The sequence below is a fragment of the Schistocerca serialis genome, chromosome 1 (assembly GCF_023864345.2).
Source record: "Schistocerca serialis cubense isolate TAMUIC-IGC-003099 chromosome 1, iqSchSeri2.2, whole genome shotgun sequence".
NCBI lineage: Eukaryota > Metazoa > Arthropoda > Insecta > Orthoptera > Acrididae > Schistocerca > Schistocerca serialis.
In genome coordinates this window covers 1213894447-1213966535 of record NC_064638.1, presented here as the reverse complement: position 1 = coordinate 1213966535, position 72089 = coordinate 1213894447, and positions in this window count along the sequence as shown.

Here is a 72089-nt window from a genome sequence, read left to right as displayed (position 1 = left end):
AATTCGGAGGCGATGGACTTAATGTTGTGGGGGTTTGCACAGCTTCTTGTTTTGCGTGGCACTATCACAGCACAGGTCTACGTTGTTGCTTTAAGAACCTTCTTGCCTACCACTGTTGAAGAGCAATTCGCGAATGGCGCTTGCATCTTTCAGCACGATCGAGCACCTGTTCATAATGCACGCCTGTGGCGGAGTGATTACACGACAATAACATCCCTCTAATGGACTGGCCCGCATACAGTCCTGACCTGAATCCTATAGAACACCTTTGGGATATTTTGGAACGCCGACTTCGTGCCAGGCCTCAAAAATGGTTCAAATGGCTCTGAGCACTATAGGACTCAACTTCTGAGGTCATTAGTCCCCTAGAGCGTAGAACTAGTTAAACCTAACTAACCTAAGGACATCACACACATCCATGCCCGAGGCAGGATTCGAACCTGCGACCGTAGCGGTCTCGTGGTTCCGTGCCAGGCCTCACCGACCGACATCGATACCTGTCCTCAGTGCAGCACTACGTGAAGAATGGGCTGTCATTCCTCAAGAAACGTTCCAGCACACGATTGAACGTATGCCTGCGAGAGTGGAAGCTGTCATCAAGGCTAAGAGTTGGCGAACACCTTATTGAATTCCAGCATTATCAGGCCACGAACATTTAAGACATATCCAGCCAGGTGTCCGGATACTTTTTATCACATAGTGTACGTTGACAAAGAAACGGGAGAAAAGCTCACCCTAAACGCTGGGAACGATTTCAAACAAATTTGGTACACAAGAACTACCGTGGGTGTAAGAACCTCCAGACTCCTATTAAGGAGGAAAGAGGGGAGAAGGCAATCTACACGCCGAGAGAGGGACGGAGGAGATGGATACAAAATGGAGGGAAGAGGGAGATGGACAGACGGATGGAGGGGGAAATCGACAGAGAGGAAGGAGAGGGAGAAATACCGGGTGATCAAAAGGTCAGTATAAATTTGATAACTGAATAAATCACCGAGTAATGTAGATAGAGAGGTACAAATTGACACACATGTTTGGAATGACATGGGGTTTTACAAAACGTTCAAAAAATGTCAAACAGATGGCGCTTCATCAGATCAGAGTAGCAATAATTAGCATAACAAAGTAAGACAAAGCAAAGTTGATGTTCTTTACATGAAATGCTTAATATGTCCACCGTCATTCCTCAACAATAGCTGTAGTCGAGGAACAATGTTGTGAACAGCACTGTAAAGCATGTCCGGTGTTATGGTGAGGCACTGGCGTCGGATGTTGTCCTTCAGCATCCCTAGAGATGTCGGTCGATCACGATACACTTGGGACTTCAGGTAACCCCAAAGCCAATAATCGCACGGTCTGGGGACCTGGGAGGCCAAGCATGACAAAGTGGCGGCTGAGTACACGATCATCACCAAACGACGCGCGCAAGAGATCTATCACCCGTCTAGCAATACTTTGTTTTTTTCGGTTCTAATAAAACCCCATGTCATTCCAAGCACGTGTGTCAATTTTTACCTCTCTATCTACATTATTCCGTGGTTTATTAAGTTTTCAAATTTATACTGACTTTTTGATCACCCGGTATAAACAGAGATGCCGGCCGCGGTGGTCTAGCGGTTCTAGGCGCGCAGTCCGGACCCGCGCGACTGCTGCGGTCGCAGGTTCGAATCCTGCCTCGGGCATGGATGTGTGTGATGTCCTTAGGTTAGTTAGGTTTAAGTAGTTCTAAGTTCTAGGGGACTGATGACCACAGATGTTAAGTCCCATAGTGCTCAGAGCCATTTGAACCATAAACAAAGGAAAAAGGAGGAGATGAACAGAGTAGTGAGGACGACATGAATAGCGGAAGTGGATAGCGGGAGATGGACACGGGGGTAGAAATGGACAGACAGAGGGGGAGGATAAGATGAACCAAGAGATGTAGGAGGAGGACATGGAATTTGTAATGACAGGAGGACATGGACAGAGGGGGAAGAAGGAAGACAGAGGATGGTGGAACAGTTGGACGCGGAGAGAGGGATGAGCAAATGGATAGAGAGAGGGAGAGGATGAGATTGACAGAGTAGAGACGAATAGAGAATGGAGGATGGAGGAGGTAGACAGGACAGGAAGAGATAGTGGAGAAGAGGGAGGAGATGGACAGAGACAGAGAGTGTAGGAAGACTTGGACTAATGTATGATTGGAATAAGTACATATCCCGGAAATGGTGGGTACTCAACTAGTTTAACATAACTTTCCCTGAATAATATTCTACAACATTCGCTGAATACTTACAAAAGTTATTTTTGGAAATTAAAATAATATGCGTAATACGTAAAAATAACGTTAGACATTATTCAGTAGCGATAAATGTGAATTAGTGAGGAACAAAAGTCCTATACTTCGAAAGGTGCTAACTTCCTGGCAAGATTCCTTTAGTTTCGCTTGGAGTTTTAAACGTTCGGACGGCTCAGAAAGGAGCAGCGGCTGTTCTGGCTGTACACGGCACGTTTAACATTGAGTGCAAATGAGAATACATTAGGTGGCGAACGCCAAGCCCGTTGCGCCCCACCTAGGACGACATTCATCTCTCGGCAGCACGCTTGGGCTCGGGGAAGCCGTCGCCGCCTCGCAGAACTCTTATTTCAACCGGTTATAAATTTGGAACGAGAGGCCGTCGGACCATGTGAATCATTACGCTGTGCATACAAATGGGAGTGCAAATTTATTTAAATTTCCCCGCCGAGTTCTAGAGTGAAATAAAAAAAAAGGAGAGCGGAGGAAAAAGAGAAATTTTAACATGTCTGATTGTGTTAATAACATTTGAGAGCGGGGCACGTCTCTTATTCTACAGTGAAACACGTTTCCTGAAACAAGCTCATTGAGCATTAATAAAATTTACATAGGTGCTAATTACATTAAAATGTTTGTCTCTCTTCCATAAACAACCGGAGCTTCCGCGTCGCCGTTCTGATGCTAATAAGAACAATATTAAAACCTCATTTGCTGACGCTTGTTATGCCGCAGGCGTACAACAAGTTAGTTGCAGAGAAATAACGCAGTGTGTACATCATGCATGTTCATTCTCAGTGGATACGCTACTAAAACGCACGTACGCATGCATACTCACACACACACACACACATACACACACACACACACACACAATCACAATTGCTACTTTTCCGTAGTGACAGTTGAACGTCGTCTAAAAGAAAATATCGCAGGGAGAGAGCTCATAAATCTGACTATCCTTGGTTGCATTGCATTCTATGAAAGTTTCTGATCAATGTGAACCACTATGTTAAACTGGAATGTGTCAGCCTAGTGGAAAACGTTAGTAAACTTCAAAATTTGCAAACGATTCAAATTGTAACGAATCTTCGTTTCTTAGGGTGCGAAATTTCGTCATCGGTAAAATACCCGTCGTTTTAATGGTGTGATGCTAACAGATTACCATGGAAACATCCCCAGACTATGGCTACGCCATGTCACTGCAGTATCCTTTCTTCCAAGTGTGCTAGTCTCGGAAGTTCGCAGGAGAGCTTCTGTGAAGTTTGGAAGGTAGCAGAGGGGGTTCCGGCGCCATTGAAGCTGTGGGGATATACCTAGGACGTGCATAGGTAGATCAGTCGGTAGAGCACTTGCCCGCTAAAGGTAAAGATCTCGAGTTCGAGTCTCGGTCTGGTACACAGTTTTAATCTACGAGAAAGTTTCATATCAGCACACACTCCATAGCACAGTGAAAATTTCGCTGAGGCACATTTTACTCCGCACGGTGCGGTAAGTGCATAGAGCAGAATATGTGACTTGTGGTAGCGTTTCACAACCTCCTTTGTTCTCAGTCCGTTTTTCTCCGAGAAGATAACATGTCGCGGGTCTGTTAGATGTACAGCCACATTTCCACGTTGCAAGTACCTTCTTCAGCACCACGTAATTATTTCTTTCTGATGTGTTGGCAGAAGAGCCAACACCGTGTTGCTAGAGGAGGCCGAAATGCACGCTTTTAAGCTCACGTAGATTGGCGTGAGGTCTGGAACAAGGTAAAGTAATTATCCTATAAAGAAAAGAACGTAGTTCTTGGAATACTTAACTTTAATCCACAATTGGAGAACATCGCTCTTGTCTGTACATGCTTCACAAGATAAAGATCAAATGCTATGGCGCCTTGCTAGGTCGTAGCAAATGACATAGCTGAAGGCTATGCTAACTATCGTCTCGGCAAATGAGAGCGTATTTCTCAGTGAAGCATCGCTAGCAAAGTCGGCTGTACAACTGGGGCGAGTGCTAGAACGTCTCTCTAGACCTGCCGTGTGGCGGCGCTCGGCCACGAGTCCGACGTATACTAACGGACCGCGGCCGATTTAAAGGCTACCACCTAGCAAGTGTGGTGTCTGGCGGTGACACCACACTTTCCAAGAATGCAACTGTGTCCACAACACTATTTTCAGGCAGAATGACGTGACACACATGTGGCTTCCAAGTTGATAGGTTTGCTTCGAAAAGCCTTCAGTGACGACCACTGATCTGTACGCAATTTCAAGATGTGTTGCCTTCCAGATCCGCCGACCTAAATCCATGTGACTTTTGGTTGTGGGGATATCTGAAAGATCGTGTCTATCTGGAATGACGCTGATTACACCAGATATGCTGAAAGGAACTGTCGATCTTGTCCTGTTGCGGATGCAGTATGTTGCTGAGTCGAGATACCATGCTGAATACATGTTGTAACTTGTGACTCTATCCTAATAAACAGGCCGTTACCGCCCTTATCATGTGTTTGACCATTCCTCCTCTTTCCATGCAGCCGCGCCACATTCTCACTGCATACAGCGCCATACTTTCACCTGATGGCAGAAAATGAAACTAATACATTTTTCCGCATACTTCATGACTGCGGTGGTTAATAAACACATCTATGACGAACTTACGTGCCGCAATGAGGGGCGTAGCGACCGGTAATTGCAAAGTAATTACTTAGGATTCCTCAGCTAGTCACCTAAGTTAGTCACCAAACACAGGTTTTTCTATGCATCGTGCGGCGTAATGTTTTAAAATAATAGTCACTGAGTAAAACCAATGTCTCAGCACTGTTGTCGTGACCTTCATCTGGCTTTATAAGACTCAACCCGTCAGTGTTTGTACTTTGATTTCTAATCTCTCGGGACAAAGAAATGTCGGTACTTTGGTAATACGATAAGTTTCACTTATTTTATTTTTAGTCAGCTGGATGTCACTTGATTGAAGACAGTGGACAGACTTTCACAAACAGCGATGCACGTGTCTACGAGAAATAGCTACACTATTGGCCATTAAAATGCAGATGATAAACGGGTATTCATTGGACAAATACATTACACTAGAAGTGACATGTGATTACGTTTCACGTAGATTGGGTGCATAGATCCTGAGAAATCAGTACCCAGAATAACCACCTCTAGCCTTGATACACCTGGGCATTGAGTCAAACAGAGTTTGGATGGCGTGTACAGGTACAGCTGCCCATGCAGCGTCAACACGATACCACAGTTCATCAAGAGTATTGACTGTCGTATTGTGACGAGCCAGTTACTCGTCCACCATTGACCAGACGTTTTCAATTGGTGAGAGATCTGGATAATGTGCTGGCCAGGGCAGCAGTCGAACATTTTCTGTATCCAGAAAGGCCCATACAGGACCTGCAACATGCGGTCGTGCATTATACTGCTGAAATGTAGGGTTTCGCAGGGATCGAAAAATGGTTCAAATGGCTCTGAGCACTATCGGACTCAACTGCTGAGGTCATTAGTCCCTTAGAACTTAGAACTAGTTAAACCTAACTAACCTAAGGACATCACAAACATCCATGCCCGAGGCAGGATTCCAACCTGCGACCGTAGCGATCTTGCGGTTCCAGACTGCAGCGCCTTTAACCGCACGGCCACTTCGGCCGGCTCGCAGGGATCGAATGAGGGGTAGAGCCACCGGTCGTAACATATCGGAAATGTAACGTCCACTGTTCAAAGTGCCGTCAGTGCGAACAAGAGGTGACCGAGACGTGTAACCAGTGGCACCCCATACCATCACGCCAGTATGGCGATGACGAATACACGCTTCCAATGTGCGTTCACCGCGATGTCGCCAAACACGGATGCGACCATCATGATGCTGTAAACAGAACCTGGATTCATCCAAAAAAATGACGTTATGCCATTCTTGCACCCAGGCTCGTCGTTGAGTACACCATCGCAGGCGCTCCCGTCTGTGATGTAGCGTCAAGAGTAACCGCAGCCATGGTCTCCGAGCTGATAGTCCATGCTACAGCAAACGCCGTCGAAATATTCTTGCAGATGGTTTTTGTCTTGCAAACGTCCCCATCTGTTGACTCAGGGATCGAGACGTGGCTGCACGATCCGTTACGGCCGTGCGGATAAGATGCCTGTCATCTTGACTGCTAGTGATACGAGGCCGTTGGGATCTAGCACGGCGTTCCATATTCCCTCCTGAACCCACCAATTCCATATTCTGATAACAGTCATTGGGTGTCGAACAACGCGAGCAGCAATGTCGTGGTACGATAAACCGCAATCGCGATAGGCTACAATCCGACCTTTATCAAAGTCGGAAACATGATGCTACGCATTTCTCCTCCTTACACGAGGCATCACAACAACGTTTCACCAGGCAACGCAGGTCAACTGCTGTTTGTGTATGAGAAATCGGTTGGAAACTTTCCTCATGTCAGCACGTTGTATGTGTCACCACCGGCGCCAACCTTGTGTGAACGCTGAGAAAAGCTTATCATTTTCATATCACAGCATCTTCCCCCTGTAGGTTAAATTTCGCGTCTGTAGCACGTCATCTTCGTGGTGTAGCAATTTTAATGGCCAGTAGTGTATTTAGAAATTAATGAGATGTTGCAAAATAATTTTGTTTTAAGGTATTCGACGTTTCCTCTTTGTATACTGTTGCCATTGTAAAGGTAGAAAATAATACTTCCATACTTAAGTAAAAATGATGGTCATCACAAAGGTACGTTTCTTAAAGGACGCACTATTTTTTTTGTAAAAACTACAATTTTTTGCGTCATTTCGATTCTACAGCTGTGGAACGCGTTTTTAAATCAATTGGCTACCTGAGTTGCGTCACCAAGTTCGTACGATGCTATATAAGCACACCAGTTATATGATCATTCATTCCTCAAAATGCTTCCACGCTGTGTACATCTAGTATACAGATGACGTCCTACCATTTACAAGACAACATTAAATATGGAAACGGATTATAATATGAGTGCTGACACATACGAATTTCCCTAAATGTCGGGTATGCAGATGCGCAGATATTACTTCTTAGGCTTCGCTTAGCTGCTTGTCGTCAGTCGCACTCTGAGAAAGGCCGGACGACATGCGGCCGAAACATCATTTTAAGAAGTAGTATTTGCGGCGGTGCTTGCCGAAATTTGATGGGTTATTCATTACACCGCGAGAAGTTAAAATTGCTCATCTGGAGACACTGATGTTCTGCTTGAGCTATGTGTGTTTCGTGGTGGTCGGTTTGAATGTTCTTTAACTAATGTTCAGGTGGTACCTGGTAAAGCACTTGACTATTGCAGCTGTTCGTGTTGATTCTGTGCGACGTTCGTCAGGTGCTATTTTGAAAGGCTTTCCTCTTCGAGATTTATTGGCTTTAGGACATTTATGGTAGCCCAAATTGAAGTTACTAATAACACGGTTACTTCTGACAGCTACATACGAGTAATTAGCCAATTCGGTCGATTGTGAACTTTACTGACAGTCCAGCACAGAAATTAAGCAAGAAACTAGATTCCCTCATTAGTGTATATAACACATTTGAAACTAAACTTAATGTAAAGAGTACTGTCGTAGTTGTATAACATATTGAAGACACACAGATCCCAGTATGGGAAAGTTTGTTTCATTCAATATAGTTAACTTACATGCTAATCTGCCAATAGGAAAAACCGTCGAAATAATTTGCAGCAATCTGCTGAAATGCAAGAAAATTAATGTGCAAGAAATACAAGCGATTACTGACCTGCTTCAGGCACTATTTCTTATAATAATTTCACTTCGTGTGATTCAAATTACTCGCAACCTGAAGGTTTAGCAAAGGGTAGTTGTCTTGAAGATAGCCTTGCAAATATTTCAGTCAATCACATTGAAAATTTGTTTTCCGAGAGAATAAAGTCGCGGCTAATAAGACAGGTTATTACGAAAGCTACGTCGACAACACTTTGGTTTTGTTTAACGTTATAACACAACACATTAATCAGATGTTCATTCACCTTAATATGTCACACCCGAACATGAATTTCACTGTGAAACCAGAAAAACAGAGAACTATAATTTTTTTTAGTTTTGAGAATAATGAACATCAAAGGCTCAATTGAGTTTGGCAACTGCCGTAAATCAACAACAGATGCTATTACCCGTACCGCCTAACGGCATGCGCATTCACGTGAAGTATCATTTTTCAGATGATGACAAATAGAATGATAAACAGTCCTCCTGATACGAAGGAAGCGAGTAAAGAGTTATACACGTTGAATTAGAGGTTTGTAGAAACATTATGGTGGTCTATCTGACCGAAACCGTTAGAGAATAAATGCTTATTTGTAATGCTTACTTGTAAGTAGGCTGTTTAGGTTTTCTTATTGCTAACGCCACGTAGCACTCTGTATGAAAGTCACTGGCTGTGCTGTGTGCTGTCTGTGGCTGGTTTGCATTGTTGTTTGCTATTGTAGTGTTGGGCAGTTGGCTGTTAACAGCGCGTAGCGTTGCGCAGTTGGAGGTGAGCCGCCAGCAGTGGTGGATGTGGGGAGAGAAATGGCGGAGTTTTGAGAGCGGATGATCTGGACGAGTGTCCATCAGAGACAGTAAATTTGTAAGACTGGCTGTCATGAACTGATATATATATTATGACTTTTGAACACTATTAAGGTAAATACATTGTTTGTTCTCTATCAAAATCTTTCATTTGCTGACTACGCTTATCAGTAGTTAGTCCCTTCAGTAGTTAGAATCTTTTATTTAGGTGGCAGTAGTGGCGCTTGCTGTATTGCAGTAGTTCGAGTAACGAAGATTTTTGTGAGGTAAGTGATTCATCAAAGGTATAGGTTATCGTTAGTCAGGGCCATTCTTTTGTAGGGATTATTAAAAGTCAGATTGTGTTGCGCTGAAAATATTGTGTGTCAGTTTAAGCACAGTCATTTATAATTTTTCTAAGGGGACGTTTCATAAACTGATGATCAAAAATGCAGTTCTTTAAGAAACTGTTGCTATACTGGAATGATTTCAGCAATTATATCGCAGAAGTGAATATCTATAAAGAAAAGCATATTGTATTACACCAAGGAAGGAGTAGCCAAAAGAAGAAGTTAGGCATGCAACGTCGCCATACGATGGGCGCGTTTCTGACGAAATTCATAATACGAAAGTACACACAAGCTTCAGTTCACAAAATCGGCTAAGCATCTCTCTATGCAGTAACACCCACAAGGTAGGTTTGATTAAATAGTGCGGTACCTATAAAATTGATTGTGATAGTTGGAAAAATATGGCGTGGTGCAGATGGGGAGAAGCTTTGCCACTAGTTTGAGAGAACACCATAATACTCTTGCAGTAGCAAATCTTCGTTTGTCAATCACACTAGTGGTAGTACTCATGCAGCAAATGGCCTTATGCATAAGAAGCTTAATGCAGAAAGGTTAATGAATATCCATCTAGAGGAGGAAATTTATGCCGCTTTTAGTAGACATACAGAGTGTGTCTTAATGAACAAGCGGATTCGTAAAACAAATATTTCCATCAGAATATTTCCATCCTCACCGGTCGGACTGGAGCAGCCAGACTATCTCAGTGGACAGCAAAATCTGACAGTAACGATTGGATGACTCCTTCTGAGACCCTTCCTCCTGGTGGAAATCAAGTCTGGACAGTGTGGAAGTCTCTAAATCGGCTCAGGAGTGGCGTCGGACGAACTAAGGACAATCTGTTTAAATGGGGCTTCATGAAGGAATCTTCCACCTTGTGTGACTGCGGAGAAGAACAGACAACCAAACATTTAATTAACTGTCCTAGATGTCCTGTATCATGTTCCACACAAGAGCTTGTTGATGTTTCAGACAATGCTGCTGCCGTTGCACAATTTTGGGCTAATACCGTTTAGTTTGTTCTTTTATGATTTGACCTGATTTGTTATATTGTATATTGTAAATATTGTTGTAATGTTTTTGACTCGAAATAAATAAATCAGAATTTTAAGAAGTTGCTATGTTATTTTTTATGTATTTCGTTTTTTCAGGCCTTAAATTCATGCGTCCATATTCACTCGGATCCTTGCCTTTGAATTTCACTGATGTACAATTTGTTTCTGAACGTCTCCCCTCTTCTCGGTATTTTGCATTCACATTAACAGACATCCATTGTTTTTATACTGTGTTTTATGTTATGATAGCATGGTACAACCAGTATGGTGGCCCACACTTGTTATCGCAGGTGCCGTTCGTTTGTTGCCCTACGTTACTTGTATCCGTTGATAGATAATGCGAATTTTACAGATTTTTTACGTACACTTGAAATAAATAAAATTTTATCTTTCGATACATTTTCATTTTTAAAATGTTGTTGAATGCTTCCTTAATTGACAACTCTGTTTCTCTCAACAAGTAGTTTGTAACCGCTCATACTTTCACTCGATCCTTCTTATGTAATAATTTTTAACAGTGGTTATTGCCTTTTCTTAACGGTTACCACCCATTGTTCTGCGAATATTTTGGTGGTGCATCGCTGTTATTTTTTTCTTATAAGATACATATAAATGATGTTGAGAGGAATGTTACACGGCTCTGTGAAATAGCTAGTTGAATTCGAAACGAATATTGATTGTGTATAGTTGAAGATCTGTATCTGGTTTTCTTTTCGTTAATTTGTTTCTAATTTCGTAACCATGAAAGCTGTTTACCCACCGTTTGCCGAAATACAAGGTCGAGATATAGACATTTTCTTTTTGCTGCAGAATGTTTTTGTAAGGAAATTGTGCTCATTCTTCATGGACAATGTATTTTCAAAATTATTATAAATTCAGGCAGATGCTGAATGTGAAATTATCTTCGTCTGCGTCTACATAGAAACTCCGTAATCCACCGCACAGTGCGTGTGTATCGCACCCTGTACCAATACTAATCATTTCCTTTCCTGTTCCACTCGTAGACAGAGCAGGGTGAAAACGACTATCTATATGCTTCCGTATTGGACCTGATTTCTCGTATCTTATCTTCACGGTCCTTACGCGAGATGTATGTTGGAGGCAGCAGAATCTGCTGTCAGTTTCAAATGACAGTTTTCTAAATTGTCTCAATAGTGTTTTTCGAAAAGAATGTCACCTTCCCTGCAGCGATTCGCAATTGAGTTCACAAGGCATGCCCGCTACTTTTAAGCGTTGTTCGAACCTACCGGTAACAAATCTAGCATCCCGCCTCTGAATTGCTTGGATGTCTTCCTTTAATCCGACCTGGTGCCGATCCCAAACACTCGAGCAGTACTAAAGAATAGGTCGCATTTGTGTACCATATACTGTTTTCTTCGCAAATGAACCACGCGTCCTTGGAATTCTCCCAATAAATCGAAGTCGACCATCCGTCATCCCTAGCAGAATCCGCGCATCCCCGTTGCGTTTCATACCGCTTTGCAACCTTACGCCCAGATATTTAAACGTCTTGACTGTGTCAAGTTTGACACTAAAAGAGCACTAATTATTTTCTTTATCAGGTATGACCCTATCAGACGGCCACTTACTCCAATATTTAAAGGAAACTAGGGCTTGAATATAGTCCCATCCGACGAAATGTCGTGGCAATGGTTGGTGTGTAATCTGCTGAATTCTCAAACCGATTCAACAGGATGTACTCCTCTCATCAGTAAAATAGGAGTTAGACAAAGTCACATGACTTAAAACGATAGTGAATATAGGTGCATTTTTACCAAAAGAACCACAATCATTCACTGTCAAACTCAAACCTTCTCACACTACACTAGCATTTTCACCGGACCAGTTTCACCTGTAAAATAGCATCATTTGCACAGTTTTGACCACTGAAGCGCTTTAGCTTTTCTGTGAATAAGTGACGCGATAGTACACAGTTTAGGAAGGACAAACTACAAGTGAAAGAAGGTGACAATAAGTGTCAGTAGCTGCAGTGATGGTGTGGTGGTGGTAGTAGTGCAAGTAGTATTATTCATCCATAGGTCACGATTACAATGATGTGGACATGTCAGAGTATTGTAGTTTAAGAACATAAAAAACATAATTCGTATTTAGAGCCATCTGTATACTTACAGGTCTAGTTTGGCAAGGATGGAACGCGAAACTGACCATGGCTTTTTCGTGGCAGAAGTAATTTAGGGAAACAACCGAAAACATAAATCAGGATAGCAGGATGAAGACTGTATCCCCATCTTCCCAAATGCAGGGTCAGACTGTGTAAAACAGTGCATTGGTGTTTATCCATAGTCTACAGTAATGTTTTACAAAGGCGTTCCTTAAAATGTGAAATACTAGTGCTACAATGTTCATTCATTTCTCAGTACTAGTCACTGCACACACTCCACGCAGTATACACATATTATTTCGTAATGTAACATGACACACAGCATCAGTTGCCGCTAGGACTATACAGAAGACGTTTTGTTACCATTTTGTGCGCCGCAGCTTCCAGTTTGCTCGCCTAAAAAACTGAGTCAGCATCCCTTCGTCACAATGAACTTAGAAATGTGTTGATATTATACTGTATATTGTCTAGCTTTGAGAGTACGGTTTTCCTGAGAAAAGGAAGCAAAATGAGATATCGTGAAATTATGTATTTATTATTATTATTATTTATTTGTGTTAAGTCTTTTATCAAACCCATATGCTGTCTAATTCACAGTATGGGGCGTATTGCTTCAATGGTACTTTGTAACTGCACTTTTAAATGAGTTTGGTATAGTAAACTCTTTCATCTCCTTTGGCAATGAATTTTAAAATTGTTTTATTTCTTATCAGGAAGTAGGGTTTTGACTTTTTTTTCTGTATCGTTAAATGTACTTTCAGTAAACATCTTATTTCATGGTTATGGGCAGATCTGTTTCTGTAGTAACTATCAATGTTGATTTTGATAACTGTCAGGTAAATGACGACAATGTTTTGAATAAGTTTTCACAATGAACACAACTACTATTTTTGGCTGTTATTCTTATGGCTCTTTTCTGCAGTTAGAAAAATGCGTTTATATATTGCGCATTTGATTTTCAGAATTCCATACTTTAATACTGACTGTATACACGAATAGCTTATAACTAAAAGACACACTGCTAGACACCGATGACAGGACTGTAAGGGCATAACATGCTGATGGCCATCTGTTTTCAAATATTTTATGTGTTCGCACCACTTCAAGTGAAAAATAAATGTTTATTTCTACAAATTTTTCTACTTTTAATTTAAGAATCATTTTCCATTTTCAAGCTGAAATTCATAGCATTGGTTTTCTTTATTTTAAATGTGTTTTATTACATATTGACCAACTGTAAACTTTCCTGTGGGCTGCAATTGCTTTACCTGCACGGAGTCAATTTAGCATCGCAAAGAGCCCGAAACATTAATTTATTTAGTTCATATTTGGTTAAGCATTACTGGCGCTGAAAGTGTATTTTGCACTTATGCTTCGCTGCAACAGAAATGTTTCAACGTTAGCTGCGAACCAACACTGCGATGCTACCGTGCTTTACAACTTCTCTAATTTTGTGAGGCAGAAAGATAAAAAAAATGCATAGTGTCTGAATTATCGCTGTCCTTTGACACCTGTGGCTGGATTCCGCCCCGTAGAATACTTTCGTTTATTTACCGAACATAGCCGCGTTTACACTCAAAGCTCGCGAATTTCCGCTGCACCGTTCCTCTCCTACGGAGAACTCTTTGCACTGGAATTGTCTCAGCAAGTTGGGCGCCGCGATACAAACTGTAACAGGCTTTGAGTAAACTCGGATTCAGCGCCGGCTGCGAAATTCGACGTGCGTGGGAATGGTGTGGGGCCAGAGAGTCCCGGCGTATTACTTCCGCTAGATTCACACGACCAACTTTGCGAAGAGTGTTGCTGACAATTGCGACCTCTCCAGTTGGGCGTGCCGGGCTGACAGCGGCGTTCTCTTTACAGGGTTGTTAAAGCGCGAATGGACGTAGGGAAACCGCAGTGAATCGCAGGTAGGAGATTGTGACCGTCAGTGACCGCCAGATTTATAGCTTAGAATAACAACACAATACTATAAAATTAATAATATGATCTAACTCAAATTGAAACTGTACGTTATCATACCGTAGAGAGTCTGGTTATTCGAAATGGAACGTTCTGGTTTTGAAGATCGTCAAGTAATAAATCAAATTTATGAATGAAAAAATCATAAAAATTACATTTCGTCGCATTGACTTAGTTACAAACCGCCGAAGTGCCATAGCTTAATAATTAAATGGGCTCAGGCAAAATAACGATAAGATAAATAAAGGCTGATCTTCGAACACTAAAAGTTCATAATTCCTCAGCCACCTAATTACAAGCATATATCATTACCTTTTACATATAATTGTACACTTCTGGCCATTTAATTTCTACACCAAGAAGAAATGCATATGTTAAACGGGTATTCATTGAACAAATATATTATACTAGAACTGCCATGTGATTATATTTTCACGCAATTTGGGTGCATAGATCCTGAGAAATCAGTATCATGAACAACCACCTCTGACCGTAATAACTGCCTTGATACGCCTGGGCCGGCCTGTGTGGCCGTGTGGTTCTAGGCGCTCCAGTCTGAAACCGCGTGACCGCTACGGTCGCATGTTCGAATCCTGCGTCGGGCATGGATGTGTGTGTGATGTCCTTAGGTTAGTTAGGTTTAGGTAGTTCTAAGTTGTAGGGGACTGATGACCACAGATGTTAAGTCCCATAGATCTCAGAGTCATTTGATTATTTTTTACGCCTGGGCATTGACTCAAACAGAGCTTGGATGGCGTGTACAGGTACAGCTGCCCATGGAGTTTCAACACGATACCACAGTTCATCAAGAGTAGTGATTGGCGTGTTATGACGAGCCAGTTGCTCGGCCACCATTGACCAGACGTTTTCAATTGGTGAGAGATCTGGAGAATGTGCTGGCCAGGGCAGCAGTCGAACATTTTCTGTATCCAGAAAGGCCCGTACAGGACCTGCAACATGCGGTCGTGCATTATCCTGCTGAAATGTAGGGTTTCGCAGGGATCAAGTAAGGGTTGAGCCACGGGTCGTAACGCATCTGAAATGTAATGTCCACTGTTCAGAGTGCCATCAGTGCGAACAAGAGGTGACCGAGACGTGTAACCAATGGCAACCCATTCCATCACGCCGGGTGATACGCCAATATGGCGATGACGAATACATGCTTCCGATGTGCGTTCACCGCGATGTCGCCAAACACGGATGCGACCATCATGATGCTGAAAACAGTACCTGGATTCATCCGAGATAACGACGCTTTGCCATTGCTGCACCCAGGTTCGTCGTTGATTACACCATCGCAGGCGCTACTGACTGTGATGCAGCCTTAAGGGTAACCGCAGCCATGGTCTCCGAGCTGATAGTCCATGCTGCTGCAAACGTCGTCGAATTGTTCGTGCAGATGGTTGTTGCCTTGCAAACGTCCCCATCTGCTGACTCAGGGATCGAGACGTGGCTGCACGATCCGTTACAGCCATGCGGATAAGATGCCTGTCATCTCGACTGCTAGTGATACGAGGCCGTTGGGATCCAGCATCTTCTTCCTGCCGGTTAAATTTCGCGTCTGTAGCACGTCATCTTCGTGGTGTAGCAATTTTAATGGCAGTAGTGTACTTTGAACCAGCCTTGTCTTAACCATGGCTCTAAAGGTGCACAAAAATTTTTAACCTTAACGTAGTAGTACGTGTCTTTGAAGCAACGACATACGGGATGTTTAGCCTTCCTAATAGCACTGGCGTCAATATGAACCCCCCAAACATATTGGAAATATTTATCTCCCTTGTTTTCAATGCTGTTATTTCAGAAATATATGACTTTCTCCCTCTGAGTCACTTGTACCCAATGATTTTTTTTTTGTATTTATATCTGCAACTCACTGAAATTTATTGGTGGCTTTTGCGCTGAGTACCACTTTGTTCAGTATTATCTCAATTTAAATTACTTCTTTAGTTCTTGAATGTAACAGTCATGAAAGTAGATTGACAACTTTTACGTTGAACTGCTGGTATACGAAAGACCTGTCGCAATGAAAGTATTATTTCCCATTTGTTTTTGTACGTATTGGTCGGGCTTCTTGTCTCAGCTGCTGTCGTACTATTCCTAGTACCAATGGAGTCAAAGTGACCCCACATGCGCGTGTCCCTCGTTTCCAAAGTTATTATATTTCAAACAGCATAAATTTCTCCCTTGTCATTTGTTATATACAATGACATTTGGGTCAGTTTCATATTTACAACAGATTCACTGTGTTTTGCACTGAGTGCCACAGGAGTGAATATGACTCCACCCCTAGTTTCTTTTTGCTTATTGAAGGTAACATTTATGAAAATAGATTGATCAGTGTTACATTGAACAGCTTAAATGCATTTTTATGGTAGTTCATTAAAAAACCTTTAAGTATATGCCATATAAATTACTTGTGGTCTTACTGACTCCAGCGGTGCTCAGCGAAACAACAAAAAAAATCTTGAATAATGTAATCTTCTTACTAGAGAAGTTCATTCGCCCCTATAGCAACGTGAAACCTGCGACCTTCGATCTACCCAACCGCTATATCGCTGTGCCGTAGGTGGAACTGCATTAGCTGATGTATCTTAGCGACGTCCTACTGGAATCATTTGAAACATTCTCAGTGAACATAATCTATGAGTCTCTGTCGGTATAAATATGAGTATTGTTTACATTTTAGGTCGTAAGTGTTCATATATGATATATATAGTTGCGGTAAGCTAAATTACCATCTTGAGGTCAAATGGTTCAAATGTCTCTGAGCACTATGGGACTTAACTTCTATGGTCATTAGTCCCCTAGAACTTAAACTACTTAAACCTAAATAACCTAAGGACATCGCACACATCCATGCCCGAAGCAGGATTCGAACCTGCGACCGCAGCGGTCGCGCGGTTCCAGACCATCTTCAGGTCATTTACGTGCATAGACCACTGTGCCACTCTATGTAATGCACGGGCATGTAATCAGGGACATTTTTGGGAACAACCCGTTGAAGAAGAGGCTCTAGTGCAACGTTATACACGAGTTGTTCCCAAATTTGTCCATGTCTAAATGACCAGGCACTACACAGAGTGGCACAATGATATTTGTATGTAAACGACGTGAAGGTAGCAATTTCATTTGTCGAAGTTAATTGTCTGTATATGCATTTATTGTTTCCTGGTCAAATAAACTTCTCTACTAAGATGATTACATTACTGAAATTCAGAGTGCACCCTTCTGCTGACAGTGTCAGGTAAACATTAAAAAATCCTGGAAGTAGGATTAGCTAAATAGTGGCTTTGGTAACGTATATTACATCCTGAGAGGTACAGATGAGGAATAGAAACGAAGAATTCTAAAACACTTCCTGGAATTTATTTAAGCAGCAACTTCAATTAATTCTGCTTTCAAAATTTAATATTTCAGAATACGAAACTGCAAACTCAGTGCTTACTGATTCATTTATTTTCTCATGAAGCACTGAGGAAAACCTTGACAACCTTATGCTGTTACACCAGTGATTATTTGCTTAATTCTCTTTGTCATTACCTTTCCCTCGATTTTGGATGGGGAGGTTTTTTGCTTAATTTTCTTTGCCATTACCTTTCTTGCGGTATTGGATATTAATTGCCCTCCTGAGCTGGAAACCGTTTAATTATCCTTTTTTTTTTGCTGATCAGTATTTTTTGAGTTAAATATTATCTGATAAATTTTCCCACCCAGTTCAAAATTGTCATCAGTATTTAGATTAGGTGTAGAACAGAGTCTTTCTTCAGAAGGGTCTGTTTGACACTTTCCTCCTGCTAACCGGTATTATTTTCCTTCCTTAACGATAGCCTTACTCATCCACACATTTTACGAGAGATACGCAATCACATTTATATCGTAATCCAATAACCCGATTAGGTATGGGGAGGTTACCACGTGTACTTGTGTGTTACCTCCATGCGATAGTATTGTGGTCTCATTTTTCAACAGAACAACGTGACACGTTTCTCTACGTTCGTAAGGTACTTCCGTGCCCTGCAAGATTTCCAGATATGTATCTGATAGAAATGAGTGGTACAAGTTCGGACGTCAATCCGTCCCAGTGCCAGTATCCAGAAAATTAGGCATCGGGTACAAGAGTTGTGGGCCATTTTGCCTTAGGACAATATAGACCCGTCTTATGAGACCCGCCCTAACCAGGTTAGGGCATAGAAGGAGCCCAGCGAGGGTGCTACTTCATACTGATAAGTGAGTCCTCAGTGTCGAGTTCTTTGTACTTTGACTCGATTTTATAATCACAAAACATCATATACCCTCTAAAACCGTGAAGTCTTGTTTCGTTTCCTCGTCCCCTCTTGGTGCTTCACTTTCTTTGTCAGGCAACGTATTTTTCAGGTCAGATTTATCTCCCCGCCCCCCACCCCACCCACCCTCACATGACCTACCAGGAAATAACGTGCTTAACTCACTATAGTTATTTCCAGAAAATGGTTACTTGCAGAAAATGCAGTGTGTCGAGGGAGGAGAAAACTAAATGAGGATTTTAAAACTAAGTTTCTAATGTGTTGTAAATGGAAAGTGTACAAGTGGTATAAACCATCTGTTTCAATTACGATAAATCAGACATGGATTTCAAACACGAAAATCATCCAAACACTGTAGCTCTGTCAGCAACCGATCGTTGTAAGCACGTTCCGAAATACTAGAGAGACAAGAAAACAAATAAGTGCACTTGGATAAAGACTGAAGTGAAATATACGACTATCACCGCAATGATAATAACGCGAATGGGTGGTAACTGGACCGAGGAAGTCCTTTTCGGGATTCCAAAACATCGAGACAACGAGCTAACTTACGGCTGACGGATGGCGTTACGAATAGTGCAGGTAAAACATATTTGTGTGTAAATTTTTAGACAACATAGTTGTATGGAGATAAACAGCGATTAATTTACTTATAATCAATTATTCAAAATGACAATCACAATCGCATTATTTATTTTGCCGCCAACCAGTTTCAACCCGCGATGGGGTCATCTTCAGGCCATTTACACCATTTTGTCGCTTGCTGGAGTCGTCACCCTGCCTGTGCACGGTCAACACCTTTCACCCACACTGAGACAGATTCCGATTCATTTATTTTACGATGATTCCTGGTCATGAGAACCAAAGGCATAGTCGGCATGTAATACGATGAACCTTACCTCTGTTGTAAAGTTCACAAATCTGAAATGTCCGATAAGCGATGACATCACGTGAATTGAAGGTATCTAGCCCTTTTACTTTGTCGGCTTTTGGTCCACGTACAAGAGCAACGGTGACTCAGCCGTTACCGTGTTCATTCGTATCCTTGTTAGCAACAGTGAAGTTCGAAACTCCACCGCAAAACATGCAAGATGACTTGGGCGACTACGTAATCCTTGGTAGTAAAAGAAATGTTGTCTATCACTTTAAAACTGTAAGACGTGAACGCCTACTCCTCCTAAAATAATGCGGCATAACAAATCTATCTCGATGCTGCTGCACGTGCGGTTGCTCGACGACTGACGCTGTCTTTCCAGATTCATTACTCCAACCGTGCACAGGCAGGGTGACGACTCCAGCGAGCGACCAAATGGTGTAAATTGCCTTGAAGATGACTCCATCGCGGGTTGAAACCGGTTGGCGGCAAAATAAATAATGAATTGATGATATTTGTGTGTAGCTGAAGATGACAGAGCTTCGAAATATTACGACGCGAGCTTAAGCAGCTGTGGACTCAAATATTAAGTGAGGATGGTGATGATGGTGGTGGTGATGATGATGATGGTGGTGAGGATATAATGATGGGGATTGTGGCGGGCCGGCCACAGTGACCGAGCGGTTCTAGGAGCGAATCCTACCTCGGGCATGGATGTGTGTGGTGTCCTTAGGTTAGTTAGGTTTAAGTAGTTCTAAGTTCTAGGGGACTGATGACCTCAGATGTTGAATCCCATAGTGCCCAGACCCAGTTTTGATTGTGGTTGTGGTGGATGGGGGTGGCGGGGTTGGGGTTGCGGGTGGTTGTAGTGTCGGTGGCTGAGGAGTTGATGGTGGTGATGAAGATGATAGGGAGATGATAATGCTAGTAAATGCCGAGAGACTTATGGACCATTTGTGAGTGATCCAGCTGATTCGTAAAGTAAATTCTTCGTGTTCAGCCGTGGTACTCAGTCCGAGGATTTTCTGAATGCAAATAGGTTGGCAATAGTTCTCCACTGTTTACGTCATTCCGATTACCTCTTCACTCGCCACAGGTCTTACCTCCAAGATCTTTCGAAATTTATCATTGTACCCTAATGACTGTAATGACCAAGCCCTAGGTGTTGCGTCTTTGAGAAGTAATCACATAGCCCTGGAGAGGTTCGAAACTGTGAATAAAAATCGTCAGCAACGGCGGCCAAACATTCATTGGGTAAGAAGTCACCCTCGTTCTGCCATCGGCCTTGTCAAAGAGGCGCATTGAGCGGACAGAGGATTAGGACCCCTCTTGCTCCTACGGTAGGCAACTTCGCGTCAAAAGTCATGTGGCCTGTTGCTGAGAATATCATGATTATCTCTCCACTGGTAAAAGATCTCGGATTAAGTCCCAATCGGATTTCCGAGAGGTGACTGCCAAGGAGGAGGTAACCATGAGAAAAACTTTGAATAACGAATAATTTGTGATTCTCATATTATAACGTAGGCTCTGAAGTGCGTACGTTACAAGCTATGAGCAATTGTTCGTTTACGCTACTGTGAAACACTTCTCTCCTACTGGATAAGTGCTCAGAGGTACGGATTTGAAAGACCCTTTTAACTTCACTACTTTTTCCGGTTTTGATCCGTACCGCCTCCTCCTGAAATGTGGAAAGCAGAGAGTTAGCAGTAGAAGAGATTTGTTTTATGGTATCGAAGACGAAGTAGTCATAGCTCTTAAGGTATGCATTTTAGGCCCTATTTCACTACAATTTTGTGCTTCGGACAATAGTTTCACTCAAATTCCTGAATACTGACCATTGCTCTCGGAACTCCCTGTACAGTGAGTAGCTGCATGAATTCTGTTGTAAATATTTTGGTTTTTTTGTCTTGGTTTAACTGCTGTTACACCCTCCTTTGTTCTGTTGCGCTACGCGAAAGTTATTGCCACTACTTAATCGGAAAAGAAAGTTAGTCAGACTGCGTTTCTTCAGCTTATGGATCATATTCAACACAAAGGGACAATTTTTGGCTCTGAGCACTATGGGACTCAACTGATGAGGTCATTAGTCCCCTAGAACTTAGAACTAGTGAAACCTAACTAACCTAAGGACATCCCAAACATCCATGCCCGAGGCAGGATTCGAACCTGCGACCGTAGCGGTCTTGCGGTTCCAGACTGCAGCGCCTTTAACCGCACGGCCACTTCGGCCGGCGAACAATTTTTCAATGCATTAAATACTTGGTCATGGTCTTATGAACTCAGAGGTTAATGTAGTGCAAGGCATTCAGTTTTTGTTTACTCACTCTGATAGGCAAGAGATCACTAAGAAATGGTTCAAATGGCTCTGAGCCCTATGGGACTTAACATATTTGAGGTCATCAGTCCCTTAGAACTTAGAACTACTTAAACCTAACTAACCTAAGGACATCACACACACAGCCATGCCAGAGGCAGGATTCGAACCTGCGACCGTAGCAGCTGCGTGGTTCCAGACTGAAGCGCCTAGAACCAGTCGGCCACCGCTGCCTGCAGATCTCTAATTGTTAATTAGACGCCAGTTCCCTGGAAAAGTTACGTTAATCCAGTGGTTAATCGCTAGAACCACAGGCAACTCGTTTGCTCCTGCCAATTCCAGTGCAGTGAGGTAGTTAGTCAGTCAGTGTCGAGAAGCATTGTATACCGGAAATTACCGGGCGGAAGTCGTACAGATTTGAATGAAAGAAGCGAATTTCTTGAAATACTTGGTTGGAATGTAGACTGTAAGGACTGATGGTAAATTTTGCTGTGAAGATCGTTTAACAACTTTAATCGAATGATGATAGGGTTCAACCAGTCACGGAAGCTACCTGAATCTCACCAAAGACTTCGGAGTTCGTACCTTGCTGTCACATCAGAGTACACGGAGTTGATAAAATAAGATCACCCAGAAAATACAATCTAAAACAGAATGAAAAGCCGGTCGGGGTTGCCGAACGGTTCTAGGCGCTACAGTCTGGAAACGCGCGGCCGCTACGGTTGTAGGTTCAAATCCTGCCTCGGGCATGGATGTGTGTGATGTCCTTAGGTTAGTTAGGTTTAAGTAGTTCTAAGTTCTAGGGGGCTGATGACCTCAGAAGTTAAGTCCCATAGTGCTCAGAGCCATTTGAACCAGAATGAAAAGACTCACCACGAAGGAATTATTCAAACGAGATGGAAATCGGTAGATGTGATGTACATCTACTGACAGGCAAATGATTACAGTTTCAGAAAAACTGGAAGATTCATTCTATAGAAAGAGCTTTGCAGACTGAGCAGCTGGCCCTTACGCAAGCGATGTTTGATGTCCTCCTGAGGGATATCGTGTCAAATCTTGTCCAACTGTCGAGTTGGACCATCAAAACTCGTAGCTAGTTGGAGAGCCCTGCCCATAATGCTCCAAATTTTCTGAAGGACATCACACACATCCATGCCCGAGGCAGGATTCTAACCTGCGACCGTAGCAGTCGCGCGTTTCCAGACTGTAGCGCCTAGAATCGCTCGGCCACCCCGGCCGGCCATTGAATCACTCATAGCATTTTGGCCGTAAACTTCGAAGTTTTGCCGATGAATTTCCTTTGGTTTAAATTTCTTTGCATTTAGAAAACGAATCACAGATCTGATTTTACAAGCGGCGGCATTTTAAATTACGGCTGACATTATAAAGAAGCACTACAAAGCACACGTCCGCAGTAGCGATCTCAAAATGGCGTACATGTCTTCTCCTTGAGTCAGAGTAACTTCCGCGCTTGCTAGGAACTGCGATCGTAGCGCTGCTGCGGATAGAAATAGAAACGGAACTTAGTTTGTCGACAACCGTTGTATATTCGTCTATTGTAGCCAATGAGTTTACAGGCGTAATGTGCCAGACACCACTGCCGATGGATTGTTGGTGTACAAACATTTTAACGATGTGTAAAACCGTAATGGGGCCAACGCTAATCAAAAATATTTTATGACTTAAAGATGGCTAGATTGTTATCCGAAACTAGTAATCAGTCCAAATAAAGAAGATTTCGTGTGCCATCTTTACTTCATGGGTTTTCAGTCCCTAACAAAATTTACGACGGATCACGTATCTCCTGGTTGACAATGTCAATAAACCTGATTTTAAAAACTTATTTCATAGGTCACGACATGTCCCTCTACATGTATGTGTGGCCATATATTTTTTAACACATTCCCATTTACATATCTGTCCACTTAGGGATATACGAGCATCGCGCTTGACTTGTGAGTAAACTTCGTGTTTGCGTGAGGAATAGATATGTACCGTTAGTGCAGCTGTTAGGTTAAATTCTGTAAGTGTTACTTTTCTCTGCTGTCTAATTAAGTGCCAAACACTGCGCTACGCAAGTTTATTTAGGAGAGAAGAGTAATCCACGTAGTCCCATATGTGTAGCTCCAGATGTACCGGAATGTAATTTGTTACAATGTCTGAGCAAGGAGAAAAGGAATTAGACGGAAATAAAGTGCCCAATACAGCTGGACTTGTAAAAGAGCTGTGCACCAAACGTGGAGAGGATTTTTTACGAAGATTATAATTTCACATGGCACTGGATTGTTACAATGTCTGAGCAAGGAGAAAAGGAATTAGACGGAAATAAAGTGCCCAATACAGCTGGACTTGTAAAAGAGCTGTGCACCAAACGTGAAGAGGATTTTTTACGAAGATTATAATTTCACATGGCACTGGATATTGTAGCTGAGGAACGACGGAAGGCAAACTGAAACAGAAACAGCAACTTCTTTTTTTTTTTTTTTTTTAAACAGCTACTTTTTTTTTTTTTTTTTTTGCCTCGCTGGAGTACACTCGTCCCCTGTTGAGCTTCTTTTACTTCGTTGATTGAGTACCGATGCCGTTAGTTTTCATTGGCTACAAGAATGAAACCAAGAGTGAAAGTTAACAGTAGCACGGTCTAGAGAGAAATGGATAGGCGGGTCACGGGTAATAAAAAAGGCGTTCAGCCTCTGGCAGTAGGAGATCGGTTAAAGAGGGGGGGTAGGAGTAGAGTGTTCGCAGATACGGTGGCAGAGAGTTGTCCGTGTTGATGGTGCTGCGGGGTGCGGTTTTGGTGGCGGGTTAGAGGAAGTGGTGCAAGGGAATAGGGGGTGGGGGGTGGGGTAGGTCGAGTACAGCAAATGGAACTGTGTGTCGGGGTCACTCCAGGGATTCGACGCGCGGTTATAAATCGCGGCAAATGGGTTATACGCCGCGGTGGATGCGGTGACAAACGGTCCGCAGGAGCAGAGCAGGCTCCGGCGCTAGAGAGCCCGCCGACTCACTCAAGTCTCCTCCCACCCTGTCCAATATGTTCACCGACAACAACGCGCAGTGGTATCGCACAGTAATAGTTACTGTCCGTCACCAAGTTCAAGTAGGAATGAATATAAGTAAAAGAAACATCTTTTCTGCTTCATTTACAAGCAATTTTGAAATATCCAAATCTTACTGGGTCCTTAAGAACCGTAAAGCTATGATTAACCATACTGTACGCAGTATTCTGTCAGACTGACAAAACTTGTGACTCACAAACATAGCCCTCCCTTCTCACCAGACTTGTTCTCCTCCCGTTAGGCTGTGGCTTGCTTACAGAAGTGCTAGTCCTACAAGGTATACAATAGCACTTCTATGAATTTGGGGAACTAGAGAGAGGTATTGGCAAATATGAAGCTGTAAAGTCAACGCAGTCGAGCACGATTCGTTATCAGATTCAAAATTTTCGTTTGTTACTCTGAATGACCACCATACTGCACAACTTCATGAAAGTTTGCAGTTCTTCGCTGCTTGTCATAACTCTTTTTTTTTTCACCCACGGGCTACATTTGTAACAAGGTTTCGTAATACTTAGATCAAAATTTCACATCTGTTTATATGCCTCTTAAAGTATTTGTAGAGAACTTCAAGCATGTACCACATTGCATAAAAATGAAACTGCACTGGTGTACCAGTATAAAAAATGCTCCTATCAAAGCACAAAAAAGGCGAATACGTCCTGGATAGAGTTAGGTATGTTAAAGAAGGTAACTAGCTTTGCGACTTATATGGCAGCTTCAAAGATATTTAAATCGGGACATCTTGGCATATTCGCACTTTTAATTCAACTCAAAAAATGTTATAGCCCGAGGTAAACTTTCTTAGCAATTACATGTATGCTCTTCAGCCATAAGGTATCATACACAGTCTACTATTCCCGGCGAATCTTCCTGATTTTAAACATAGGATCAGCGATTTTAGGCAGAAAACTGCATAATGCAGGTGTGTCAACACTTTGCAAATGAGAGAGATCACTCTGCTGGGGTAGTAGGATTAAGTAGTAAGATAGCGCGAATATGTCGTCTTGATAAAAGCGACTTTGAAGCTGCCACGTAAGCAGAAAATCTGGTTCCCTTGTCTTTCATCCCTAACTCTCTCCAGTACTTATATGCTTTTTTTGTGCTATGATAGAAGCATTGTTCGTTAATTCTACCATAATTTTGACAGTAGACCGCCATAACTTGGCAACCCCCATCGATGTGTGTAGATTCGTGCGACGACCCATCCGGTGGGCGCTTTTTTATTGCCTTTCGAATCACTTTGCTTACAACGTGGCAACGGAAAAAGGATTCACAAAACAAGAGGACACTCATTAATCACATGCATTTGTCCATCTTCTCAAAAAATTTGAACCGATTCGCACAAATTAGGTTCAAATGGCTCTAAGCGCTATGGGAGGTCATCAGTCCCCTAGAACTTAGAATTACTTAAACCTAACTAACCTAAGGACATCACACACATCCATGCCCGAGGCAGGATTAGAACCTGCGACCGTAGCAGTCACGCGGTTCCGGACTGAAGCGCCTAGAACCGCTCGGCCACCGCGGCCGGCCACAAATTAGAAAGATAGAACAGGTGCTCGTAAAGAAACTCACAAAAAAGTGTTCTTTGTACATAAATCCGTATGAAGGTAGGTTCTTGATAGCGATTTTTCAATTTCGTCATAAGAATGCATTTTATGTGTGTTAGATTCGCTTTAAACCCTTTCCTCGCGTTCTGTTCACGTAAAAACGAATTTGACGTGCAACATTTAGCTCTTATTTGAACCCTCGAAAGTCGATAACGGATAAAGATTTTTGGATGATAAAATTCCTTTTGACTTTATCCATTTATCTACCTTCGTGAAACGTTTGAACCGATTTATACAAGTTCAAAACGTAGAAGCGGTGCATTTCAAAAAGTTCTCAGAAAAACGTGTTTTCGCATGTAAAATCCAAACAACGCAAGATTTTTTTAAAACCGTTACGATGCCTCTTAGACCAAAGTCCGAAACACGGGCGGACCGAATCTGAACCATCAGACTCGCTCCAGGCCGCAGTTGTTTAAGGGTGTCTGTTTTTCACGTAAAATCCGAAAGAGGGTGATTTCTTTTGCACCTAAAATCCAAACGGTGCATATACAAACGGTGCCATTAGCTGAAGATTAATTTCAGTCCAATTAAAATCTTTTGCGAAACCAATTCGTTGATTTGCACAATTTGCTTGGGCCCCAGCTCCGGTTCGACATTCAAACCGTGCTTAACCCTAGCAACACCAAGGCATTTTCCATTACGCACATTACCAAGACGGGGTGTACTTTGTGCCTACCCTAAAAAATTAGAAAATACCAAACTGCGTTAATTGTTCAAACCAAATGGTCCAAATGGCTCTGAGCACTACGGTACTTAACAACTGAGGTCATCAGTCCTCTAGAACTTAGAACTACTTAAACCTAACTAACCTAAGGACATCACACAACACCCAGTCATCACGAGGCAGAGAAAATCCCTGACACCGCCGGGAATCGAACCCGGGAACCCGGGCGTGGGAAGCGAGAACGCTACCGCACGACCACGAGCTGCGGACTAGTAATAACAAAGCACTTTCAGTAACGTGTACTACCGGCTCTATGACCACCGAAAACAAATATAAAAGATGCAAATTTATTAATTTTTTTGAATTTTAGTGTAAACATACTTTTTACAAAGGCAGCGACGTGAAATTAAGGCTCTGAAACTCGAAGTAATGAATATGACCTATATTGCTGAAAGTGACATCTGCTACTGAGACGTCAATTTTTGGGTGAGTTTAACAGAAAAATTTAAAAATGAATGGAATTTGGTAGAATAATTTATTAAGATCAATATTAATATTTTTTTCAAAATGTAAAGAAACTAAATTACAATACATTCAAAAGGTGGGCCGAAATTACCCTACCCCTCCACAAATTGCTATTACGAGGGCTAATACACTTTAACACAGCTACAGCAAGACAGATCTTCGAATAGCTATAGATAATGGCAGCTAGTCCGGGATAAACCAAAAACCATCTATTCCATCTTCCTAGCTCAAATAGGAACCGAGCAGCAAGACCTCCCCCCCCCCCCCCCTGCTAACCACGTTTCTATTCGTGGTGTTTTCATACATACTATTTACAGCGCTTCCGCACTACAACGGGTAGACGTGCGTTTAATACTTCCTTTTGTCCGGGGTCCATGATTAAGGAATTTGTTGCTAGCGCACTCGAGCAGATGTAATTTCGATGGATGGCTCACGCGCTGCCTGCGATAGGTAAGCTATAAGAGAATCTCAGACCAGAGAGCAGCGTTGTATGCAGTAAGAGCAGTGTCCGTATCAGTAGCAGTAAGTAGTTTCTAGCAGTCTCGTGTATCGTGTTGGCTGGGCCGGTCGTGGGGAGCGATGGCGGAGCCTGAGCGATATAATAAAAGGTAAAAGCAGCCTCGCGCATATGCACTATTGTTATGTCAAGCGCCATGTAAATGTTTTTAAAAAATCTGTTAATAATAATCTTTCTTATAAAAAATTAACTTTTGATAATCATTCATCTCAATTTAAAGAACTTACAAATTTCTCCAATCCATGGTCATCCCGATTATTGTGAAGAAAAATCAGTTGTTTGTTATTATACATGACAAATCTATCGGCCAGCATTGCACAGCGAAGTGCCGAAAAGTTTCTTATAGGAGCAGATATATACGCGTTATCCGGCGACCTTACTGATGTAAAATTTTTCAATTTATTCAAAATGATCTTTCAGGGCCATGATGCAGCGCTGCTGACGTCCAAAACTCACCAGTTTAAATTCACAGTCATTATTGAAAGGTTATAAGTGAGCGGCATTTTTAATGAGAAGTTAGTCACATTGTATTATTGGTGGGTTACGAAATTTTACTGTTGGGACGTTTTGGAGTGTATCTGTTGGAATTTTGCAAAAACAGACATAATGTCTTATGGGATAACAGCAATCAGTGATTTTATAATGTTACTTTAAATCCGTCTTGATTGCAAATTTTTTTTATTACTCATATGACCGGTTTCGGTTCATTCAGAACCATCTTCAGATCTGTAAAAATAATTATACTAATTTACTATTTCACGAAAGCAAATCTTTTTCATCCTATGTTATCAACATCAAATGTACCAGAACGTACCTGATATTTAAGTTACAGGAGTAACCCGTCCAATTCAGCAACTTTCACATGCTACGTCACATAAAATTGGTTGGCAGAGTGCACGTCATTTATATTAATTATAACACTATTACCGACAGGTGGCGTCTGGTACATTTGTTACATTCCATTTGCTCATACTGTATTCAGTAGATCTTTTTTATATTAAAAATATTTAATTAAAATATGTAGATGTCAAAGCTAAAATCTGTACTTGTCAGGATTAAAAAACAGTAAAATTATCATTTTTATACGATCTAACAGGCATAGGGCGATTTATATATCTATGGTGCTGGTGTGAACTTGTTTTCTTCTACGGTCTGCTTCCGTGGTTCCCGCCACTTTGGTGTTGTGCCGCGGTCCGCTCAGTCGTCTGCTGTCCATCGCCGCGGGCAAGAGGGCCGCACAGGAGGGCCCCGTCAACGACGCCAGGCGTTGCACGCGTCTTCCGGCTTCTCCACCGCGCACCATCTCTCATCCCTCGGCCTGGATCTCCATACGCAACAGTTGTCATCTTAGTAGGTCGTCATAAATGCTAAAATAGGCGTTATGATTGAATTCGCTTTGTTCGTTGAGGATTAAATCCGGATCTTTATTTTTGTGGGTGTATATTTCGATCTCTTCTAAAATGTTAAGGAACCGTCCCTTGTGAGCTCTATGCAGGATGTCTAAGTTGTTTTCAATACTCGTGACTGAGTGCTTTGTCGCAGCCATATGCGCCCCAAAAGCTGTTTTGTTTTGAGGGTAGGTGTGCTCCCTGAATCTGGTTTCAAAGTTCCTACCAGTCTGCCCTATATATTGTTTACAGCAGTCATTACATTTGATTTTATATACACCTGAATCCTGAAATTTATTCCTACTATTACATATTCTATGCCGGAGCTTCAATTTTAACGTGTTATTTGTTCGGAATCCTATTTTAACGTCGGATTTACGAAAGCATCTTTCAATTTTGTCTGCAATTCTTCCATTGTAAGAGAGAGCTACATACTTTTTCTTGTTGTTCCTCTTAACTGCTACTTGCCTTCCTTCTGTTTGTTCCATTTGCCTCTTCTTTATCTTCCTATAAATATTCATCACCTGCTTACACGTATATCCGTTCGCTACGGCCACTTGTTTTAAAATACTTAACTCCTTTTCTACTTCGTGTTGGCTTAGTGGCAATCTTAGTAGCCTGTATACCATCGAAGTAAAATATGCCCATTTGTATCGCGGTGGGTGACAAGAGCGCTCGTTGATAACTAGATCTGTACACGTAGGTTTTCTGAATATGCTAAATTCATGCTTCCCATTTTTCTTTATTAGTGTTAAATCTAAGTAATCTATACGGTTGTTTTCTTCAAATTCCATGGTGAATCTAATTTTCGGGTGTTGAGAGCTCATTTTTTGTGCTAAGTTTTAGATATCATTTTTATCTCCTTTGTATAATAAAATAGAGTCGTCCACATATCTCCTGTAATATACAATTTTCTCAGCGATATTAGGATTTTCATCAAAGAATTTGTTTTCTAAGTGATTTACAAAAATGTCAGCCAGCGTCCCAGCTAAACTGTTCCCCATTGCCAGCCCGTCTTTCTGTTGATAAATTTTGCCATTGAAAGTAAAGTAACTGAACGACAAGACATGTTCCAACATTTCCACTAGTTCAATCACTTCCCCCAGTGCCAATTTACCATGAGTGAGGAGATTGTTCTTAATGATCTCAATCGTTTCTTTTACGGGAATGTTTGTGTACAGATTGGTGACATCCAATGAAGCTAGTGACGCATTCTGAGGTATAAGTTCGTCTTTAATTTGCTCGTCAAATCCGTAGTTGTTGCTAATGTTGAAAGTCCGACGATATGTATATGCCGCCTTCAATCTGTTATTTAGCTCTTTATTTAATTTATAACTTGGGCTGCTGGTGTTATTAACGATTGGGCGAATCGATTTTTCAACTTTATGGAGCTTTATTTGTGATCGTAATTCGGGGATTCGCGGATTCATTACTTTCAGTTTAAACACCCGAAAATTAGATTCACCATGAAATTTGAAGAAAACAACCGTATAGATTACTTAGATTTAACACTAATAAAGAAAAATGGGAAGCATGAATTTAGCATATTCAGAAAACCTACGTGTACAGATCTAGTTATCAACGAGCGCTCTTGTCACCCACCGCGATACAAATGGGCATATTTTACTTCGATGGTATACAGGCTACTAAGATTGCCACTAAGCCAACACGAAGTAGAAAAGGAGTTAAGTATTTTAAAACAAGTGGCCGTAGCGAACGGATATACGTGTAAGCAGGTGATGAATATTTATAGGAAGATAAGGAAGAGGCAAATGGAACAAACAGAAGGAAGGCAAGTAGCAGTTAAGAGGAACAACAAGAAAAAATATGTAGCTCTCACTTACAATGGAAGAATTGCAGACAAAATTGAAAGATGCTTTCGTAAATCCGACGTTAAAATAGGATTCCGAACAAATAACACGTTAAAATTGAAGCTCCGGCATAGAATATGTAATAGTAGGAATAAATTTCAGGATTCAGGTGTATATAAAATCAAATGTAATGACTGCTGTAAACAATATATAGGGCAGACTGGTAGGAACTTTGAAACCAGATTCAGGGAGCACACCTACCCTCAAAACAAAACAGCTTTTGGGGCGCATATGGCTGCGACAAAGCACTCAGTCACGAGTATTGAAAACAACTTAGACATCCTGCATAGAGCTCACAAGGGACGGTTCCTTAACATTTTAGAAGAGATCGAAATATACACCCACAAAAATAAAGATCCGGATTTAATCCTCAACGAACAAAGCGAATTCAATCATAACGCCTATTTTAGCATTTATGACGACCTACTAAGATGACAACTGTTGCGTATGGAGATCCAGGCCGAGGGATGAGAGATGGTGCGCGGTGGAGAAGCCGGAAGACGCGTGCAACGCCTGGCGTCGTTGACGGGGCCCTCCTGTGCGGCCCTCTTGCCCGCGGCGATGGACAGCAGACGACTGAGCGGACCGCGGCACAACACCAAAGTGGCGGGAACCACGGAAGCAGACCGTAGAAGAAAACAAGTTCACACCAGCACCATAGATATATAAATCGCCCTATGCCTGTTAGATCGTATAAAAATGATAATTTTACTGTTTTTTAATCCTGACAAGTACAGATTTTAGCTTTGACATCTACATATTTTAATTAAATATTTTTAATATAAAAAAGATCTACTGAATACAGTATGTGCAAATGGAATGTAACAAATGTACCAGACGCCACCTGTCGGTAATAGTGTCACAATTAATATAAATGACGTGCACTCTGCCAACCAATTTTATGTGACGTAGCATGTGAAAGTTGCTGAATTGGACGGGTTACTCCTGTAACTTAAATATCAGGTACGTTCTGGTACATTTGATGTTGATAAGATAGGATGAAAAAGATTTGCTTTCGTGAAATAGTAAATTAGTATAATTATCTTTACAGATCTGAAGATGGTTCTGAATGAACCGAAACCGGTCATATGAATAATAAAAAAAAATTTGCAATCAAGACGGATTTAAAGTAACATTAGCTGTTGGAAGGTTACGCTAAATGTCAATGTTATATTTTTTACTATTGGGAGGTTATTATACATATTTTTTCTGTTGGGACGTTACACTAAATGTGAATATCATTTGTATTATTTTACTGTGGGGAGGTTACAGTTTCATTCTACGTTGTTACGTCGTTTTACGAGTGAATTACATGCAACACGTACCCAACTATAATGTTATTATATAAGAAAGGGAAACAGTGTAATATACGAAAAGATACTATTTAGAAATAATTAAATTCTATCTTTCTGCCTTTCTCACACGCACGAACGGACGCACACACACACACACACACACACACACACACACACACACACACACACACACACAAACATGAGTATGCACAAGGTAGTGTATCACAATAAACAGCGAAAACTGACATATTTGAAAGTATACAGTAACAGCAAGAACATTCTAGTAAACATGGGTCCGCAGCCGAGCTGTTTGCGAAATAAATGTATGTTTGTGGCCGCGAGACGATACTGATTTCAGAATGAAAAATCGTCCTGATTAGTACAAATTTATTTAAAATATAACCTCTTGGATTAAATCCCTACCTAATTTGGCTCAACTTTGACCCTTGGCCTACCATGAAAAGAAATACGTATATTTGTCCTCGCAGAGGTATGTCATCTGAAACAGAGTGCAAAGCATCTCGTGCCTTGAGGACAAATCGGAACACTACTCTCAGGTCATTTCTTTGCAGCAACCGTCTTGACTTCCTGCTCTCTTTCACATAGTATGGCCGCAATGCAGCCGCTTAACCCCTCCTGCTGATCCACAAGGCGTTCTTCGTCGGTGGCACCTGAGAGAGCTACTAATGCCTCCCTTGCTTTAACTATTCCCTCAGAACAGACGTCTCAAACGCTGCAATTCAGACTACACGTGTTTGTCGTCTTTACTTTGTGTACTAATGTGTTCAGGATCACTTTCTTGTGTACAGAGTTGTGGAAGTTATTAGCTTTCAAATACCGATCAGTGTGCGTTGGTCTCCTCTGCAATTAATGACCACACCGGCTTCCTGTCTTCCGCTCACTTAAAAACGGTAACTTGCTGTCCCTCTCCATCACGATAGTAAGTTTTATTTAAGTAGGAGGCAGGGGCTAGCTTGGTCATTCGTTGTACAGGAAAGCTGTTGAACGTGAATTGTTTTTACCACCCTGTGCGCAGGAAAGCGGTCGGTACACAGAGCAAATATTATTTATTATGTGAATTGTAGCATTTCAGATTCATAGCTATCAAGAGAGAAATGTTGCACCAAAGGAAACAATGTAAAGGCTTGCAGATTCCACAGACGAAGGACGCCGCGTGAATCGGCAGAAGAGACCAAACCTCTCGATTCCCTACCATACTGCGCAGTAACAAGCACCAAGCTCGGCAGTGTGTTACAGAGTCATGGATTGAGAGTAGTGTTCCGGACTGCCACAATGATGCGAGATGTGTTAGACTCCGTTGACATAGATCTTCGGGTGCACAATTGGCACAGTTTCGGAGGGTTTCATGTGCACAGGAGACGTATTCAAAAGACGGAAGTCGTCCATAGCTGAACGTTACTTGGAAAACGGTCATAAAATGCAGTATAAATAGACGAGAGAGTCTTGCCAAATACGTCGTTCGCTCGACGAATGATCCGTACCCAAAGACTGGAAAGCTGCATAGTTCACACCAGTATTCAAGAGATGTAGGAGGAGTAATCCACTTAATTACAGGCCCACATAAGTAACGTCGATATGCAGCAGGGTTCTGGAACATACATTGTGTTCTAACATTATGAATTACCTCGAAGAAAACGGTCTATTAACCCACAGGTTTAGAAAACATCGTTCTTGTGAAATACAACTAGCTCTTTAGTCGCATGAAGTGTTGGGTGCTACTGAGAAGGGATTTCAGATCGATTCCGTATTTCTGGATTTCCAGAAGGCTTTTGACACTGTACCACACAAGCGGCATATAGTGAAATTCCGTGCTTATGGAATATCGTCCCAATTATGTGACTTCATATGTGATTTCCTGTCAGGCAGGTCGCAGTTTGTAGTAACTGACGGAAAGTCATTGAGTAAAACAGAAGTGTTTTCTGGCGTTCCCCAAGATAGTCTTATAAGTCCTTTGCTGTTATCTATATAAACGATTTGGGAGACAATCTGAGAAGCCATTTTAGGTTCTTTCCAGATGACGATGTCGTTTATCGACTAATAAAGTCATCAGAAGATCAAAACAAATTGCAAAAAGATTTAGAAAAGATATCTGAATGGTACGTTGGCAGTTGACTCTAAATAACGAAAAGTGTGAGGTCATCCACGTGAGTGCTAAAAGGAATCCGTTAAACTTCGGTTACATGATAAAACAGTCAAATATAAAGGTCGTAATTTCAACTAAATATATAGGAATTACAATTACGAACAACTTAAATTGGAAGGAACATATAGAAAATGTTGTGGGGAATAAATGATAGCTAATTGGAACCCTCAGCTGCCGACAGGTGTTGTTGATATACCTCGATAGGGACAGCTGAAAATGTGTACCGAACCCGGGATCTCCTGCTTATATGACAGACGCTCTATCCATCCGAGCCACCAAGACCCAGGTGAATAGCGCGACTGCAGGGACGTATCGCATGCACGCTTCCCGTGAGACCCACATACCCAACTGTCCATAATCTACATAGGTAATGTTCCTAATAGGTGTTTGCCCATTCACTCATTACTCGCGCACACTAAGGTGGCGATTCCCGTAAGAGTTTGGGCAACCTGTAGGTATTCGCACAGACGAAGGTCGATGGGCGGGTAGCCTTTAACTACACTCCTGGAAATTGAAATAAGAACACCGTGAATTCATTGTCCCAGGAAGGGGAAACTTTATTGACACATTCCTGGGGTCAGATACATCACATGATCACACTGACAGAACCACAGGCACATAGACACAGGCAACAGAGCATGCACAATGTCGGCACTAGTACAGTGTATATCCACATTTCGCAGCAATGCAGGCTGCTATTCTCCCATGGAGACGATCGTAGAGATGCTGGATGTAGTCCTGTGGAACGGCTTGCCATGCCATTTCCACCTGGCGCCTCAGTTGGACCAGCGTTCGTGCTGGACGTGCAGACCGCGTGAGACGACGCTTCATCCAGTCCCAAACATGCTCAATGGGGGACAGATCCGGAGATCTTGCTGGCCAGGGTAGTTGACTTACACCTTCTAGAGCACGTTGGGTGGCACGGGATACATGCGGACGTGCATTGTCCTGTTGGAACAGCAAGTTCCCTTGCCGGTCTAGGAATGGTAGAACGATGGGTTCGATGACGGTTTGGATGTACCGTGCACTATTCAGTGTCCCCTCGACGATCACCAGTGGTGTACGGCCAGTGTAGGAGATCGCTCCCCACACCATGACGCCGGGTGTTGGCCCTGTGTGCCTCGGTCATATGCAGTCCTGATTGTGGCGCTCACCTGCACGGCGCCAAACACACATACGACCATCTTTGGCACCAAGGCAGAAGCGACTCTCATCGCTGAAGACGACACGTCTCCATTCGTCCCTCCATTCACGCCTGTCGCGACACCACTGGAGGCGGGCTGCACGATGTTGGGGCGTGAGCGGAAGACGGCCTAACGGTGTGCGGGACCGTAGCCCAGCTTCATGGTGACGGTTGCGAATGGTCCTCGCCGATACCCCAGGAGCAACAGTGTCCCTAATTTGCTGGGAAGTGGCGGTGCGGTCCCCTACGGCACTGCGTAGGATCCTACGGTCTTGGCGTGCGTCCGTGCGTCGCTGCGGTCCGGTCCCAGGTCGACGGGCACGTGCACCTTCCGCCGACTACTGGCGACAACATCGATGTACTGTGGAGACCTCACGCCCCACGTGTTGAGCGATTCGGCGGTACGTCCACCCGGCCTCCCGCATGCCCACTATACGCCCTCGCTCAAAGTCCGTCAACTGCACATACGATTCACGTCCACGCTGTCGCGGCATGCTACCAGTGTTAAGGACTGCGATGGAGCTCCGTATGCCACGGCAAACTGGCTGACACTGACGGCGGCGGTGCACAAATGCTGCGCAGCTAGCGCCATCCGACGGCCAACACCGCGGTTCCTGGTGTGTCCGCTGTGCCGTGCGCGTGATCATTGCTTGTACAGCCCTCTCGCAGTGTCCGGAGCAAGTATGGTGGGTCTGACAAACCGGTGTCAATGTGTTCTTTTTTCCATTTCCGGGAGTGTATATATGAAGATAGTAAGTGTTCTCATTGATGACCGGCAGCTTCTCTAGAAATAAATAGTAACTAACTGAAACCCTCAGCTGCCTTCAGGTGTTGTTGATGTACGTCCTGCTTACTTGGCAGACGCTCTATCCATCTGAGCCGCCGAGGACACAAGGTTAACCTAATACTGCGTTTTATTGGCAGGACACGTAGAAAATGTAACAGATCTACTAAAGAGACTGCCTACACTACGCTTGTTCGTCCTCTTTTAGAATACTGCTGCGCGGCGTGGGACCCTTACCAGACGAGACTGACGGAGTACATCGAAAAAGTTCAAAGAAGAGCGCACGTTTTGTATTATCGCGAAATATTGGAGAGAATGTCATTGAAATGATACAGGATTTGGGCTGGACGTCATTAAAAGAAAGGCGTTCTTCGTTGCGACGGGATTTTCTCACGAAATTCCCATCATCAACTTTCTCCTCCGAATGCGAAAATATTTTGTTGACACCGAAATACGTAGGGAGAAACGATCACCACTATAAAATAAAGGAAATCAGAGCTCGTACGGAAAGATATAGGTGTTTGTTCTTTCCGGGCGCTATTCGAAATTCGAAAACAGACAATTGTGAAGATGGTTTGATGAAACCTCTGCCAGGCACTTAAATGTGATTTGTAGAGTATCCATGTAGATGTAGACGTCGTTTTAGCAGGCGGCGGAGATGAGAATAAGCAGCAAAAATTATAACAGGCACCGGGAGTACATACTTAGTAGGTCATGTGGGCGGGCTACAATATCGAGCGAAACCAAAGACTGGTGCCTGATGCTGAGAGGAAGGCAGGAGCTTGAAACACGTATGTAACATAGCAGCGATGGCGAGGCATTGTAGCATCTGTGACCAGAGAGTATGCGCTTGACCGCGCGAGTGTTGCGAGCGGTTCTCAGTCTGTCAGTCTGTCGTTGCGAGTCTGTAGCTCTGTCTAGTTGAGAGTAGTACTCTGTCAGTAGTCGTCGCGTGCAGTACGCTAGTAGTCGTCATGCAGAGCGGTCGGTCAGTGGTAGCAGTCCAGTGGGATTGCGTGATGTGGTCTGTCGGCAACACTGGTCAAGATGCTGAATGAGGTATACTGTTAATTAAGATAATCATCGGATAATGTAAAGTTTTAATTATTGTAACTAATTTTCAACAAGTGCCCCCAATAATAACTTTTATTTCAAAAGCAATTTTACATAAAATTTTTATTTAATTGAAGTAACTATTTCGTTCCACTTCCCCTAAACAAAAGTTTCAGTTTTCAATTAGATTACAAAAAAAAAAAAAAAAAAAAGGGAATATTATTATTTGCAATGCAGTTCCTCCAAGCGGTGCGCAACAACAAGAGCAGAAATTTGACTAGGTGTTGTAATGAGGTAAGAATTTTAATTTTTGATTTTTGCACAGGGCCAAAGACCGATATTTCGGTTTAATTGAATCATTATTATCACTGAGATTTTCTTATCACTGAATGGACTTTAATTTTTTATGAAGAACTTATACCTTAGTCAGATTGCGATTCTCACTTTTATTGTCATTAAATTTAATTGCTAGGGAGGTTACACTTGGCTCCTATTCATTTATTATTTCTGTCTTTAAAATTTCAGTGGAGAGGTTACACTTAGCGCAATGTCCAATTTACATTCCATAAATAATATTTCTGTCTTGTAAATTTTTGTGGGGAGGTTACACTTGGCGACACCCAGTCCAGGATCGTATTTCGTTGAGAGTCTTTTGAGCAACAGTCAGATATCTGCTCTTATTTGCTTAGATATAATTAGGATTTGGCGCAACGCTTTTATTAACTTGTGACTTTCTTTCTACAGGTCAACGGCAATTTGTTGCTCTGTTGTATTTGTGTATTGCTTTTGCATTGTGCTTATTTATTTTGTGAAAAATTGTGACTATAGTAAAAATGCCGCGAAAGACTGTGAATAGTGTATCGCGAGGTATTATGAACGAAATTACCGACTTAAACAACGTGACCGATAGTAATTGTGACAATCCTGCATTCACTGACAATCAGTGCATTCCAACCAATAATGATGACTTTTACCCTGATAATGAACAAACGAACTCAATTGTCTCGTCTGTTAATTTGACGACAATTGAGGACGCGGGACGCTCTATTGTAATGAGCGCTGCCCAGCCTAACACACCCGGTTTGAAAAATTCTCGTGACGAACAGACAAATTTGTCTAATGAAAGTGGTCAGTGTACCGAAAATACGACGGACTCGAGTGAGAAACCTTTTTGTAAATTACAGAATGACCAAATGGTCACACAAAACGCGACAATGGCAAATACACCGTCAAACAGTACAGAGAATAGAGCAGGTAATGCTACTGAGGCTGAAATTATAGCATTATTGCTACAAATGATTAAAAAACTTGAAGAACAGCAAAAAGAATTTATAGAACGGAACAAACAATTTTCTGAAAACTTTAAACAGCAGAACGAAAAACACGACAACGTTAATGAACAGAAGAAACAAGTTAGTGAACAGATTACTGTTACTGTTCAATGTCAGGACAATAAAGAACAATTACGTGTGGATAGTAAGGCTTGTGCTAAAAACAGTAATAAAGAAGTTGGCACTTTTGCACAAGAATTAAGTAGCACACGTGTAGACACAACAGAATCACATAAAGACGAGATTATTGCAGTCACCGAACAATGTTCGGCAAACGCAACATTGATACACGAAATTAATGCAGTCACCGAACAATGCCGTAAAAACGCAGTACAGATTCGCGACGAGGTTAATTTAGAGTCAGTGGAAGTTTCACACATTCCGAATACGGAAGTTGACGAGAAATTTGCACGACAGATCAACCAAATTGACGAAAGTGTTACAGTAACTGAGTTGAAAACTATTCCAGTCACCAATACGTCACAGAATCCGCCAGTTTCCGAACATTTGTCTGACTCACGCAGCGTGTATAATGTGAACAATTTACAGAGACTACGCGAATTAAAATCCGAAAAGCCACGCGACTTAAAATCTGAAAAGCTATGCAACTTGAAATCCGAAATGACACAGACGAACAGATTCACTCACGAACCCGAACGTGTTTTCAAATTCAGAGACAAGAACGTAGATTACGAGCAATTTTTATCTGTAAGAAAATCTAAGGAATTTAATAATGACAGAACACAGGTACACGCTTTGAGCTGTATACGACAATTTGTTTTTATGCTTTCACCGCTATTGCGTGTAATGCAGAAGCTAGCTTTGAACCTGATGCGACAATTTGCTATTGTATTTTCATCAGCATGATCTATTATTCAGAAATTGGACTTAACATGGTTACAACAATTTGCCTTTCGAATTTTACCGCCATTGCCTGCAACGCAAAGGCTAAAATTTATTTGCAGTGCGTAAAGGACCTCAGGGGATTCATTACGCTTTAATGAATATGTGCCGTAGCGAGCATAGGGCCCCGAGCTGTAGTAGTGCTGTTTCATCTTTAGTTTTCTGCACTGCTGCCTTCTCTTCCACTATCCTTTATATCTATCAAAACTGCTCTTTAACTATTGCCCTATCTAGTATTAAGAAATATGTAATGAATACCCGATGTGACAAACTTTTACCGAATATGACAATTTTCAGTAGGCACTCCCGTAATGACAACTGCCGCCGTAACTTTAATAACAGATAAAATCGTAATCATCAGTATGTACAAAATTTTCGGCAGTCGCAACCACATTTTTGTAACAATAGATGTTTTTCACCGCAACAGCATGAAAGTCAGCCGCTTAGCATACCTAACCAACAATGCAGTCTACAAGGTCAACCAAACTTTAATGTTTCGCCGCGTGCATGTATAGTCTCAGCTACAACAAATAGTAACGCACGGCAGCAAAGAAATAACTACGTACAGACAACACACCATTTCAACTCGTATCGCAATACACCGTATAGGAATGACTATCACGACAGACGTAAAAATAATGAGCACAATTCTCGGCGTACATTTAATAACAGTCGATCTTATGAGCAGCAACAACATCAGCAACAACAAATAATCATGAATGAAACAGACAATAGGTGTCATCCATAGCGTAACACGTCAGTAAGAAATAACAAAGCAGTTCATATAGCGGATATGCCACAATATTCTCCCGTAAATAACAGCACGTACGATAGAATTTGACCAAACACAGTACAGATTGCATATTCCAATAACGTAAGCAATAATTTAGGCACGCAGAATCTTGTTCACGAAAATGTTATTAATTTTGACGCCATCCGACACACGTTTGCATTAAAGACAGAATCACGACGTACGTAGACGACATTCTTATCGCAGAAGCTAACTGGTCTGAACACAATCTGATTCTTGAACAACTGTTACAAACTTTCCATGCACAAGGACTTACAGTTAATCTTAGTAAATCGCACTTTGGCAAAACTTCTATAAAATTTCTTGGACACGTAATTTCAGCAGAAGGCATTGCACCTGATCCGGAAAAACTTCAAGCTCTACGTGACATTACTGTTCCTACGACAAAGAAACAACTACGCAGTTTTTTGGGCTTAATTAACTTTTTTCGTAAATTTATTCATTATTCCGCTTTAGACACGCCTAGACTATGCCAATTAACAGGTAAAAACACTATTTGGTCTTGGGATAAGCAAGCACATTCTGAATTTGTGAACCTGAGACATGCTTTGTTGAATGCTCCACTTTTATCGCACCCCGATCTTACTAGAAATTTTTCCATTGCCACCGACAGTTCTAACACCGCTTTAGGCGTACACATTTTCCAGGAAATTGAAGAAGATGGTTCAACAGTTATTAAAAACATCGCATTTGCAAGCCGCATTCTGTCACCTGCTGAACGAAATTATTCTGTTACAGAACTTGAAACATTATGTGTTGTATGGGCTTTTACGAGATTTAGGCACTTTCTTTATGGCAGACATACCACCGTTTACACAGACCACAGAGCAATACAATTTTTACTTTCAGCTAAATTTACTCACGACAGATTAAGCAGATGGAAACTTTATTTACAAGAATTTAATTTTACGATTGTTCACATTCCCGGCACACAAAATGTTATAGCAGACGCACTATCGCGTTCTCTCGGCAACAATCAGCAAGACGTAGCAACCAACTTCTGCAAAACAAATTTCAGTGTCATGTACATTCAGCAAGTCGCATTTGAAAACTTTATTTCATCGTCACTACAGGACATAGCGCAAGAGCAAAATAAAGACAATGTGTGGAAAGAAATTAAACACCTTTGGCAAGATAGGAAAAATGTTACGATTAGGAACCACTACACTGTACGCAATGACATTCTGTTTCGCCGCTCTCATCCGGACAGCAACAATTGGTTATTATGCATTCCTGACGAACTGGTTAACAAATTAATTTGGTACACTCATTTAAGTTACGCACATTACGGAGCACGAAAATGTTTTCTTATACTGAGACAGAACTCTTATTTTACTAACATGGAGAAACGTATACGACGAGTTTTAGCGTCTTGTAAAATTTGCCAGAAAGCTAAATCAGATACCACTTCACATATTCCTCCATTATATCCCATTATACCTGTTAAATTAAGACACATGGCCGCTGTAGATATTTTTGGTCCGATTCCCAGAACTAACAGAGGTTTTTGCTACATCTTTGTCGCTGTTGAGCTCACTTCAAAATTTGTTACTTTCACTCCATTACGTAAAGCTACTGCTAAAACTGTTTCGAAAGCATTTGTAAAACATTGTCTATTTCATGTAGGGCATGTGATGAAAGTAATTTCTGACAATGGATCTCAATTTCGTAGTAGCGTATGGACACGCATGTTACGAGCCAGAAACATTTCTCCGATCTATATATCCAAGTAACATGCTTCTTCGAACCCCTGTGAAAGATTAATGAAAGAAATTGGTAAACTGTGTAGAATATACTGCCACAAAAGACCTATTGATTGGGATACTATATATCCAAGTAACATGCTTCTTCGAACCCCTGTGAAAGATTAATGAAAGAAATTGGTAAACTGTGTAGAATATACTGCCACAAAAGACCTATTGATTGGGATACTCACATACTCTCATTCCAAGACGTAATTAATTCCATTCCAAATGAATCCACTATGCTATCTCCGTCTATTATACTGAAAAACGTTGAACCCCCAAACAAAATTAAAGAATTAGTAAACTTCCCTAAATGTCGTCGACTAAGACACCACGAAATAATTGACATTGCGCTGAACAACATCAAACGTGCCGCAGAGCGCCGGAGAAGACAGCAAAAACAGGTTTGTAGACGCCGAGACTTTCACATTGGACAGAAAATATTAGTACGTACACATTATTTATCCAGTAAATTAAAGGGTAAGTGCAGTAAATTTGAACTTTTATACGCAGGTCCATATCGGATTCGCAGCATCCCTCACCCCAATGTTGTACACGTCGAAACTTTGAGAACTAGAAAATCGAAAGGCAACCACCATATCTCAAACATTAAACCGTTTATTGAATGAAGACACTTTATGATTCAACACACTATGATGTCATTTATTAATGCAATTATTTCACTTGACTAATTACTCATGATTATCGCATTTTTTCTTGGCAAGTGCCCGGCAAGGTAAGGTTAGCAGGTCGCTTTTCTTGTCGTTACACATCAGACCGTGCACATTTTCCACTTTTTTCGTGTATATGATTGTATTCCAGTTTTGTTTATAAGCACTGTGAAATAGTTAAGATATAACACACACCAGTTGACTTTGACATTTTTTTTGCCTTATGACATCTCAACATCGTGACTGTTTTACATTTTTGCTGCTGCATTGTATTATTCTGTGTACATTTTTGCATCTGAACACTGTCAATGTCTTTGACATATTACGTTTTCTGTCATGTTATGCTGTATGGTTAATTATGTCACCATAAACCAGTCATTATTTAGTGGGTATATGATTTAAATGTAAGACATTAATCTTTGTTCATCAATTTCCGAAAGAAATGATGCGTGTAAGAAATAAATTCAACAGAAATGGGAATTTCACCTACGGAATAAACGAAAGAAGATGCAATAACTTTATGAGGAAGAGTAAATGGATCAGGATTAACAAGCATTAACAAGAATATACTATACTCATCGTAGAATAGCAGTCTTAACTAATTTTTTCTTTCAGAATACAAGGTGATTGATGCAGGCTGTCAGACTGAACTACACATCTTAGTTTTAGTGATGAAATATGCTAGAGATAAGGAATAGTTGTATAATGAGTAATGAAGTGATTTTTTGCAGATGATAATGAATACTGATGAATAATGATGAAGGATATGGTATTATGAATAATGAAGTTTTTCTTTACAGGTGATGATAATAATGAAGTTATGATAATATGGATAATGAAGTGATTGATAATGAAGTTTTTTCTTTACAGATGAGGATAATGTTGGAGTTTTATATTTATGCTATGTAGTTATTTAAGTATTTGTTGCAGTTTGTTTTGACAGCAGGTGTTATATTGCATAGTAGGATGACGGAAAGTTTTGGAAAGGACAGCTATGGAACACATTTTATACACATTTCACTACTTGTTAATTCGAAGTTCACTACTTTTCAGCATAGTGTGCGTTTCTTCTTTCAGGTCAATAATCCATTTTGTATTTTTTCCAGGAGATGCTTGTCATGATACTTACTAAAACTGTTACTTATTATACCTGTTCTAGTACTTGCATTTTTATTTTTTTGTACCTATTTGTGTTTACCATTTATAAATGTAATCACATATACTGCCTTGTTACATAACCTTGCTACAGCTGACTCATCACGAATGACGTTACCTATCCTCATTTGCAGCAATAGGTCAAAAGCAAAAAGTGTTATGCCTCAGCAATTAATTATCGATCCCAACGCAATGCATTGCTAACAAAAAAATGTATTAACAGTCCCAAGTAGTGATACCAGTTTGAGAAAATTCTGAATAATACTGATTAGCTCTGAATAGTATGTCACTTGAGTAATGACTTCTTAATGAGACAACAAAAATACACATATATATAATATAATGCTTAGTAACTGGCTAGTAATTGCCACTGTTATTGTAATGAGACTACTTATAATCTCCATGATTATTAATGCTATGACTATAATTAACTGATTTTTAATAATGACTTCGTAATGATCTGAATAATACTGAATGAGGAACAATGCTTTATACTATTCGATACCTGATGGCCACTGAGTGCGAATAATTAGTGTCACTTAATGAATTGTTATTAATTATGCCATTAATTAGCTCTTGTTTTCAATGTTCATACTTTGTAATTGGAAATGAATGTGACTGTTTAATAATGCTTTGTAATTAGAAGAAGGCTAATGATTCTTACTAGATTGGAATGACACATAATTAATTAACTATGCTATTGTTTCATAATGCTTTGTAATTAAAAGGCTAATGATTTTTACTATATTGAAATGACAAATGCTTAATTAACTATGCTTTATAATTGGAAATGAATGTGACTGTTTAATAATGCTTTGTAATTAGGAAAAAGCTAATGATTCTTACTATATTGAAATGACAAATGATTAATTAACTATGCCATACTTTGTAACTGGAAAAGAATGCGATTGTTTCATGATGCTTTGTAATTAGGAGAAGGTTAATGATTAATACTATAATGGAATGACAAATGATTAATTAACTATGCTATACTTTGTAACTGGAAAAGAATGCGATTATTTAATAATGGTTTGTAACTAGGAAAAGAAGATTACTGATTATATGTAAAACAATTAATGAACATTTTTCTGTAATACTACATACATGGTACAGAAATGTTCAATAACTGGGCTATGAATGCCGCAAACTACTACTGTAATTGACAATATTATGTGACTTAACGTCCTTCACCTTATGAGCTAACTACCCTGAATTACTGCAATGTCCATTTGTCCTGTTTATCCTAGTGATCATGGAGCACTATATTTGGTTTTGCACTAATTCTACGTTGATGTGCAATGTAAGAGCGTGGTGTTGACACGACATGCTGTCCACCACCGTGAGCGATGAAGACGTTATTATGGTCCCACTGTTTGGTGTACCTAATATACTGCAAAAATAAAAAAAAATGGAATATTACTACGACAGTTCAGTGTCTTGGCTACGCTGATAAATTCTGAGGGGAAAAGAACTTCAAGTTGTGTCACTTGGTGTTGTACTTCTGTGGAAAGATATGGACTTTCAAAACAGCTGTGTGCAATCTAAAGTGCTACAACCATGATGCAATCCTTCCCTTTCCTATCCTAATTCTTGTCACATAGTGAAAATCATTTTTGCTAACATTATTTATGTTCATGGCTATACATTTTTCAATTCGCTAAACTCCAGTGCGAGTACACTTATGTCACTGGTCGACATGATATTTTTTTGCTATTATGTTTATTTATTGCCAAAATGCTAAAGACATTTTTTTTTGATTTGTTCTGAAGTACAGTATATGTGCACTTTTGTCTTTTATAATGTATATACATTTTTTATTTTCTGAACTACAGTGCATGTGCACTTCTGTTAGGTGTTAATATGTTTTCTACTGAACTTCAGTACCTGTACACTTTTCTCATTTTTCAATATGATTTCTACTATTCTGTATATTCAATACTTTAATGCGTATGCACTTATGTCATTTGTTACTAATTGTACATACATTTCATCAATTACTGATATGTTCTCAACTGGAGTGCATGTGCACTCATGTCACTTGTCAACATAATATTTTGCCAGTCTGTTTATTTGTTCTGAATATGCTAAAGAATTTTTTTTCAGTGCCTGTGCACTTTGTTATCTGTCAAATAATTTGTATATACATTTTTCTGATTTGCTACTATGTTTTGTACTCACATTTTGTCTTTGTCTGATATATTTTGTACTTAGTGCGTGTGCACAACATTTAAATATTCTGTAAGTTGTAGAATTTTGTTAATTAAAGAAAAATTTTGCCGCGCTTGGCAAGTCCAAATGACTCACCATCGCTGCCAAATTTTTGCCCCCCCAGTGGAGGGTTATGAAACACGTATGTAACATAGCAGCGATGGCGAGGCATTGTAGCATCTGTGACCAGAGAGTATGCACTTGACCGCGCGAGTGTTGCGAGCGGTTCCCAGTCTGTCAGTCTGTCGTTGCGAGTCTGTAGCTCTGTCTAGTTGAGAGCAGTACTCTGTCAGTAGTCGTCGCGTGCAGTACGCTAGTAGTCGTCATGCAGAGCGGTCGGTCAGTGGTAGCAGTCCAGTGGGATTGCGTGATGTGGTCTGTCGGCAACACTGGTCAAGATGCTGAATGAGGTATACTGTTAATTAAGATAATCATCGGATAATGTAAAGTTTTAATTATTGTAACTAATTTTCAACAAGTGCCCCCAATAATAACTTTTATTTCAAAAGCAATTTTACATAAAATTTTTATTTAATTGAAGTAACTATTTCGTTCCACTTCCCCTAAACAAAAGTTTCAGTTTTCAATTAGATTACAAAAAAAAAAAAAAAAAAGGGAATATTATTATTTGCAATGCAGTTCCTCCAAGCGGTGCGCAACAACAAGAGCAGAAATTTGACTAGGTGTTGTAATGAGGTAAGAATTTTAATTTTTGATTTTTGCACAGGGCCAAAGACCGATATTTCGGTTTAATTGAATCATTATTATCACTGAGATTTTCTTATCACTGAATGGACTTTAATTTTTTATGAAGAACTTATACCTTAGTCAGATTGCGATTCTCACTTTTATTGTCATTAAATTTAATTGCTAGGGAGGTTACACTTGGCTCCTATTCATTTATTATTTCTGTCTTTAAAATTTCAGTGGAGAGGTTACACTTAGCGCAATGTCCAATTTACATTCCATAAATAATATTTCTGTCTTGTAAATTTTTGTGGGGAGGTTACAAGCTGCAGTTTCACACTTGACCCCTCACCCCCGAGGCTGACCCCGGCTGCTGTGAGCTGCGCACCTCGTCGCTTGTGCCCTGTCTGATTGATCCAGATGCTTCCCATTCTAGCTCTAGGGTGCATAATAATCATGTATAATAATTATGTGTTATTTATGGTTGTTCTGAGCAGAAAAGTACATAAAGACGTATTTATAGGTTAAGGGAACATTTTAAAGACTTTGACACGCAGCAGTGAGCACTTCGAGAGATCAACAATCGAGCAGATGGCAATGCTTCCAAGGGGAACAACAACCGGCGCAGTTCGCACTTCAGCAGCCAGTGCTCCAGGAACTGTCAGTGTACTGAACTCACGTAAGTGACGTAGATGGCGATGTGGAGGAGGACGGCAGTGCAGCCGGCTGGTGTGACCGTGAGGTTCAAGGCGCTTCAGTCTGGAACCGTGTGACCTCTACGGTCGCAGGTTCGAATCCTGCCTCGGGCATGGATGTGTGTGATGTCCTTAGGTTAGTTAGGTTTAAGTAGTTCTAAGTTCTAGGGGACTGATGACTACAGATGTTAAGTCCCATAGTGCTCAGAGCCATTTGAACCATTGAACGGCAGTGCAATGCCCCACCACGCCAGTGTAGAGGCAAAACAAAAGCTGGCACGTGTGTCGACATTTGTCACATTTCTGTCCAACGTGCGAAACATTGATGAATGACCCAAGAGTCATTCGCCGCGCTACAAACTTTGCGACATTGGCAAAAGACTGAATAAATACCTCCGAAAACGGGCGTGAGGTGGTCCTTTGAGGAGGTCCTTGGAAGGGAGAAAGAAGACACGAAGAAACGTCGCCTGGACGGACGGACCGATGATTAGTCATCGGACGTCATACTTCGCTACAAAGAATGAGCCGCTACACTGCTCGACAGAAGAAGATGTCGGTAGCGCGCCAACAGGTCAGCCAAGAAGATGCTATCCCAGACGTTACCAGAAAGAAATTCGTGTGGTATTTACCCGGGTGGCTGGTGAGGATGCGGTCTTACCAAATGGGTCATCTGTGAACCTAGCGTTTGATGATCTTCGCCAGAAGACACCAAACCTAAAGATCGTTGGTTCGATTCCGGGACGGAGCACTCCGTTCCACGAAGTAGTCACTTGTTAATAACGCAACGAGCGAATTCTCAGTGGTCACTGGAATATGCACGCTACGACTCCACCGCTCCGCAGCCGCGAGGAATTGAGCAAGTTAAAACACATTGTATTACTCTGTTTCTTTAAAGGGTCTTATGTCTCAACAAACGACTGTTAGTGGAGTGACGAATGTTTCACTCACACCTCACCCTCTGAGCCAAGGAAAGAACCCATTCCAAAGCCCACAAAGTATCGCTTTCCCTACCACCATTCCTAACAAAAAAAAAAGAAAACGATCTTTGCTCACCTCTGTCACTGACACTCAATATCTAGTGTTACTAAACCTCTACCCGCTTCAGAGCGGGAAATAGTATCAGCCCCAGTATTCAGAGACTTTTTACTCCTGACGACGATCGCGGAAATAGCCATCGAAATCTCGAGTGTTTATTCGACGTGGCACAGCTTGTAAATGGAGGAGATTTATTCAAACAATATATTAACTCTCCTGTTGGTTACATTCTACAATTTAATGCACACTCACATATCTGAACGGAGATGTACCTCTTATCGCCCTTACATTTTCGTGCTATATAGCACCCGTTTCTGCAGTGAGTTACGAATTTTTTCAAACGCCCCCCAGCTCTACTCGTAAATCTTGACAAGGCTGAACATTTCGCTGCTTCAATTCCTCAGCTGTACCAAGGGGAGGGCAGGATATGTGTTTTTTTTTTTTTTTTTAGATAACCTCAAACGGAATAATCCAAGTGTAGTGAGATCAGTTGATCTTGGAGTCCATTTTGGACAGTATCGTCATCCTTTTGCATCAGCAGCAAAAATGTATTTGTAACATTCCTCAGCCATGAGCCATGCATATACACTCCTGGAAATGGAAAAAAGAACACATTGACACCGGTGTGTCAGACCCACCATACTTGCTCCGGACACTGTGAGAGGGCTGTACAAGCAATGATCACACGCACGGCACAGCGGACACACCAGGAACCGCGGTGTTGGCCGTCGAATGGCGCTAGCTGCGCAGCATTTGTGCACCGCCGCCGTCAGTGTCAGCCAGTTTGCCTTGGCATACGGAGCTCCATCGCAGTCTTTAACACTGGTAGCATGCCGCGACAGCGTGGACGTGAACCGTATGTGCAGTTGACGGACTTTGAGCGAGGGCGTATAGTGAGCATGCGGGAGGCCGGGTGGACGTACCGCCGAATTGCTCAACACGTGGGGCGTGAGGTCTCCACAGTACATCGATGTTGTCGCCAGTGGTCGGCGGAAGGTGCACGTGCCCGTCGACCTGGGACCGGACCGCAGCGACGCACGGATGCACGCCAAGACCGTAGGATCCTACGCAGTGCCGTAGGGGACCGCACCGCCACTTTCCAGCAAATTAGGGACACTGTTGCTCCTGGGGTATCGGCGAGGACCATTCGCAACCGTCTCCATGAAGCTGGGCTACGGTCCCGCACACCGTTAGGCCGTCTTCCGCTCACGCCCCAACATCGTGCAGCCCGCCTCCAGTGGTGTCGCGACAGGCGTGAATGGAGGGACGAATGGAGACGTGTCGTCTTCAGCGATGAGAGTCGCTTCTATCTTGGTGCCAATGATGGTCGTATGCGTGTTTGGCGCCGTGCAGGTGAGCGCCACAATCAGGACTGCATACGACCGAGGCACACAGGGCCAACACCCGGCATCATGGTGTGGGGAGCGATCTCCTACACTGGCCGTACACCACTGGTGATCGTCGAGGGGACACTGAATAGTGCACGGTACATCCAAACCGTCATCGAACCCATCGTTCTACCATTCCTAGACCGGGAAGGGAACTTGCTGTTCCAACAGGACAATGCACGTCCGCATGTATCCCGTGCCACCCAACGTGCTCTAGAAGGTGTAAGTCAACTACCGTGGCCAGCAAGATCTCCGGATCTGTCCCCCATTAAGCATGTTTGGGACTGGATGAAGCGTCGTCTCACGCGGTCTGCACGTCCAGCACGAACGCTGGTCCAACTGAGGCGCCAGGTGGAAATGGCATGGCAAGCCGTTCCACAGGACTACATCCAGCATCTCTACGATCGTCTCCATGGGAGAATAGCAGCCTGCATTGCTGCGAAATGTGGATATACACTGTACTAGTGCCGACATTGTGCATGCTCTGTTGCCTGTGTCTATGTGCCTGTGGTTCTGTCAGTGTGATCATGTTATGTATCTGACCCCAGGAATGTGTCAATAAAGTTTCCTCTTCCTGGGACAATGAATTCATGGTGTTCTTATTTCAATTTCCAGGATTGTATATTTGCATTCCATTAGATGGGGATATATGGTTAGCTCACTTCGGTCTCCCCTAATTACGGTGTAGTGACTGTTTTAAATATTCAATCATGACGCCTGGAAAAGTACTACCTGCTACTCTTTAGAGTTCTCGGAACCTATGAGTTAGGTAATTCAAAGATTTCTCAAACATTATTATCTTATAACGATTACTACGTTTAATAATGTCCGTACTTGTTATGTTGTAGTGCAGGTCCTAAGGATGATCAATGAACAGATAGTGGAAATTGAAGTATTTCTGACCAGCAGATGAGCTGGTCTGTTACGTGGACCTCAGAGTTGTAGCAGTTATGGCAGCACAATGTGGAAAATGAAAACAATTATTTTAGCTCTCCCTGTGCTTTTAAGAAAGAATATTTAAATTTATAACAATGATTTCAGCTACATTTAGCATTTCGTACTCTGCCATCGTTTTGGCAACTTGTTCATTTATTTTACTCGTTGATCTTGTAATTAAATCTAATATCTTTTAGAGAGCCACACGAAACTAGGTAACGTGGTTAAAAAGCAAAATAAAACCAAGCTTTCCTCAAAAGGCGTTTATTTTCGTTAGTGGTAGGAAATAAGAAATATTAGTGAAATGAATAAAAAACAATACACTTTAGGCAATGCAAAGCACGAAACACTCTTTACAATCTTCTCCACCAGTAGTCTAAGCTAGTACACAGTCTGAGCATTCTCAGTTTTTCGATCGAGGCTTCTGTGAGCAACTTTCTCCATGGTAGGAATACACTTCCTTAGCATTCAGTATCAAGCGTATAGTGCTCATACGAATGCATTTAAATACATTTACCCGGTACTCAATACTATTGCGTGCTGATGGAGTTTCTCCTTGGAGCCAGCCGGTGTGGCCGAGCGGTTCTAGGTGCTACAGTCTGGAACCGCGCGACCGCTACGGTCATAGGTTCGAATCCTGCCTTGGACGTGGATGTGTGTGATATCCTCAGGTTAGTTAAGTTTAAGTAGTTCTAAGTTCTAGGAGACTGATGACTTCAGATGTTAAGTCCCATAGTGCTCAGAGCCATTTGAACCATTTTTTCTCCTTGGACGTCCCTTAACCCAGTTTTCATACCTCTTAACACAGTTTCCTGGTAACTCACAGAAATGAACCACATTTATCCTAATTTTTCCATACTATGTAGTTACTAATATTCATCAGCACGAAGCTGTGGCAACTTGTAAGGATCGTTGGATCGTCTTAATCCGTAACCATGTCTCTGACAGCACGAAGTTGTGTTTGATTGTCGCGTGTTGGCAAGGAATGCTCGGTGTTTTCAGCTTTCAACAAGAACGGAGGGGGAGAGGTTGGAGGAACTTGATAAGGGGAGAGTGACACAGTGCAAGAAAGGGTAGATGGTGAGGAACGAGGAAGAACGGGCAGTGCAAAAGACGGGGAGTAATATTACGCCGGTATTGATTCGGCCACTTTATTTCCTTTTATTGCAAGTGACAGGAAATTTTGTACCGATATCGCTTTATTTGTATTGCAGGAACGCGAGAGATGAAATCCATTTGCGCGACGGGGTGGGGCGCAGGGGTGAGAGGAAAGGATAGAGCGATAGACGAAAATAGCGTGTCGTTTGGCAACCGAACTGCTGGATTACACGTGTCGCTTGCTCTGGAAAATTGCGGGGCCAGGGACAACGGACCTCTATTTTTGCTAGTCGCTGCATTCCACATCAATTTATTCCCGTTAGCAAGCACATATTTGTCAGTACGAATCATATATCGGGAACTTCGGGAATTTTCAGAGTAGGCGAAACGCAATTTTAGCGAATACCGCTTTTATGTAGGTAAAAACGTCAATTCTTTTTCTAATTTTCAATTATTACTTATATTTTAATAACGACATTCTAATGTAGTTTTTCATGTGATCATATTAGATTAATACTTGGTCCCGTCTATTGAGTAGAAGGAGTTGTCATTTGTTTTTAAGTGCTGGTTGGCTGGTTGGCTAGTACCATGAAAGTCATTTCCTGATGTCTTAACAGATGTCTTATCATCCTGTCCCTCGTCCTTGTCAGAACCTTCTCCATATTCCTTTCCTCTCCAATTCTGCGCAGAACCTCCTCATTGCTTACCTTACCAGTCCACCTAGTTTTCAACATTCGTCTGTAACACCACATCTCAGCAGCATCGATTCTCTTACGTTCCGGTTTTTCCACAGTCCATTTTAAAGTAACGACGTTTCGCTTCCTGTTCCAAGCGACCTGAAGAAGGTCGCTTCCAACAGGGACCGAAACGTCGGTAGTTTATTACATATTGACAATGCTGTCACAAACCCAGAAGAATCTTATTGAATGTGACAACGGTCGCGGAAGCCTATCTTTATATCTTGCACCACTTTATATTTTCGAAGGCTTTTTCCAGGACGACAGAACCTATGAACCTGTCTTCATTTGTCTTTAATCTCGCTTCCATCATCAACCTCAACGTCAGAATTGCCTCTCTGGTGCCTTTCCCGTTCCTAATCCAAAGTGATCGATATCTGAGACATTTTCAATGTTATTTTCCATTCTTCGGTAAATTATTCTTGTCAGCAACTGAGAATCATGAGTTGCTTAACTGATTGTGCGATAATTACCGCTCTTTTCAGCTCTTGCAGTCTTCAGAACTGAGTGGACGATGTGCGCGTCTGCTTTAGAATCGAGAGCGCCGCATCCTCTGTTTCCTCACTGTTTTCCGAATGCTGTTATTAAACCACGGTGGGCCTCCTCTCTCCTTAAGCCACTTACTCGGCGCAGTGGTTTTATAGCTAGTAGTGTCCATTTGACTCTGGAAACATTGTGAAATATTAATTAACCTCGGCCTTAGTTTTTCAAAGGGTTTTCAAGCAGCAGTTTTCATTGCTTTTGTTCCAGTACCTTAAAAATGAGAACATTTTCCGTCGAGACTGTTATTCAATGTGTTTCTTCCTAATAGCGATTTCAGCCTATTGAACTAGGTGGCTACAATTAAACAGCAGCTACTCACAGAGGTCTAGTGTGGGCTATGATTATCATATATTAGCGAACGTTGGTAGATATTCTAGTGCGTTAAAGCGGAACCGATTTGCGCTGGAAAAAATTAGTTCCACCATTAGTGCACCTTTGGATCCCTACGTAATTCGGTGCTCTCCGACACACACGATCGAACAGCGGAGGAGTGGCACTCAAGCGTCAACTTTAGGTTACAATATCTCCGGATGTAATTAACATTTTACAATGCAACAAAAGGCACTGATTACGTATTTGTTTATATGTTCAGATGTGCTAACAAAACTAACGGGGTTCCATTTTAAAAAACGTAGGTTTGTGTTAAAAAACATACTTACGTGCATTTTTTTATGGTTTTTATTAACCAATTACACTAGCCCCTCTCCTCACGTTCGATCTGCGGAATCGATTCGTCAGTATTTGATGTGGTTTACGAAATATATCCAGCGGTAACGTTAGGTGACTCACCCTGTATATATATAACGGTGAGTCGTGGGCTTAAAAATGATGCAGACTGGTCTCCCTGTTAATGTCTACAATAACAATGGTGCAGAATAATCCTTCTCAAGAAGAGAGAAATAAGGAACTTTCTAGTTTCCAAACACAGAGTAATGAACATCATAAGTCGTGATTTTAAGGAGTCCTTTCAGTGATACTTAAGTATGAATGAAAGCGGAATACGAGTTACTGGATTTTTTGTAACTCTGAATTTCATTTGCACTGCTGTTACAGTGGTTGCTCAATTGTCGACAACTCAGGCTACAAAACACTCAACTCACCGTCTGAATGTCGCCTGTTGTGTGTGTTGTTTAAATACAGGACGGCAGTAACTAACTTTACGGCCGGGACGTTTTGCGGAACATTTAGAGCGTAGTGCTTCCCCTCTCACGGGCCACGGAAACGTAAAAGCAACGAAATGTTTAAATTGAGTTTCGGGTTTACGACTGGTCTGTATGAAGAGAAAATTGTCTGCTGACGCCTTGTGGAGTGCCTGGCTGCACCGGAGTGCATACGTTAAATGCTTCTACATTAAGTGTCATTTTCTGAGCTGCGGACTTCCTTTTTGACACAGTCATAGAACATGATTATAGTCACAAACACCCGTGTTCAGAATCCAAGAGCTATGTGCTATAGGTGCAAATTTGCTTGTTTTTGTGGGCCTCGTTACGGAAGCTTGTTTTAATGCAGCTCTCCACGCGGATCAATCTTGAGCAAGTCCATGGTAGCCCTTTCTGTAACTGTCAGTGGTAAGAAATATTGATGCAAACAACTTGCTGTTTTTCTGCACTTTTTTCGGAACACAGCAACATCTGTAACTGCAAATCTTGCAGTTATTTCATGGAGATCCTCAAATTTGCAAAGCCCTTTTGATTTATTTCTACGAGCTTGTAAATTGTGCATACGATATCGGGTGATTCTGTGATTGCATAATCGCTCTAATCTTCATTTGTATGCTTCTCAAGCTCTGTTGAGTTTCTTTTGATATTCTCTTTTGTCTGCAGTTAATATGTCAGTCTTCATTAGCTGTATGTACTGTTTCTTTATGGTCGTCATAAAATAATTTTTAACTTTTGTTAAAACTTCTTTATTGTGTTTTCTCTGAATATACGATATTATCTTCGTACCAAGCTCTTGGCAGTATTGTTAAACAAATCAACGCCAAATAAATAAAATTCCTGTGTAAGTATTGCAACGCAGACTCACTTGAGCCTTTTCACTGTCCTGCTTGATGACCCTTTACCGTTCTTACCTTCGTCAAGGGAGACAAAATACTACCCTGTCTCACCCTCTCTCTTTCTCAGCTACTGCGTACCTTTATTTTCGGCCGGCCGAAGTGGTCGTGGGGTTCTGGGCGCTGCAGTCCGGAACCGCGAGACCGCTACGGTCGCAGGTTCGAATCCTGCCTCGGGCATGGATGTGTGTGATGTCCTTAGGTTAGTTAAGTTTAACTAGTTCTAAGTTCTAGGGGACTAATGACCTAAGCAGTTGAGTCCCGTAGTGCTCAGAGCCATTTCAACCATTTTTGAACCTTTATTTTCGTTTATATTTATAGCGACAGTCTGATTTCTGCACAATTTCTAAATAAATCCTCGCTACGTGTATTTTATACTTGCAGGTACGTTTTGTTACTCCCTAATGTAAAAAAAAAACATGCTTGGAGGAAGTGCTAAGGTAGGATAAAGTCGCTTACGTACCTTGTTTGAAGAACTTGTGTTTCCACGAGTGTAAGAGGTAAAAGATATCAAAACGTCGTTCGTCCAGATGCACTGCGTTCCGAGTGACCTACGGTAGCAACCGTATGTGCGCTACAGTGTATTAGCTTTACTCATACTTTGTTTATAAAAATACACTATCCGAAAAAAAAAATTCTATCACCCGGAAGATTTGGTCGGATGTCAATGTAACTTCGTACACGTTAACAGCAACACCCGGTGTGTGAATGATAAGATTTGCAATTCTCATTCACAGATACAATGGCTACCAGAGTTCATTAGTGTTGTTCGTGTTTAGTGTTGGTACCAGGCCTGGTAGCACATATAGCATACATGAACAGCCTCATATATTGAATGATCTGAGTGAGGGACATCGAGGTGCCGTAAATTTGGATGAGACAGCGTCATCAGTACCGGACAGAGTTTCATAGCGGCCGCATTACGGGTCGATATTTGGTCGGCTTGTCAAATCGTGCAATACACAGGTTTGTGGAATGTTCGGAGATATGTCGGTGCACCAGTGTTGCACTACATGGGAACATGAGGGCAGGCAAACTTATCGTCATGGTTCCGATGTCTGGCCATCACAATGGACGATCGCGGTATTGTGTACCAGGCTCACCATAAACCTTTCTCATCTGCGTCTGCTATCTGAGAACAAGTAGTGGACTCCATGCAACATCTTGTGTGATCCCACATGATTGATCCTAGCAACATCCCCAGATCAGCCATTGATAGAATGTGTGGGACAAGCTCAGACATCAATTCTGCCCAATGCCAGTGTGCCGGATGTCAAACACCTATTACAGCAGATGCGGGATAGTCTTTGGGAGAATCAAGCTGAGATACGTCCGTCAATTAATTTGCATTGTCAGTCATAATTCAGAATTTAGAAATATGCATGCTCCATTTAACTCTTCTTCTGATTTTAATCATCGGTGTCTCCCGTGCTGTTGTGCTTTAAGCTGTTTAAATGTGTGGCTTCTGCGCTGGCCGGGATGGCCGAGCGGTTCTAGGCGTTATAGTCTGGAACCGCGCGACCGCTACGGTCGCAGGTTCGAATCCTGCCTCGGGCATGGATGTGTGTGATGTCCTTAGGTTAGTTAGGTTTAAGTAGTTCTAAGTTCTAGGGAACTGATGACCTTAGCAGTTAAGTCCCATAGTGTTCATAACCATTTGAACCATTTGTTCGGATGTATACAAGTGTGTGTTTGTCAGTTAAACTGTAGCATGTCTGAGGTTCACTGCCTGTTACGGAGGGATGGAAGAGCCGTGTTGGTCAGGATGGCGATATCTCTGCGACCTGGGCATTGTGGGTTCAGTGGGCTGCAAGGACTACAGGAATCCACTGGAGGTGAATGTGGCTGCTGCAAGACAGACACGTATATGATAACTCTTCTCACACCAACAAGCTGCAGCAGTTACAGTTGCATGCTCTTGTCCACTGATGAGGCCCCATTTTGACCCACGGCGTCTGTGTTCGAAGGGCATGGTTAGTCATCGATCTCACGGTTCACGGCTACGAGAAGTGGTGTTACGAGGGCGGCTGTAGCTGCTGCCCCAGCAGTGCCAGACCCTCTGAAGGTCGGCACACCTCTTGTTTGTGCCGCATCAGATGCGGCAGCCTATTGTTGTTGTTACACTACGGATGTTGTCACCGTATCCTTCCCAGGTGAAGCGAGTATCCGACTGTGGCAGGCCTCCAGGGCCTCGGTGGCTAGGAGGACATGGGCTCGACCCTTGCCCCAACCGGCGGCGACCTGCATCTAGATCTTCTCAATTCAATAAACTTTGCCAACAGCCGTATTGTTGAGGTTATTTTACTTTATTTCGAAAGCAACCAGTTTCGGCAGTTCATTTGGCATCTTCAGGCCCCATAAGTTTTTTTCGAATCAACGAGCTTATCGTATAGCGCCATTAAACTGGTTTCCGTGAATCCCAATCGTTCTGCAGCTGATTCATACGAAAGGGATGTCACCCTTGACTGAAGATGGCAAAATGAATTGCCGAAACTGGTTGCGTTCCAAATAAAATGGAATAACCTAACGTATACGGCTGTTGGTAAAGTTTATTGAATTGAGAAGTACGTACCAGTCAATGTCCCCTGGCCATAATGGACCGACAGAGACTGCAAAAAGAACGCTGGTGGCCTTGCGGCGGCAGCCCAGCCGACGCACAGTTGACGCCGATCCGAAGTCCACCTGTGGTGACATGCGCATTCTGGCCAGCTTTTATTCAAGGCTAGGTGGGACCCCCGCCGAACGCCGTAGGAATGTCTCGAATCGCTGGTTTTTGATCCAGTGGTGGGGTCGTGGTTGCAGAGCTGCCAACATGACCTAAGTGCTGAGGATGCAGATATTTGTGTCTGGATTTTGACGTTGAGCCTGTGACTCCTCTTCTCTCCATACAACTAAAATTTAATTAAAATCTTGTTAATTAATTTAATTTTCAAGCAGCCATTGCGTGTGTACTCCTTCAGCTATTAAAAGCATGAATTAGAGACAGAAAGAATCAGTAAGAAGTATGTTGCACTTAAATTACTTCTGGTAATTTGTTGTAAGTTCTTCTTTCCCTTCGTACAGTTGTCGTAGGTTAATGATTTTTTCATGCTGAAGCTGCAAAGCTTTATATCCATACATCATAACCGTTGTATCACGATACAGGAATGTATCTTTTCTTCAAAATTATTCTATTCCGTATTTTGCAGCTTTCGCAAATTAACACACTTCTTAACAAGTACTACTACATCTCACAACAAGAACTGCTTTAAAAGAACATCACAACGGCCTCATACCAATACGTAATACTTTCTGCAAGTGAACGAGAATAGAGACATACCTGTTTTTAGTATAAAGATACGTTTGCATGATCAATATAATCCATATCCTTGACCAAAGAATTACATTTTGATTTGTATTTTGTAGTATAATTGTTTATCGACACTGCCAGAGCCGGGGCCTCGAAAATTTCGGCAGCGACGCGAGGTGCTAGTTCAAGATTACTTCTGTTTGCTAGTTTGTTCCGAAGTTTACGCTCAGTTGTTGACAGTTAGCTCAACCAACAAACATTCAATGTGCATAGACGCACGTCCGTGTCGCGCATCTGCTTATACCTAGCCATGGTTGACACAAGTTGTCAGAAGTATAAAATTTCTTCGCCCAGAAGTTGGTATAATACATGTGCTTAAACTGCACTTACGCCGACTAATGTTTTGAGTGCCTATCCAGCGACACATCCCTCTGGCCACTTTCCACTCAATTATAGTTAACAATGACGATATAACATGGCTCCTTGGAACATTGCTACAGCCGACTTGCATCGTTACATAATTCACAGAAACGAAAATAAATTTGGTCTTCTACCGATTTTATCTCTGTCAACAATTATGGAAAACAGTAAGCATAATTATAGTTCTGAATGTAAATATTGTCAACTTCAGAAACAAAACTGTGGAGTATGAGGCATGTTTATGAAGTAAGTGTTCTGTGACCATATGAACTGTGGTACTCTGTTTTGTGAAGGTTGGCAACACTGAGGTGTAGGTGGAGATCCCCTGAGTAGAGCGAGCATCACAGGAAAGCGGTAGCACGTAAACTCGCGTTGTAGTCTCCGGTTGTGTGAAAATGTCTAAGAAGTCGCGCCAAGTGTGAGGCACGTGCTGTCATCCGCGCCCTACTCACGAAAGGAACATCACGTAGTGAATATTTTTCGCGAATCAGAACAGTTTGCAGTGAAGCTATTATGAACAGAACGAGTGTGTTTAAGCGGTGTAGGGACTTTACTAGAGGCGGAACAGATGTTGATAGCGAAAAGAGGAGTGGAAGACCTTTCACTCTGACTAATGAAAAAAATCGGGAATCTGTACGTGAAGACCGCCAATTGGCAGTGAATGAAATTTCTGATATTTTCGCAACTCTCATATACGAGACGCCTACAGAAACACTGGTATACTGGAAACTCTGCGCAAGATGGGTACCAAAACAGATAACAGAGCAACACAAAAATCGGGTCAGTAACGCCCGCGAGTTTCTTGAGTGACTTGAATTGGAAGACGAGAGGATTTTCTGAGCTCTCCTGTGACTGAAGAAGAAAGGAGGGTGGTTCATTACACTTCTGAGACAGTGGCGTGACACCAGTTGCTTGTCTACCAAAAATTTCAGAGTCATAATTTCACGCAAAAGAATCATGGCCTCAGTGTTTTGGGACTAAAAAGGCATCGTTTTGCTCGAATTTATTCCTCAGGGAGAGACCATTAATGCACAAATATATTGTGAGTCCATAAAGAAACTCAAAAGAAGCATTAATAGTAACAGGAGGGAAATGATGAGACACAAGTGTGATGGTGGCACTACAACGCCCATCCTCAAACAGCGTTAGGGTCCGAAGCGCTCTGGGACTTTCCACACACATGAGCCAACGAGCAGGTGCAGATAGAGGTTTTGAAGTGGGGGAAGGAGCTAGAGGGATCATTCTTCAAGAAGGAGATGAAGAAATTTGTGCCATGACACACTACACGTGTTAAACAGTTTGCGTTTATGTGGAAAAATAGTGCACAAGTCTATGAATAATTTCCTGTAATTTTTTTCATAAAACGTTTTTTCTATAAAAATATAAAATTTGTACAATTACTTTCAGAAAATGACCCATACACTAGGAAAAAATTATTATTTTTCGTTACTAAATGGTTAATTTTATGTCAGTGAACCACAAGTTTAAACGTATTGGTAGTAAAAGTATGCAACATTATTCTCGTTCGATACCACTACGATATACTTAAAGGACAGATGCACATTTCTACACATCCACACAGGGTGTCGGTGTCAAGTCACATATATTGCATTTGAAAATGGCGCTTCGTCGAAACCACACGTTCGTGTAATGCACAGGATATTAGGGATATATTTGTATAAATTTGATCATTGGTACCTTAGTATGTACGCACTTCAATTGTTAGTTTTTTCTTCTCTGTATCTAACAGTTTTCTGGAGACGTGTCACATAGTTTACGTTTTATGACGGTCGTAATTGCACCACTACACCTGTCAGTATACACTAACCGTTTTGGGTCCACGCATCCACACTTCAGCACCTGAGCTGTTGCCCCGGGGTAAAATAAGCATTAATGGCTTTATCTCGCGCGTGTACACGGAGGTACTAACCAACCTAAACATGTACTACTAACAGTTACAATTATTAGTCTGCAAATGCAGTAAAAACTGATGCAGTGTTGTTCAGTACACTGTCCTCAGGTACCAATAAAACTACCTACACTCACATCCCTAACACACTGGTATGACGGTGACTGCATTACAGCCAAGTTGGTAAATGGTGGTTCCTTTTGAAGAAACGAGCCGCACCTCACACCACCGATCTGCTCAAAAATGGTTCAAATGGCTCTGAGCACTATGGGACTTAACATCTGTGGTCATCAGTCCCCTAGAACTTAAAACTACTTAAACCTAACTAACCTAAGGACATCACACACATCCATGCCCGAGGCAGGATTCGAACCTGCGACCGTAGCAGTCGCGCGGTTCCGGACTGCGCGCCTAGAACCGCTAGACCACGGCGGCCGGCACCGATCTACTATAAGCACCATAATTACGTTGTTGTGTGCCTCTCAAGTTACCTGTAGTCATGGTAACATTACAGTATAACATAACAGTCGCGACACTCACTTCTGTAAAAGTTGTTACCGTTTGACAGATGGAGCGACAACAGCGCTCCAAGCGGCTAGTATGGTGAACATAGGACGCGTTGTAAGCATAATGTTTGTTTTGCATCCATTTCCTGCGTAATTTACGAAATAGTTGAGTTATGTTCTTGCCTCCAAGTGTTTGTTTAGTATCAGAAGGCATATATGTCTCTAAAAATGAATCTAAAATAAGCGCAAATATGGACAAAAACCCTGAATCGAGTGGCAAGCTACAACACATTCGTGAAGAAACACTTGTGACGCTGGATAGAATTGCAGCATACCTCGCTGATATCAAAAGAATATAAACACACAGATTCACACGTAAGAAGCACAGACATGTACCTCTACATGCAAAAGCGATCGACAGCTCATTTATCGTTCTGTAGGCGTACTGTGTTCGTCACTGTTGCCTGTTGCCACAAGGGCGACCTTTATCTTTATATTATTCAAATATTATTCTGAGCGGGACAAGCAACATCCAAATAGTGGGTGAAATATGTTGAAAACATTATAATCAGCTGATTACGTTACATTTCAAAAAAAAAAAATATTTGAATAATTTTAAAACAATCTGTCAGTGAACAAGGTGCTAACAAAATAATGTCATCATACGAAGGAAGCAAGGAAAATCATGTGACTAACAACAGAAGTTAATGAAATACATACTAAACATAACGATTTTGTAAGACACGAATAACTGCACTTAATCTAACCACTTCATCGTCAAAGCGGGTCTGCGTTGAAGATTCACACGAATCTGTCACTGATACATGGAGAGCTAAACTGTCTGTTTCTGTGCCATAGGACAGTTTCATAGCTTTAGATGGATCGTCGAATCTTTGTGGCAGTTTCCTCTTCATCGTCAGTTGAGGTGGCTTACTTGGGACGTCAAACAGTGTGGCTACTGCATTCCACACGAGTTTATTATTGTCTACGTTCATGACAGGCGAAATACCCTCAGACTTCAAGAAAAATATAATAATTCCATTCCCAAAGAAAGCAGGTGTTGACAGATGTTAAAAGTACCGAACTATCAGTTTAACAAGTCACGGCTGTAAAGTACTAACGCGAATTCTTTACAGACGAATGGAAAAACTGATAGAAGCCGACCTCGGGGAAGATCAGTTTGAATTCAGTAGAAATGTTGGAACACGTGAGGCAATACTGATCCTACGACTTATCTTAGAAGAAAGATTAAGGAAAGGCAAACCTACGTTCCTAGCATTTGTAGACTTAGAGAAAGCTTTTGACAATGTTGATTGGAATACACTCTTTCAAATTCTGAAGGTGGCAGGGGTAAAATACAGGGAGCGAAAGGCTATTTACAATTTGTATATTGAGCAAGCAATAAAGGAAACAAAAGAAAAGTTCGGAGTAGGTATTGAAATCCATGGAGAAGAAATAAAAACTTTGAGGTTCGCCGATGACATTGTAATTCTGTCAGAGACAGCAAAGGACTTGGAAGAGCAGTTGAACGGAATGGACAGTGTCTTGAAAGGAGGGTATAAGATGAACATCAACAAAAGCAAAACGAGGATAATGGAATGTAGTCGAATTAAGTCGGGTGATGCTGAGGGAATTAGATTAGGAAATGAGACACTTAAAGTAGTAAAGGAGTTTTGCTATTTGGGGAGCAAAATAACTGATGATACAAAATGTACACTGGCAATGGCAAGGAAAGCGTTTCTGAAGAAGAGAAATTTGTTAACATCGAATATAGATTTAAGTATCAAGGTTTCTGAAAATATTTGTCTGGAGTGTAGACATGTATGGAAGTGAAACATGGACGATAAATAGTTTAGACAAGAAGAGAATAGAAGCTTTCGAAATGTGGTGCTACAGAAGAATGCTGAAGATTAGATGGGTAGATCACATAACTAAAGAGGAGGAATTGAATAGAATCGGGGAGAAGAGGAGCTTGTGGCATAACTTGACTAGAAGAAGGGATCGGTTGGTAGGACATGCTCTGAGACATCGAGGGATCACCAATGTAGTATTGGAGGGGAGCGTGGAGGGTAAAAATCGTAAAGGGAGACCAAGAGATGAACACACTAAGCAGATTCAGAAGCATGTAGGCTGCAGTAGGCACTGGGAGATGAAGAAGCTTGCACAGGATAGAGTAGCATGGAGAGCTGCGTCAAACCAATCTAAGGACTGAAGACCACAACAACAACAACTGGTTTTGTTCGAAATGTAGCGAACAAAACCTAAAGGTATTATACGGGTAAACTGGGTCTTTCTTTATAAGGTCTTCTCGTCTGCTATTAACTAGCCATTTTCTGCACCTAAAACCATACATTAATCATAATTATACATGTAGTTTGCAAGTGAATCCTGACGATACAGTTTAGTAACATGATGGTATACACCTATCAGGATCCTTGGGAAACCTAAAAAAAAAAAGACAGCTGGGTGTCTTCTTCCTGTTGCTGCTGCTATTTATTGCGCTACAAACGCTCCCGCTTGTGTAAACCATTGTAGAAATCAAAATAAACAACCACTGCTCACTTTCACGATCGCACCGAACTCACGGTTTAAGTTACTGGCCGCTTGGACGCTGCTGGCACGGTAGGCAACAAAATCGAGGCGAAGTGTCGCGACTGTTATGTTAGACTGTGGTAACATCCTCTCGCTGCGGTGGGGTAGTCATATAGTTTCCTGCTCGAAACAGTAAAGTAGTGTAAGAATCTTAGTAATAATTAAAAAAGTCTAATTAAAGGAGAAATAAAAGGATCCGATTTTGACAAGGAACGCAACAAGCCTGGAAGTAAAGATAGAAATAAACTGTGTGCACGTGGTGCCAAGCATTTCCCGTTTGGCTCCGAAGTCTGCTTCCTTTCAGCACCTCGCGTACAGCGTATATCTGCTTAGCTCCCCCTTGCTACGAAGAAACAAACAAAAAAAATGAAGAAAAAGAGAAGAGACGGCGCGCTGTCACGTCGCGCGCAGCCGCCGCCCGCTTACCTCAGACGTCAACGCGGGACGTGTAACACGGGAAAAACATTTCCGATGCTCTGAAAACCGACAGCGCGGAGGCGAGGAATGAAAGACGTAAGCAGCTGCTAAACAATCGCGTTCATTAGAGAAAACCCACCTGACGACATAGCGCCACCGCCTGTCGGCGCCCCTACCTTGCGCGACGATGGGGGGGGGGGGGGGGGGGGGTGAAGGTCCTCGAGCGCAGAATACTCGACAGTGAAAACGACGGAGCAGAAGGAAGAGGGGCGAGATGGGGGACGAAGGGGGTTGGGGAATAAAAAAGAAGACTGAGGGCTGGCGTAAGGTGGGAGACACGAGAATCGCCCGGAGGCACAACAACTTCGCCGCGGCCACTTGGTGCGCTGCGTCCTTTTTGCGTATAACGTCCTTCCTCGCCCCGTTTTCTCGGCGCTTCCGCTAACGTCAGTGGCGCTCCGCGGCGGGATCCGTCTCTTTGTGGGATCAGGCGAGCCCGCGGCATACGTTATTTCCGCACGTGATCGGAGTAATGCGCCGCGCGCCTGGCTCGCTTTGGAACCCCCCCCTCCCCCCTCCCACACCAAGCGCCCAACCTACGCCTCGGGGCTGGCTTTGTTTCCCAGTGAGGGCGTGGCGAGGGGATTTGGGGGGGGGGGGGGGGGGAGGTGCCGCTCGTTTCCGGCGCTGTGACAGCAGGTGAACGAGCAGAGCCGCTGCCGACTCGTTTCCCATATATGCGAACCGCGCGCGAGAGCTGAAGAAACGAGGACAAATCCTCGTGGCGCGGTTCTAAAAATAATAATACCGATCGCGCAATGATGGAACCATTCAGCAGGCTGCCGTCTACCCCTCACTCTTCCTGGTCGAGTCAGTAGCGCTACCGTTCGTACTTTGCGCGCGCACTCACACACACACACACACACACACACACACACACACACACGTGCCGGGGAATAGGCTTTTCGCTATTGAAAGGAGAAATCCATTTCCTCCTCCGATTCGCTGGCGGTGAATGCGTTTTTCCCATCGCCACCCGGTGCTCCTTTTTTTCGGCTCGCTCCTTCTCTCTTGCGCCTCTGTGAGGGTGCTCCTCTGAGGCTCAGCAGGACGAACCGGGCTCCTTTCGCTCTGAAGCCGACACCTTGCGGTAATCCTCCGCGCCGCGCAGCGACCAGTCTGCGGCGAGGAGGTCTCCGACCTATATCCGGCCGCAGAGGGAGGACAACTGCCTGTCTCTCGTATCTGCGAGAAAATATTTCCTGTGCCTTGTGTGTGGTGCCTAGGACCTTGATTGGAAAAATGTACAAATGTAAGTTGAAAGTTTGTATAAAAAAACAGTCGGCACTGCAGTACATGCAGAAGGATAGAGCTGCCCCTTCCCAAGGGTTTTGTGCATCCCACGACGGTTTCCGAAACCAACCGCAAGATTTTTCATATTTTCTAGCTCGATACTCTCAAACCGGACTGCCAGAAAAAAATTACACCTGCAAAGACGACGTCGATTTGGATACTACGACGGCATATGCCATCTGGAGGATAGTAGATGTAGTGATAATGGTTTCAACGTCGTCTGCCAACAGGCAGCGTAGTGACACAGCTACCGGTGGTCCATCTGTATCTGCCATTACACCCAAAAGACTCTGTGTGGTGCAAACGTGTAAAGCAAGGAGGCAATCATGCCACAGAGACACACTCGTGCTCCCTACAGCCAACTGAACGAGTTTGTTAGATTTCAAATTGTGGCCTTCCGAGTGCTGGGGTGGTCCTTTCGGCGAATTCCCACACAAGTTGGATGTACTGCGTCAGTTCAACAAGGGCGCTGCTATCACTGCTCACGTGAACGTTCCCACACTCGTAGACGAGTTTATGGACGTCCACATAGCACACACGCCCGCCAGGAAAGGTCATACTACACTACTGGACAATAAAATTGCTACACCACGAAGATGACGTGCTACAGACGCGAAATTTAACCGATAGGAAGAAGAAACTGTGGCATGCAAATGATTAGCTTTTCAGAGCATTCACACAAGGTTGGCGCCGGTGGCGACACCTACAATGTGCTGACATGAGGAAAGTTTCCAACCGATATCTCATACACAAACAGCAGTTGACCGGCGTTGCCCGGTGAAACGTTATTGTGATGCCTCGGGTAAGGAGGAGAAATGAGTATCATCACGTTTCCGACTTTGATAAAGGTCGGATTGTAGCCTATCGCGATTGCGGTTTATCGTATCGCGACATTGCTACTCGCGTTGGTCCATATCCAATGACTGTTAGCAGAATATGGAATTGGTGGGTTCAGGAGGGTAATACGGAACGCCGTGCTGGATCCCAACGGCCTCGTATCACTAGCAGTCGAGATAACAGGCATCTTATCCGCATGGCTCTAACGGATCGTGCAGCCACATCTCGACCCCTGAGTCAACAGATGGGGACGTACGCAAGATAACAACCATCTGCACGAACAGTTCGACGACGTTTTCAGCGGCATGGACTATCAGCTCGGAGACCATGGCTGCGGTTACCCTTGACGCTGCATCACAGACAAGAGTGCCTGCGATGGTGTACTCAACGGCGAACCTGGGTGCACGAATGGCAAAACTTCATATTTTCGGATGAATCCAGGTTCTGTTTACAGAATCGTGATGTTCGCATCTGTGTTTGGCGACATCGCTGTGAACGCACATTGGAAGCGTGTATTCGTCATCGCCATACTGGCACATCACCCAGCGTGCCATTGGTTATACGTCTCAGTCACCTCTTGTTCGCATTGACGGCACTTTGAACAGTGGACATTACATTTCAGATGTGTTACGACATGTGTCTCTATCCTTCATTCGATCCCTGCGAAACCCTACATTTCAGCAGGATAATGCACGACCGCATGTTGCAAGTCCTGTACGGGCCTTTCTGGATACAGAAAATGTTCGACTGTTGCCTTGGCCAGCACATTCTCCAGATCTCTCACCAACTGAAAACGTCTGGTCAATGGTGGCCGCGCAACAGTCTTGTCACAATACGCCAGTCACTACTCTTGATCAACTGTCGTAACGTGTTGAAGCTGCATGGGCAGTTGTACCTGTACACGCCATCCAAGCACTGTTTCACTCAATGCCCAGGCGTATCAAGGTCGTTATTACGGCCAGAGGTGGTTGTTCTGGGTACTGATTTCTCAGGATCTATGCACCCAAATTGCGTGTAAATGTAGTCACATGTTAGTTCGAGTATAATATACTTGTCCAATGAATACCCGTTTATCATCTACATTTCTTCTTGGTGTAGCAATTTTAATGGCCAGTAGTGTATAAGAACAACCGAGGCAGATCGTACAACTACCACAGCACAAATAAAAGGGCTTGTGAGCCCATAAATGTCAAGACGATCGTTGCAAACCGGTGATTGTCATGGGACTACAGGCACGAACAGCGCTAGCCTATCTTCCACGCACGCCAGAGCATCGACGTGTACAGCTCGACTGATGTCATTTGAGAATCGTTTGGAAAGGCGCGACGTGGTCTTCAGTCATGAAAGCAGATCGTGCCTGCCCACAAGTGATGACTGTTAGCGTGTATGACGTAGACCTGGCGAGCGGAGTCTCGTAGAGTTCATTCGTCCAAGTTAATTTACGCCGCACCCCAGGCCTTATGATCTGGTCTGGGGTGTGCTAAGCAACAACTCTCGTTCACTTTTCTTGTTTCCGGAGGGGACGCTAAACACCGTTAGGTAAGACCGGAATGTTGTACATCCGATCTTTTGTAACAGGAGCCGGCCACTGTGGCCGAGCGGTTCTAGGCGCTTCAGTCGGGAACCGCGCTGCTGCTATGGTCTCAGGTTAGAATCCGGTCTGCAACAGCCAGATTGTGGGACTATGGTCTCATACGAAGGTTGCCGTCAACATAACAAACGGTGGCGTCTGGAATGTGCCGTAAGGTTGGCGATCGCTGTATTGTGCACCAAGCTCATTATAACCTTTCCTCATCAGCATCTGCCGTCAGAGAAAAGGTAATGGAGTCCATGCAGCCGGCCGCTGTGGTCGAGCGTTTCTGGGCCCTTAAGTCCGAAACCACGCGCCTGCTACGGTCGCAGGTTGGAATCCTGCCTCGGGCATGGCTGTGTGTGGTGTCCTTAGATTAGTTACGTTTAAGTAGTTCTAAGTCTAGGGGACTGATGACCTCAGATGTTAACTCCCATACTGCTTAGAGCCATTTGAACCATTTTTCTAACGGGAAGGTGAACAAAAGGACAAAGTTCTACCAAAAACTGCCTGTAAAACTCAACGTTGTCGGCAAGACGTGCGCAACTTCCCTGGCAGCACGTTCTGTGGAGATGTTGACAAGTGACACTCATCAACCAAAAACTGTTATAGAACTATGTGAAGAGGTCGAGCAGGTGTGAAACAACATATCCCAGACAGTATTCGCCATCTGAATGATTGACTGGGTGCAAGAGTTAGCACCTGCATTGTCACCCATGACGGCTACACCACTTACTAATATGGGTCAATATCAAGTACCTCTGAACCACTCGTACTATTGGTCTCTAAATGTAATCTTTTCATGTGCACCATATTCACTGTTACAACAATAAATCTTCAGTGAAACGGTGTACAAATTTTTTGTTCTTGAAGTGAGTAAATCCTACAGTAAAAATGAATGGGACTTTTTGTAGATAATTAAATTTAATTGAATTTTGCTGAAGGCTACATTTTCGCTGGAGGCCACAGTTTTGGAGTTACTCTAGAGAAACGCATCCGAAGATGTCTTTTCGCGTCTTTCTTGAATAATTCTAAAACTACAACCTCTAGAGAAAACGTATCTCAGTACAAAATCTAACTACATTAATTTTCCTACAAAAAAGTTCTGTTCAATTTTTCTATAGAACTAATAGCTTGCATGTAGTGAGTGGGAGAATATTAAAATCTTGTGTGTGTTATTTGAAGGCGTTGCGGGTTGCATAAAACCCATTTGTAGGGGCAGCTCAATCTCCCGGTATATTTTGGCGACCAATTTCGAACCGACTGGTTAATTCTCGAGCCTAACCTACTGCGGCTGCATTGAAAGTGCCTCATCTCAATGACAACAGTCTAAAATTGCCAGATATATGCATCACAAAGTAACGATTGATAAACGTCATAATATACACATGCTCACTGTTGTAGATAGAGTCTGACTTTTACGAAACAAAGGGCTGTCTGCACGATGTCAACAAAACATTGAAACTGCATAAATGTAAGTTGGTTATAATCACCTCCACAGGTTAGAGTATCTGGCCTGTTTCCATGTATCAGTCCATCTGCCTCTGGAACATTTAATGAACAAAGTACTACCTTACAAAGTATTGGGCCAGAATTGTAACTGGCATCAAGACTTCCTTGTAGGTAGTAGGGAAGACCGTTGCACATTGAAAATAGTGTACCTAGGGAAACATGATGTTTCTTGGTCGGTGTTTCAAACTAGTGGTCAATTTTGGATCGCCATAAGCAGTTTTCATCGATTCTTGCTGTTGTTGATCTTGTCAGACATGATGTTGTGCTTTGTGCAGCATTCGTAAATTTTTTAATTTCTACTCATTTAAGTTACAGAATTTTATACCCAACAAATTCCTACATATTTCTAAAAGTAGTTTTACAATGTGTGGTTGGGTAAGAAACACTTCGTCGGTCGCGCAGTTTTACTGTTGCTACAGTCGCAGGTTCGAATCCTGCCACGGGCATGGATGTGTGTGATGTCTTTAGGTTAGTTAGGTTTAAGTAGTTCTAAGTTCTAGGGGACTGATGACCTCAGAAGTTAAGTCCCATAGTGCTCAGAGCCATTTGAACCATTTTTGAGAAAGAGACAGAGTTATCACAAGTGCCCTCCACCGCACACTCTAAGGTGGCTTACACAGAAGTAAATATAGATATAAGTGTTCACGTAAAACAATGCGTTTCCGTGCCGGAGTATGACACAGAACTAATTTTACTACTCGTTTTTCATGCTTCTTTTTCTCATTGCAAACTTTTTACGTGCAGAAACGCCAACCGAATATTGTACTGAAGCTCTCATATCTCGTGTCTTGACAGCTACTTACAGCCAGTATCTACTGATTTCTTTCCATATTTTTGCTTGGAATTGCTTACACCGTTCACACGGAAAATAAATTAAGCGATCAGCTGGCAATATAGTGATGGGAAACGAAAGAGTGTATGCCTAAATTCAGGCATTTATATACGAAACGGGTTTATTTAAATATCATTATAAGACGTACGTATGACTCCATTTAGTGTAGCACACGCCTATACATTTAGTGAGAATACTTTTGCAAAAAAACTTTAATATTAACACACAACCCTTTTGTATACACAGAACTCTTCCAACCATCAGTATTATCCTAAGTATGAAGGATGGCACTTTAAATGAAAAGTTATATAATCCGCGTTTCTACAGTTTTTTTTCTTCTGGTTCATACCAAAGTACGATTCGAACTTTCGCAGCAGCCCTACTCGTTAGTTTTTTCCTACATGCAAAAAAGCGGACACTGGAAGTACATACTGTTTACTTTTTTTATTATGGGACGAGTATGAGATACAAATTTTACAAATCTATCACTTCTATAAATGATATGGTGATAAATTTTTATGTTCTATATATTTTGTCTGCGTAATATAAAAAGACACTAATCTCGCGGCGCACCTGACGTGTATCCGCTACAAGCGTTTGAGAAACTCTACTATACATAATTGTGGTGTCACCGCCAGACACCACACTTACTAGGTGGTGGCCTTTAAATCGGCCGCGGTCCGGTAGTATACGTCGGACCCGCGTGTCGCCACTATCAGTGATTGCAGACCGAGCGCCGCCACACGGCAGGTCTAGAGAGACTTCCTAGCACTCGCCCCAGTTGTACAGCCGACTTTGCTAGCGATGGTTCACTGACAAATTACGCTCTCATTTGCCGAGACGATAGTTAGCATAACCTTCAGCTACGTCAATTGCTACGACCTAGCAAGGCGCCATTTTCATTTGCTATTTATCTTGTGATGCATGTACCGTCAGACCGATGTTCACCAATTATGGATTAAAGTTAAGTATTCCAGAAGTATTACTAGACTCAACTCC